The sequence below is a fragment of the Pollachius pollachius genome (genome assembly GCF_949987615.1).
Source record: "Pollachius pollachius genome assembly, chromosome: 2".
Lineage (NCBI taxonomy): Eukaryota > Metazoa > Chordata > Actinopteri > Gadiformes > Gadidae > Pollachius > Pollachius pollachius.
In genome coordinates, this window is record NC_136935.1 from 32,332,676 (window position 1) to 32,400,175 (window position 67,500).

The following is a 67,500-nucleotide window of genomic DNA, read 5'->3' on the forward strand; positions in this document are numbered from 1 at the left end:
GTATAGACTCATCTGGTGTCTACGGGTATAGACTCACCTGGTGTATACGGGTATGGTCTCACCTGGTGTCTACGGGTATGGTCTCACCTGGTGTCTACGGGTATAGACTCACCTAGTGTGTCTACGGGTATGATTTCACCTGGTGTTTACGGGTATGGTCTCACCTGGTGTTTATGGGTATGGTCTCACCTGGTGCCTACAGGTATGGTCTCACCTGGTATCTACAGGTATGGTCTCACCTGGTGTGTCTGAAGGGCTTGTGGTTACAGGGCTGCCAGAGCTTGGAGCCGGCGGGCCGGGCATCGATGTAGTATCCCAGCAGGTTGTTGGGGACTTTGGACGCCTCCCACTGGACGAACACAGAAGACTTGGTGTTCCTGGTGGCCACCACCTGGCCAGGGGTGGAGGGAACGCCTGGGACACAAAACAAGCAAACCCCAGTTATTAGAAGCATTGACTTTTAATGCCATAAGCACTCACGCCCACGCACACACACGCACACACACACACACACACACACACACACACACACACACACACACACACACACACACACACACACACACACACACACACACACACACACACACATACACACACTGACACCATGTATTGACTTTAATATTACTATAAAGACTATCTATTGTCAATAATAATACAGGGATCATCTGCTGCAGGAGCTGGACAAGCAACATTTTGGTCAGGTTAATTGTCTTTTTAATCACCTCTTTCTCCAGTTGGGTGTGGCACAGTGACCCTCAGGTGTGTCTGAGTGGGGCTGACACCAGTATTATAGTATCATGGTATTACTAGTAGTACTACCTGTGATCCCATCAGGACTGAGCTCATTCAGGCTTCTTCCACACATACGTTACCTCATATCATTCAGCATTGGAGTCTCAGTTCATAACCAGGGTCACACAGGGTAAGTGGGACATCAAAAGTGGCTCTGGGTGTGTGGTGTGAGTCAATGCAAGTCTTCTCATCACCGTGTCCTCACATCGCCAGTGAATCATAAAGACGTGTTTCGGTGTGCCGATAGAATGTGGAAGTTCATTCCTGCCTGAATAATTTTTAGTTGTGTCTTTGAGTTCACCACCTCCCCTTAAAGCCTGCAGAATTGGTTTTAAAACATGCAGTAACACTGTGACCGTTGTGGTGGAATCCAAGTCAAAGGATTAGTTTTAAGCCAGGTGCGCCCACGCGGCCCATCAGCAGGTGGGGAGTCACATACACATCGGAGGAGGTGAGCACACAGGGAGAAAATCAGAAATCGGCGCTTTGCTTGATCCTATGGGACTTTGAAGTACTTTGATACATACCAACTGGTCGCTTTGAACCTGAAACACATGTCATGACATTCAGGGACACTTGTCGAGAGATTGTTTACTTTATAATTATATTAATTAATGAGCAACTGTGCGTTTGGTTCAACTACTGTTGGTTCAGTCAGGTCAAGATATGCAGCGCATGTCTTTGCATGTATGCGCCAGACGGCCCCTGCCTTACCGTGCTCGTCCGCCTTCTGGACGGGCCCCGTGGGGGCCGAGGCCTCGCTGGAGCCAAACTGGTTGGCGGAGAACACCCGGAACTGGTAGGACTTCCCATCCAGCAAATCGAAAATGGGATAACGGGGCGACTGAACTTTGACCCCAGTGTTGATGCGTGTCCATTCCTCCGTGCCCGCTAAGCACTATGGGAAAGCCGGGGGGGGGGGGGGGAACAAATGGATTGAAAGCGGAGGGGGCAGCCATGTGGGTGTTAGGCCCCCTCAACATCACGGGGCTGACGCTGGGAGATCTAGGTTTACAGTTCTATGTCTGCTTCTAAGTTTGGTGATGCAAACAGCTCTACTGTTAACAAACAAACAACATTTTATTTCAGCAATATAATATTTGACTGATCCTGTCTAAGTGCGTTGTTAAAGGCAGGTGTGTGGACGTCACTATTTAGCACGGCAGCTCCACACCGTGAAGGCGTGCCCTGGGCCGGTGCCCTGGGCCGGTGCAGCGCTACGGGACGCTGTCGTAAAAGGGGAGGTCACAGGATGGGGGACACACCTTCTCGATGATGTACCAGAGCCTGGCACGGCCGCGGGGGGTCGGGGGGGTCCAGCTGAGCACCACGTAGGCCTGGTACACCTCAGAGGCGTGCACGCTGGTCGGCTCCCCCGGAATAGTGACGTAACCTATTCCAGGACGGTTGACACACCCGTACATCTGGCTGTTGTACAAGGCCCCGGGTGCTGACTCACCCTGCTATTCCCACCTGAACCCTACCCACTCTTACCCTGCTAACCCTACTAACCCTAACCACTCTTACCCTGCGAACCCTACTAACCCATCCCACTCTTACCCTGCTAACCCCACTAACCCTACTAACCCTAATAACCCTACCCACTCTTACCCTGCTAACCCCACTAACCCTACCCACTCTTACCCTGCTAACCCCACTAACCCTAACCACTCTTACCCTGTTAACCCTACTAACCCATCCCACTCTTACCCTGCTAACCCTACTAACTCTACCCACATTTACCCTGATAACCCTATTAACCCTACCTACTCTTACCCTACTAACCCTAATAACCCTACCCACTCTTACCCTACTAACCCTACCTACTCTTACCTTACTAACCCTACTAACCCTACCCACTCTTACCCTACTAACACTACTTACCCTACCCACTCTTACCCTACTAACCCTACTAACCCTACTAACCCTACCCACTCTTACCCTGATAACCCTACAAACCTTACCCACTCTTACCCTGCTGACCCTACTAACCCTACGCACTCTTACCCTGATAACACTACTAACCCTACCGACTCTTACCCCGCTCACCCAACTAATACTACTAACTCTAACCCACTTTACTCTGCTGATCCTAACCCTACTAACTCTAGTGGTCCTAACCCTGCTTACCATATTAACTATACTAACTCTAACCCATCAAAAATATGAAAACGTAGCACTTGTACAACAGCTGCATCAGTTATAATGAGATCAACCTTTACAAGAATAACTAACTTTATTATTATTGATTAATTATTAGATCTATTAATTGATCTTTATTAGAAGAATGATCGTTTTTGTTAAGAACTAGATTAGAGTGGGGGTCACTGGGGTCATTGTATGTTTTGTTTTAGTTTGATGGTAAAGTTCAACAAAGTTTTATTGAATAAAAAAAAAAACATGGCTGTTAAAGCACAACACCAACAAGGTAAGGTTAGATCAGGATTAAAAAACATGTATTAATGATGTAACAGTGTACAATAAATATGTTTCAGAATATTTAGCTGTTTTGTTTTTAGTCTATAGTCAATTGTTTTTTGTCTTTATACATAGCTTGTTTATTTGTGATTCATTTTATTTTGATGTGTGTTTGTTTGTTGATAGTAGAAGTATTTAACTGCAGAACCTACAATGTACAGCAAAGATGCTCATGTTTCTCAAAAGTTAAACGAAAAGTAGTATTTGAGAGAATTCACTTTGAACAGCTTTGTTGTCTTTCTGAGGTTGGTTTTGGGGTTGGATAATGTTTGACGTAATACTTTCTGTGTTTACTACACCAAAGTCATGGCGTCACCTGACGGGGCTTGGTGTCGAGGTGGGCTGAGGTGGTGCAGAGGGATGGAGGGGGGGGGGGGGGGGACGAGCCCAACGTCACCAAGAGTTTAGTTTAGTCAGATCGAAGGAGGTCAAACCAAAGCGTTAGGAGTCGGTCGTCAGTGTAGTAGCACGCTCTAGTATGTAGTAGTACATCTAGCGTGTACCCCAATGGTAGTCACGGTGATACTACCTTCCAGGTCGTCGTCCCTGATCAGTATGTCGTAGTGTCCCCGTATGTTCACCACTGTGGTGGAGAGGACAAGAGGCAGAGCGCTGCGTTAGCGCCCGGCGGTGGTAGCGCCTCGCGGCGTTGGAGCGTTGCTGTAGTTACCTTCCCCTGTACCTTGCAGGCGCTCACTCTCGGCCGGGTCGGCTGCCGTCACCTTCTGCGAGCGGCGGGAGGGCCTGCTGATGCCGGCGCTGTTCACGGCGCGGACCCGGAAGTGGACGGCCTGGCCCAGGGTCAGACCCGTCACCGGGTATTTACACACCTTCACCGGGGTGTCGTTACACTGGACCCAGTGGTCGCTGCCCGCCTCACACCTGGGGGGGAGGGGGGGAGAGAGGCACGATGGTCACTCAGTGTTGGCAGATGTCATTGATGAAGGGAGGAGGGAGGAATTTGGGAGGGAAGGAAGGAAGGATGAGGGAGGTAAGAGAGTTTGAAAGTGCTAATAAAATGAAAGATGCTATGAAGTACGATAATTAAAAGCAGGAGGGATGGAAGATATAGAGAGAGAGGGAGAGAAGGGAGGGAGATAGGGGAAGGAAGGAGAGAGAGGATGTCATAAATGACCACAAACTGCTTTAATTCCAGGCATCCTCAACCAGGGATAAGTAAAAAATAACCAAAACAAATTTTGTTTGAATAACAATAATAATAAACTAAAAATAATTAACCCATTCAGACCGGATCACGCATCTGTGCGTGTTTACCTTTAAGACCGGATTGGGCATCAATGCGTGTTTACCAACCCATTTGTACCGGCTGCACGGAGCAACATTGTATCTACTAGATACAACGCCGCACAGCGCCTGCTGCGCGGTGCAACATTGTATCTAGTAGATACAATGTTGCACATTGTAACCCTAACCCTAACCCAACATTGTATCTAGTATATACAATGTTGCACCGCACAGCAGCCGGTACAAATGGGTTAAGGTAATAATAATAAAGGGAAGCCAGCAAGAGGGGGGAAAGAAGAGAGTGAGAGAGGGTAAGGAAGAGAGAAAGTGTAATGTAGAGAGAGTGCAACAGAAACGTATGGACCATGAGTCTCAGGTGAACCATGAGGTACAGTTCCTAGACGTGGTCGTGAGAAGGAGCCAACCTGTCCACAAAGTATCCTGAGACGGCCGCTTCGTTGGTGGTGTTCGGGGGCTTCCAGGAGACCAGGGCAAAGTCCATGTTGATGTCAAACACCTTCACACTCATGGGGGCTCCGGGGGCCCCGGCAACAGAGGGAACAGCATCTAGGAGGGAGGACAGGAGGGGAGAACAGATGGATAGAAGGAGAGAAGAAGGGAGAGAAGAAAGGAGCGAAGAAAGAATGAAGGATGAGAAGGACAAGGAGCTAATGAGCAGACAGACGGACAGACGGACAGGCGAACAGACAAATAAATGGATTGATGGATGGAAAGACGGACGAAACGACCAGAGAGCGAGAACCAGAGATGGAAAAATGGACAGACAACAAACAGATAAACCAGTTAAACAGACAGACAAACAGACACAAATACAGAACAATCAACAGACAGATTGACTTTGAAACAGACAGGTAAACAGAAAGACGGGTATACACAAAGACAGACTTACAAACAGGTAAACAGGTAGATGGACAGGTAGACAGACAGACAGGTAAACAGACAGACTTACAAACAGGTTAACAGGTAAATGGACAGGTAGACGGGGGGTACCTTGGACGAACAGGTAGATGGACAGACAGAATGACAGACAGACAGACAGACAGACAGGCAGACGGGGGTACCTTGGACGAACAGGTAGACAGACAGACAGACAGACAGACAGACAGACAGACCTTGGACGAACAGGTAGGTGCTGTGCTCCGTGGTGCCCTCCTTGGTGTAGACGGACAGACAGACAGACAGACAGACAGACAGACAGAGGGGGGGTACCTTGGACGAACAGGTAGGCGCTGTGCTCCGTGGTGCCCTCCTTGGTGTAGATGCGGAGGGTGTAGAGACCCTCGTCGTCTTTGGCCAGGCGGGGCAGGTTGAGGCGCGCCAGGCCCCCTCCCACCGTCATCTCAGCCAGGGGCCCGGCCTTCATCAGGTGATCTGCTCACAGGGGGGGACGAGGGAACGGTCAGGACCCCCTGCTGACCCTGGTAGCACTTTGGAAAACATACATGTGAAACTGGACACGGCGTCCACTCTACACCAGCTCAAATATATCCCGGTAAAGCTGTAAGTTATTGACGGTTTCCGCATTAACAGTTATCAGCCCATACTAGTGTTTGAATCAGTATTTGGAAGGTGCTGTCCGTCCATGGGAGAACATGTTTTTCCACCGATATCTGGACCACATCACAATCTTCAATCAGTTAGGGTTAGGGTTAGGACTCACGGGGAAATGGCCTGGGTGTGTATCAGGACTCACAGGGACATGGCCTGGGTGTCAGGACTCACAGGGACAAGGCCTAGGAAGCGATTGGTACTTTTGGGCACATTGCCAATTATTATGCTCCAGGATATCTCAAGTGCTTGGGTCAGGGCTTACCATCTCGGTACCAGTGGGCCAGTGGTGGGAGGTTGGGCAGGTCGGGGACCACCACCATGGAGCACGCCAGGCTGATGGAGCCTCCCTCCACTCCGAAGCTGACGGAGAAGCGCTCCAGCAGGGTGACCTCCAGCTTGCTGGGGTGCATTTGTGTCAGGTGTGGCACTGGTTGGAGGAGGAGAGCTACTGGTTATACTCGGAATAGGACTGGGAGGAGGATCAGGTACTGTTGCTTGTGTGAGTATATAAATATATACCAGTGGAGGCTTCTCCATTGAGGAGAGGGAGGAAGATCCTCCTTAACATTGTTGAGAATAAAAAATGAAGATTGCCCAGACTACTGTAATGAATTAATGCCCTTAAATATGACTACTTTAATGCCTTTGAATATATAATGTTCGTTTCCCTGGGTAAAGGGACATTAGCATCGCCTATCGACCATTACTTCAGGGAGGAAGGTCCTCCCTCAGCCTCCGTTGACTCCGATTCGTTTCCCCGAAAGTACTGGCGGCCGGTGAATAACATCGGTTTCAATGGGAGAGAGGAGGAAAGTCCTCCTCTGAGTGGGTGTGACCTTATGGCATCTGATTCGCACAAAAATCTAGTCGCGCTGCTCTATGAACCAATAAGCAGTCCCTCCAGAAAAACGCGATTATGCGATCACATAATTCAACGCATAATCAGCCAAAGTCTGCATATTCACGCGGGGGCCTTGCATGATTTCATGATCCCCGCATTTTCGTTGCAAAAAAGTCACATATATCTTAGCAGAAAGTTGAAATATGGAAACATTGGAAATAGAGGACATGTTTAATTACACAAAGCATACCATTCATTGAGCGACAGTGCTAAGTTAGCGACCAAAGAAAAAGCTAGACCACTTCGCAAAATCGAGATCACCAAAAGTAATGGCAACGTCAGTGTTGTGGGTGCTACATGGTTTGCTAGGTACTCAATACCCATGGCTTACTGGTAGCATTACTAGCAATCAACTGTATTGCTGGCCCTGTTTGCTAATGAATAATGGCAAATCTCCAACGTGGGCTGTTCATGGTTTCACTGATGTGAAAAATCTTGATAGGGCAACCAAACGCCACGACAAGTGTCAAGTTCATGTTGGTGCTGCTATGCGACTTTCCTTGCTAGGCACCATACCTATAGATCAGGTTATTTGAATTAATGTTCTTGTTCTTTTACTAGTTTGTTACTCTGACCGTTCTGTTTGATTTTGTGGAAAGGGTGAATGATTCAGAGCATGATGCATTTTAAATGGCATCACTTTTGGTCTGAGTCTTTTCTTAAAACAACTGAAAATAAACATAAATTACTAAGTAATTAAGCTAAATTACAACCAATAACTTCAGTCATTAAGGGCAAAAATAGGCCCAGATTTTTTTATTTACTTTTACAAATCAAGAGTAGGCCTGATTTGACTAATGGGCTTTGCATCCTTTCCTTCTGCCCTTGTAGTCCATTGCAAAGACATGCTGCCCACCAGCTTTCAAATTACAGTGATGCCACTGGTGGCTTTGTATCAATTTTATTCACATAACTATCCCTCCCTACTATTTTTTTGAGTTCACCAAAACACCCTGAAACAACTTGAGTCTCACATTCTTATGCCACCACACACCAACAGTGCAAGCAGGCCAATGGCAACCAAGCGCGCAGTCCTTCCTCCCTCACTTTAAAAACCACCAGCCGCCACTGATATAAACATATATACAAACACGCTTACACACCTAATAAAACCATCACTCACCTAGTCCAAGCTGGCATGACTCTCCAGCCCCCCCTGCTGGCCCTGGAAACACATGGAGAGAGAGAGAGAGAGAGAGAGAGAGAGAGAGAGAGAGAGAGAGAGAGAGAGAGAGAGAGAGAGAGAGAGAGGTTTAATAAATATCACCAGGATAGAGAGAGAGATAGAGAGAAAGAGAGAGAGAGAGATACTCACTCTTAACAGTAACAGTAGCTTTGCTGGTGGCCGTGCCGAATGGGTTGCTGGCTACAGCGCTATACTCTGCAGTATCACTCACAGCACACCTGCAAACAAACCAACATCAGGTCAACGCAAAGTAACATTCAGTTGGGCCATGAAAGGAGGTGAACAAATTAAGTGGGACCACCGGTTTAAGTAGTGATCAACCACTGGGTTCTAATCGTTAAGGGGTGTGGTCATCCACCGGGTTCTAATCGTTAAGGGGTGTGGTCATCCAAGGGTTCTAATTGTTAAGGGGTGTGGTCATCCACCGGGTTCTAATCGTTAAGGGGTGTGGTCATCCACCGGGTTCTAATCATTAAGGGGTGTGGTCATCCAAGGGTTCTAATTGTTAAGGGGTGTGGTCATCCACTGGGTTGTAATCGTTAAGGGGTGTGGTCATCCACCTGAGGGTTCTAATCGTTAAGGGGTGTGGTCATCCACCTGAGGGTTCATTAGGGGGTGTGGTCATGTGACAGGCAGGCTCTAATCGTCAGGGGGTGAGGTCATCGACCAGAGTGTTCTAATCATTGGGGGTTTTGACATGTGACCTTGGCTAGTTGATGTTCAGGGAGTTTAGTCATTGTTTATTGTTGGACTCAACACTCATAAACTTCTGCATCTGTCACTGTTCAAAGAGGACCCTGTGCTCCTAAAGTCAAACGTTTCCATGAAGTGTGTGTGTGTGTGTGTGTGTGTGTGTGTGTGTGTGTGTGTGTGTGTGTGGGGGGGGGGGGGGTAAGGGCGGTTCTGAAACGTGATGTCAGGCCTCAGGAGCGCCAGCCCTGGGAGGAACGGCTGGCTGGCCGGGATGCCAAGGAGAAGGGGGGGTGAGAAGGGGAGTAACGCGACCTTCACTCTGGAGGGACTATTTAAATCCTGCGGCCGTCTCAGCTGTGACGGGTGGGGCCAGGAACCCAGCGAGCTGCTGCCGCCAGGTTACTAATAATAATAACATCACTACCTTTGTTGTGAGTTGAACTACCGTGTTGTAACCGAAAGACATTTGAATGTTAATTCAACAGGAGGGAAGGGAGAAGATAGCAAGAGATCTTTCTATTGAATTGCTTAGGCAACATTGTTCATGAAACTTTCTTGTCAATAAAGAATTGACATCTTGAATTCTGAAGAAAGAGGGAGGAGGACATATAGCCAAATAGCTTACTTTTTCTCTGCTTACGTTTCTGTTACTTCATGTATAACATTTATTCATCATTTCTAGTCCGACATTATTTTTACTCTTTGGAAATGTTAATTTTAATTATCTGTGTCAATAACTCTTAAACTTTAATTAAATTGAATAGAGAGAAAGAGAGATACAGAGATACGAAGAGATAGAGACAGAGATAGACAGAAATACAGAGAGATAGAAAGAGAGAGACAAACCAGTCCAACTAATCCAACAGCACTTTCTTACCATACATTTCTACACATTTTAAAACATTAAAAATTTAAAACATGAATTGCTTTTCTGTGGTATTATAGCATTATAATATTATACATATGTACAATAGTAATTTATTAATAGTTATAATACAAAGATATAAGTACTGACTTCAGTGTATTTTTTTAAAAAAATATTTGTGCAATTATCTTTATTTTGTAATCATTAACTTTTTTCTTTTGCAATGTAAATTTTGGTTTTCCATTCAAAAAAAGCCTGTAGAGACGCACAGAGATAGAGCTAGATAGAGGGAGGAGTGGATAGTGATAGAGAGAGGTAGTGGTACAGAGAGATAGGAGGTGTATTTCAGGCTCTACTAACGCTGGGGTCAGCACGTGGGAGGAACAGCTGAGGAGTCTTGAGGAGCAGGCCAGGGAACACCTCCTCCTCCAAATAGGAGACACAGCTCTCTATCTCTCCCTATGCCTCTCTCTCCCTCTCTTTCTCTCTGTCTTTCTCCCTCTAGCTCTCTCTATCACCAGCTCTCTGAATTTAATGGAAATATATGAAATATATTAAAAAAGTCTTTATTGGCATCGACTCTCTCCCTCCCTCCCTCCCTCCCTATCTCCCTCCCTATCTCTCCCCCCCTCCCCCACCGCTAACTCGTCCATGTGTGGTGACCCGGCATGTGACGATGTGTGAACTACACAACAAGTGCTCCCACTCTCAGTTCACACCTTCAGTCTGACCTGCTTGGCGGGAATTAATCAACTGGTGGAGGAGAACGTTGTACTACACAAGGGTTCAAGAGGTGATACTGAGAGATGATGGATGAATGGAGGCAGAGCGAGATGGAGGGATAGAGGGGGATAAATAGAGAGGGAGGGACGGATAGAAGTGAGAGAGAGATAGAGGTGGAGCGATAAAGATAGAGAAAACAGAGATAGAGAGACAGAGATAGAGGTGGAGAGATAGAGATAGAGGGATGAGATTGAGAAAGATAGATGGTGAGATAGAGAATGAGGGATGAGTAGGAGAGATGGAGCTGGAGATGGAGGGATGAGATGGAAATAGATATATAGAAATGAGATGAGGATAAAGTGGAGAGATGGAGATATTGAGATGGAGATGGCGGGATGGAAGGGAAGGGCACTAACCTGCTAATAATCAAACCATGGACTCCATATTTGCTCTCAATCTTGTACTTTCCGGGTGCGTTCAGAGGATTCACGGGAACACCATCTTTAAACCTGGAGAGAGTACACAACATTAATAAAACCTACACACTGATGCACAACTTTACACTACACTACACAATAACAACAACACGACACTACACTACACAACAACATTACCAATAACAGCACTACACTACATAAAACGACACAGCACATAACTACACAAAATAAATAACGCAACACGCTACTACACAACATTGGACAACATAAACACTTGAGCTGTTAGAACTCAGACCGTCGTACTTAGAGATAAATAGATAATCACTGGTAAAGAGACATCTCAGATAACATGTCTGCAACATCCACTATTTTTCCGCAAGAGAGTAGGACCACAGTCTTCATTCATTCCCTGATTTGATATGGTTATGGTATAAACTACATAAAGGGTCTTACTTCTCTGCAAATCTTCTGTGGAAACAGAGATTATGGTGCAGACTGGAATGGTTTCCACAATGCGGGTATGAAGCCATGCATTCTCATGTTAGGACATAGCTGAGCCAGACAGATCCCCTTTACCAGGGCAGGGAACACAGTTATGAACCTAGCTTACCAACTGACGACGGGCCTGGGGTGACCGTGAACGGTGCAGTACAGCTTGACCGGGGTCTTCTCCCACACGGTGTGGGGCCTCAGGGCCACCAGGAAGTCAGGGAGCTTGTTCCCCTCCTCATACAGGTCTACCTTCCTACTCATCCTCTCCTGCACCTGAGGGCACGAGGAACGTGAAGCAGGGGATAGCGTTGGTCGCTAAAGCGACTTGGAGTGAATTCAGATACTGAACCTTTAACTGGTCGGTCCAGCTTCACAGCAAACTGTAACATCCGATTCTAAATCGGGTCATTGCTTCTAAATGTCCGGGATAACTTGTAGATGTTAAGGATGACTTGTAAATGTACTGGATAATTTGTAGGTATTAGCATAACTTGTAAATGTGAAGGATTACTTATAGATCTGACATTTTTGGATTATGATTAGGGTAACTTCTAAACGATTACCCGTTTATGTTCTAGGTGGTTAATGTTTAGGAACTAACTTCTAAACGATAACTCCTAGTGGCTCTAGGTTCTTAATGTTAAGGATAACTACTAAACAAAAACTCTTAGATGCTTTAGGGAACACAGACTACAGGGTGGTCATTGGTTGCTCAACTATAATTTCTAGATGTTCAAATTGACTTCCAAATGTCGTCTTAAATGTTCTGTGATGTATACATTTAGGAAAACTTTGAGATGTACAGGTGCACTTATAAATGCTCAGGATGTCCTCTGCTAACCCGTAGCCTCTAATAACTAATATCTATTACAAATAACTCTCTGTTGACTACAGCACAGTGTGGGTGTGGCCGGTACCTCTCTCTTGATGGCCAGGTTGTCCACCTGGGCCTTGGTGGCCATCCTCATCCTGTGCAGCTCCTCCTGGATCGCAGCCAGGCCCTTCCCCACATGGGTGGAGACTCTCTGGTATTCCTCCACCTCCTCCGTGCTCCTGAAGGACAGGAACTCTCACCTTACTGGGACATGACACATTACCCTGGAAAATGAACCTGGTGCACCCTGGAACACATTCTGACGTGAAATGCAATCACAATGTATTCACTATAACATTATCAATAGAAGCTGTTGGACCCTATGTAAGATGGCTAAATAGAAACTGCGGGACACTGATGCCTTGTAGAGATATGGTTAAGAGATTGCAACCTGGGAGCCCTTGTTGTATTATTTTGAGGAAACTGAATGGATGGGGGATGAGATTATTGTTTTCTAGAATAAGATGTTGAGATCACTGCTGATTGAAGCACCATCAATTCATCTTTCAGGAATCCTCCCAGGGGACATCAGAATGCCTAATCGTTTGAGGTTACGGCTGCAACTGGCTACGACAACTGGTTGTACAATAACTCTGAGACACTGGAAGTTCTCGTCTCCTTCTGCTTAAGAAAAATGGATGGAAATGATGTGACAAGTGGCCACATATGAACTGGTCACATATAGAGTGGCAGGAAGAGAGGACACATCATTTAATGAGGTCTGGGGCTTATTCCTCACTGTAATCAAATAATCAAACGCTTTACTGGGAAGAAGTATCAACTGTCTACCTGTCTACCTATCTATGTCTACCTATGTCTACAGGTGTACCTCTCTAACTGTCTACTGTATTTTTCTATTATATAGATTTATTTATTTAATTATATTTGTATTATAGTCGTATTATTTCTCACTGTATTATTTGGGTTAAATGTATAGCTAAATGTATTTGACCAAGTTTACCAAATGTGGTCTGTTCTACTGGAATGGGACTGGATTGGGACAGACTTATCTACCAGTGTACATCTGTATGATGCTTATTTTTTGGTGCATTTGGGTTCAAACCGCCCCATCCCCATAGTTTGGAACTTATGTCATGTCGCAAGTAGTGTACATCATGGACAATACCCTGGACAGCTGTACACTACCATGGACATTACCTTGAACATTACCCTGGACATTACCCTGGAAACTACGATGGACATTACCCTGTTAACCAGGTGTCACCAACCTTTTTGAACCCGAGAGCTACTTCAAGGGTACTAATTGAATCGTACGAAGGGCTACTTGACTCACAGGCCTTTTCTGCCAAGCGGCCAAATGTCACTCCACATTGGGCCACTTGGCCGTCGCAACAGTCGCCCCACAAATAAGACATACAACTTGTCTTTCACATTAGAACCCTTATCCCCAATCATTGTGGAAAATTACAAGTTTTCGTTCTCTTTTCTGCCATGTTTTTCTTAAATGTTATATAAAATGTTGTCATTTCCATAAAATCGACATCAATGCAAGTGTTATTGTTTTAAAAAGAACAACATAATTATTTCATTTTGAGCTATTTTTAGAACATGCCCTGTGGGTGGCTCACATGGTCCCTGCAGGCGACCAGGTGCCCGCGGGCACCGTGTTGGCTGCCCCTGCTGTAAACTACCATTGACACCAGTCTGGGTATTACAATGGAAATGAGCCAGGGCACGACCATGGACATTACCCTAGACAAATGTTTTATAAAGCACTGTGAATAATGTTTACATCCTGAAATTAAAATGTATTTCTATATAAATGTATACCCATATTGTGAATATGGGTATATTTATCTGTAGTTATTTGACCATTCCTATGAAATGTTTGACTCTTATTGTACTGTAACTGTCCCATACTTCTGCTGTGACACATTCCCGTCAGGATTATTAAAGATCATCTTATCATAACTTACTGTGGAGGACCTCATAGTGTAAGAGTTTTATATGACATTGCTATTTCTACAGGGAGCGTCCAGTGCTGAGTGTTTCGGGAGGTGTTGGTTTACGTCTAAAATAGCCAGGGGAGGACTCACCTCTGCCGGAACTCCGGCACTGTATACGCTGGTTCTGCCATAGCCTCCGTGGCCTGAGCCTTTACCTGGCTCACCGAGTTAGAGGTAGATTTCCTGTTGGGGCGGAGCCAATGGTTAGCACCTAGCTAGTCATGTTCTGTTCACATTCTAGCAGGTGTACTGAGACCACACAGCGTTGTCGTGCCCTGCATTGCATTGCCAATCACAGATATGATTTCAGACCAATGTCATTCTTCAATACCAGATCTGAGATCGAAGTTGCTCAGAGCACCTTCGCTTCCTGTTCTCTGTGCTACTCGCAAACAGGAAGATTATTATTATTAATATATGAATGGTCTCAAATGTAATTAAAAGACTAACAGAAAGTTAGTTTAGATGCATAATTTGAACATGGATTTAATGAAAGGGTAGGTAATTTATTTAAGAAACATTCTTGTCATATTTGTTCTGGTGATGTCAATTCTGTTCACATCCCGAAAGCAACCAATAAATCCATTGCCCTGACATAAAAAAAGTAAAAAATCTGTGGCTGTTGCAGGACTGTATAAGCCATCCAATCATTTCCTTTGGCCCGAATGGATAGATTAGATGATTTACCTGTCCATCTATGGAACCTATTTCAGTAGATACATATGGATGAATTAAGTGTGGAGAATAGTGTGTCTATGGACATGAGCAGGTTCCCAAGCCCTTCCATCAGATCGAGGTCAGGTCCAAGGAGGTGGCCTGGACCCAATGACATCAGCCTCTCCATGACAACATGGCCACCTCCTCCTCTTACCCCGTCAGCAGGTCTCAGATCACATCACAGCACACAAACTGCAAAATGGAGCCCTCTCCCCTCTGCTAGGGAGCTATCCAAGCTAGCTAGCCAGCTAGCATTTAGGTTCCTTTGGCATGTTTCAATTAGCCTGCACAACAGAACCTCGTGCTTTAAGTGAGTTAAAAGCTATTGCAGCACCGTATACCTAACTCTGTCCTTTAAGACAAAACATAAGCATTAGCACTGCACATTAGCATCACTGCTTATGAAGGACTGTGGCTTGGCAACCACTGTAGCTGCACATAACTAACTAGAGACAAAAAGATAGAAACACCGACAAATACAAGCCTTAGACAGACAAAGCAGAGGGACAAGCACAAAAAATAAATTAGAACTAAAAATACAGAATGACAAACACACATTGAATTGCCAAACTATCATGCTGATTTCTCAAATGCTTGTACTACTTATACTTAAACATAAGTCGCAAGCTCTACGTGTTAGGGCCTAGTACACATCTATGGCTCTCGTGGCTTGTGCTCTTGGTCCAAAGATAGTACTTCTGCAGCTGTAGTACTACCCAAGCCGTAAAAACCTGAGCAGTTATACTACCTGAACAGGTGAGGTACCCTACCTGAGGTACCCGACCGCCTGCTGTCTCTTGACAACATGTTTAGAGTGAAGTGAGCGGTAATCAGTGCTGATGTGGCTCGCGGCCTTCTTCTTATATACGACTTTGGAAGCCATGTCTGAGTAAACTGTTGAAGAACACCTTGGCTAAGATCACCAGAGAGGAGGAGATGGAGGAGGAGATGGAGAGGATGATAGGGAGGAGAGACAGCAATGAGCGGGGGACAAGGAGAGGGAGCGGCATGGAGGAGAGGAGCCAGAGAGGGGATGAGATGAAGAGAAGAGAGGAGGTGTGAGAGACAGGAGGAGGAAAGGAGGAGGGAGGAGCAACTGGTCACCATTGTTTCTGTGAGACAGATTAACCAATAATACGGCCGCTCTGACATATGCCCAATAACTTCAGGACACAATATACCCTTTGACTGTGTCATTTCTGTGTATCTATAAATAAGCCATAAGACACATATTGTATGTTAATATCAAGTCAAAGATATCCAGCCCATTGAGGAGACAGTTGCTGCTGCTCTTCTACATATAAGTTGCACTCAGCAGATGGCCGTGTTTCACCTTACAGCTACAGCTATGAATAGCGAGGAGCATGAGATCAGGGGGAAAAGAAGCAGACTTTTAAAGTGTGTTCATGACGAGAGATTCCCTAACCAGCAACTTCTCAAACTAATAGCCTTGACCTCCAACTTGCATTACGAATGCACAATGCCCAGAAAAAATGCCATACAGACATAATTACCTATTAAGGATAGAAAGTGATATATATATTTAAGTAAAAATATATGCATTTATATATGAATACACACACATAAACACACACACAAACTAAAATGCATTAGACCGAGCCGACATGTGAATTCAACAGCAGTCTATTCCTCTTTTCCTCTCAACAGCAGGGAGATCCACAGGGGCGGATAACGATTAGACTCAAACACTTTGTCCCCTGACAGTTGACAGTAGCCTAATGGAAATAACCTCCCAGGGATAATGTGTCCGTCTTCATCGTACATCGGGGGGCACACATAGGCAGTTCCACACAAACACTCGACTTGTCAGGAAGAAAATGAATAAAAGCTACTTACCCCGAGAGATTAAAAGAGCAGAGCGGTGGCAGACCAGCCTAACGCCGTTTAGGAAACACTTGTGATGCAAACCAAAATATGAGCCGCGCTCAACAAATGCCAATCCCCTTCCATCCCTTGTATGGACGCACCTTCGACTATATATAGCATTTAGTCCGCTTTTCACACGCATTCTGCACTTGACGCGTTGCACAGAGCGCACCTCCAGTCAGACATCACTTCAGAAAGGGTGTAAATGCGCTCTTTTTGGATATATTGGGGGATTTTGTGATATTGCGGGACTTTGTTGACTAATTTACGGATACAGAAATAGTTAATAGGTAGAACACCTCTAAAGAACATAAACAACATATTGATGACGGAGGTTATTCGATCAACTCTAAATAGTGAGTGCGTAAAATGGAGATGCGCAGCTCCTAGACGCACTAGAAGTCCTAGACGGACATACGTGATTAGGCTACGACTAAACTAGTGGTTTGATCAAACTTTTTCGGATATTTTCTGGGGGAAAGTGGGGTTAGGAGCCGCACGGCACCATTTTAGGTGTCTGGGGCCTCAAGCCTCAACTATTTCCAGCCACACCATTGGCTATTTAAAGCAACGGAGATAGTCTTGAGAGAAAGCGATATGCAGAGTAGTCACTGCGAACTAATTTAGCTCCCCTATCCCCTCATTCTGTTACACACCAGCAACACTAAAGGAAGTAGAAACACATGGAGGGGATGAATCACGCTTTCTTTATTTTTTACCATACATTATAGCAGTGCATCATTCATTGGACGGTTCATAGTTGATGTCTCGAGTGACTGGTATTAAAATGCACTATTTTCATTTTGTTAAGTAATAGCACTTAAAGTAAGAAATAGTTTGAGCTTTCAGTGAAATAAACTGGTGTCCCCGCAAACCAGCTCAGTGTACTCTCCGCCAGTCCGAGCGTGTCGGATGTTTACTTGGTATATACCGCCCTCTAGTGTTCATCACTGTGGAACTTCATCAACCTCTTCCCTGCTAAGGACTGACACGGACTTGATACATCCATCGATTACCATTGGCTAGATAGATGCTTATTGTGCAATTTGTTTAGTGAAGTATAAATAACCAAATTATATGTGTACCATGGGCAATACCTGAGTTCAGTCTTAATTGACTTCTGCCGCTGTTACAACCAATTTTCCCTTCTTTGATGAATGAAGATTGAAATGTTTCCCTCGCACCTCCATGTCCGCATCCTGACGGACTTCCCGCCACCACTGCTCTGCACGCTAAAGGGGCGGGAGAAGCTCCTTCGGATGCCCTAAGGAAGTTTGGATTTCGATTACAAAGAAATGATTGCAGCAGCAATCCATATTTTGGAAAGACGAACGAAGACAACACTGGCAGGCTCATTGAATAGGTAAAATATATGATGAATTATACATGTTGCTATTGTCAGAGCGAAACATAAACGACACCACCACATATTGCATGATAACACATCTTAATTCTGTCAAACCCACTTTTATTATCATTTAATTCCCACCAACGACAGGCTAACTGGTGATAACTGGCTACCTGGGGGTAACTGTGGTTGACTTGGGTTAACTGTGGATAACCTGGGTCTAACAGGTGGTAACTGTGGCTAACTGGAAGTAACTTGGGGTAAGTGTGAGTAATTGTGGTTAATCTGGGTCTAACAAGTGATAACTGATGCTAACTAGGGTAACTGGCTAACTGGTGACCAGTAACTAGGGGTAACGGACTCTGGGCTCTCAAGTCTCACGCATTGGACGTGAGACGCACGCATTTCAACCCATGCACACGCTCACACGCCACACTTCGTATTTCTCACGCAGAGAAATTACCAGGATAGCGCCCACCAATTTGCGCCGCTATTTAACAGTGGAACAGGTAGGAATCAAATGGGTTTCCCGTACGTAGGGTGACCAGACGTCCTCCTTTGCCCGGAATTGCCCTCTTTTTGAGACATTTTTTAAAAAAATGTGTCCGGGCGGAATTTTCAAATCGTCCGGGATTTTATTAAAGCCTCATACATGTTCACATTCAATTTGCGTTGCGTTTCTCTGGGTCGTTCACAAACTAGTTAGGCTACGCCCTCCCCTACTCTGTTCTGTTCTCTTTGCATTGGTGGAAGTGACTTTAGAATTACCGTCATGTTTTGTATTATTTATTTGTTTTTACCATTATTGTTTTATAGGGACAAACATTAACAAATTTCTCCTACAGGGGATTGATAAAGTTGTTTATATTGAGAATGAAACACTTGATCATACTTTACACACACTTTACCACAGCATTGGCCTACTGAATGCCACAGATATATATTAAGCATTGGACTGAATGCCACATAAGTATAATTTTTCTTTTGCACGTTTGCAACGTTTACAAGTTCAGGGAAAAGTATATGCCTCTACTGGTGTTGCTTAGGCCAATAGCCTTTTGAGGCAGTGTTGTTTCTGAATATTAGTGTTAAGGGCCAATGATGCTTATTATCATACATTAGTCAGCATGTCCTTATGGCACCACATTTGTATGGAGTCACATGTTAATATACAACCCCCCCCCCCCCCCCCCCACACAAAATCTCACTCTGAACTCAGTTCAAAACTTGAGAGCGTCTAACGGGGAGGTGCTAACTGTTTAGTATAAAGAGAGTTATTGGAGCATAATAACATGATGAGGGGGTTGTGCGGTGAAGGGGCCTCCTCTTTGGAATGTTGCACCACACACACGCACACACACAGACACACATGAAGGCACGCACGCACGCTTGAATACACTCTGAAACACAAACGCACGCAAACACACTTTAGTTCAGAAACTGTTCACAGGTTCTGACTAGATCTCTTGCTGTTGTTTTATTTGATGTTTCTATGGGTGAACATTTGAGACAAATGTCAAGTAAATACTTATAATATAATGGACCAAAGATGAGTACTTGCAGTATGCATGTGGTTGATTAAGTATACTAAAAGACTATAAAGTCTGCTTTAAAATATAAAATACGACTATGACTTCTACAACCATTAATAGTAGTATTGCTCTCTCAGTATCGCGGACCTGCCGGTAGCTGCAGCAGGCGTTAGACCATGGACCTAGCGTCAGACATGCAACGTGCAACCAAGCAGCCATGATGCATTGCCAATCAATCAGCAGAGAGCCAGATCGTTACCATGGGGACGGGCTCATGGGAACCTAGCCTAAAGGCAGATTAGATTGATACCGCATCCCTTGTAGCACAACTCATTTCCTACAACATATTCATACATCAATACTGAACATGCTTCACGTTAGGGGTAGATGGTGCACTTGGTTGACCCCTGTAAGCTGGTCAAAGGTCAGAGGTGAAGGTTTTGTTTACACAGCAGAGGAGACGAGAGCAAGGTCACCTTGAGGCAGCCATTACACCTGCCCATAGAAAAAGAGCTATGGGAGGGAGAGAGGCATAGAGTGGAAGAGAGAGAGGTAGGGGAGGGGGAAAGACATAGAGATAAAGAGACAGAGAGAGCCAGGGGAGGGAGAGAGGCATAGAGTGGAAGAGAGAGAGGTAGGGGAGGGGGAAAGACATAGAGATAAAGAAACAGAGAGAGCTAGGGGAGGGAGAGAGACCGGGGCGGGGGTGCCAGGGAAGGGAGACAGAGATAGATGGGTGGAGAGTCATAGAGAGTGAGGGAGAGAGAGGGGAGGGGAGGGGGCAGAGATGATGTGCAGGACTGAGTCACCAAACTGACATGAAACCTTGATGCTGCTTTTTATGTCCTGACGTCATTCATGCACTTTAAACAGATTGTATTATTATTATTATTATTATTATTATTATTATTATTATTATATGATGTAGTGAAATCTGATTCAGATTTGGTGTAGTGCACGTTGATGTAGCGCAAACTAATGTAGTGCATGTTGATGTAGTGCATGCTGATTTAGGGCACGCTGATGTAGTGCATGCTAATGTATTGCACGTTGATATAGTAAATGTGGATGTAGGTCATGACGTTAGAGGGCGTGCAAGTTGGAAAGGCTGAAAACTGTTGGGCGCTATTTCAGTGCATGTGATGCGTTGCCACGTCCTGTTGCCCGCCCCCCCCCCCCCCCCCCCCCCCCCCCCCCCCCCCCCCCCCCCCCACACACACACACACACACACACACGCACACACACACACACACACACACGCACACACACACACACGCACACACACACACACACGCACACACACACACACACACACACACACACACACATACTATTTCCCTGACCGGAAGGGTTGCAGTGCTTACATGCTAACAGGAAGTGCTCCAGTGTGACCTTGGTGCATTCCACTGCATGCTGGGAAGTGACGCTCTGGTGATCACGTGATCAGCACGTGACACCCCTCCTCCTCCCCCTCCCCCCTCCCCTACCACCCTGCTGTGTGAACGTGTGAGACGTGCGGGTCCCAACTCTCCCTCCCGCCCTCGCTCTCCCTCGCTCTCCTTCCCTCTTCTTACCTCTCATCCTCCCTCTCCTTCCCTGTCTATCCTTCCCTTCCACCCCCGCCCTCTATCTCCCTCCCCCTCTCTCCCTCCCTCGCATTCCCTATATGTCCTTTCCCCCTCCCTCCCTCCCTCTCCTTCCCTCCCACCCCCTCCACTATGAGGGGAGAGGTTGTTAATCAAGACAGTGCAACTCTCTCTCTCTCTCTCTCTCTCTGTCGCACAATCCCCTCACTCCTCCCCTCAACTGTGCCTCTAGCCCCCTCCCTTCCCTCTGTGGGCTCAGCCAATGGGATGGCAAGGTGGGGGCAGGGCAGGGGAGCCCCACCACTCCAGACCGAAGCAGAGCATCTCGCCACAGCCAGCGGGACAGCTCGTAGCAACGTCCCCCTCTCTGTCGCGCTGCGTGTTTGTGTGAGTGTGGGCGTGTGGCGTATGCGTGCGCAGCACTACGGCCGGCTCCCTCTCTTCCTCTCTCTCTCTCTCTCTCTCTCTCTCTACTCTGCTTCCTGCACTTGTTCTGGGCCCGGCGTTCTGCGAGGCGGTTGACTGCCTGCGCGTTTCCTCTTTGGATCGCCACGCATTCGGAGAGAGGACGTGAGAAGCAGCCCTCCCCCCGCTACGCTCCAGCCAGCAGTCCGCACCAAACCCTCGGCCCGCTCCCCCAGCGCTACGCCCTCACAGCCCCCAGCACTAGCCCGCGCTCCGCGGACGTGCCGACAGGATGATTGCCGCCCAGCTCCTGGCGTACTACTTCACCGAGCTGAAGGATGACCAGCTCAAGAAGGTGAGGAGGAGGAAGAGGAGGAGGAGGAGGAGGAGGAGGGCGGCTAGGGGATGGATGTACTGTTAGGCTCCTCTTTTTGGTCACATTGGGTGGCCGTAGTGGTGGAATGGTTGTGTTGTGTTTTGGTGTGATGGTTGTGTTTTGGTTGTATTGGAGGAGTTGCTATGCTGGGGGGCTGCTTAATGTTGCGGGGGGGGGGGGGTTATAGTAAAACCACTATAGTGGTTCTATTGTGCGGCATGTCAGACAAGGCCTCCCCGATAGTGATGGGCGTTACGTAACGTGTGTGTGGGGCTCTACTGGTGGCGGGGTGAAGAGAGGAGCTGCAGTGGGAGGGGAGAGAGGGAGAGAAACTGAGAGACAGACAGAAAGAAAGACAGACTGGATGAGACGGAAAGACAGAGGGAGAGAGAAAGAGGCAGACAGGAAGGAGAGGAGAGAGAGACAGAATGAGGGGAGGGGAGACAGAGGGAGACCTACAGGGAGAGGAGAGAGAGAGAGATACAGGGAGAGGAGAGAGAGACAGAAAGACAGACAGAGAGAGACAGAAAGGGAGAAGAGAGGACCGAGACAGACAGACAGACAGGTAGAAGAGAGGAGAGAGACACCGACAGACATGAAGAGAGACCGATAGGGGTGAGACATACAGAGAGACCGATGGAGAGAGACATACAGTGAGAGGAGAGGAGACACAGAAAAAGGCCAGACAACTCTAGTTGTTCTGGTACACCTACAAGCTCTTTCAGGGTGGGCTATGCGCTGTGTTTCTGTTTCGGTCGTCATGGCAATAAAGCGCAGACAGACAGTGTGGATGGACAGTGTGGATGGACACTGGTTTCCGTGGTGAAGCAGACAGGTGTCTTCCAGCCGGCGGTTGTGAATCCTCGATACAGCCGCTGTCTGTAAACCTTCTAGACCAACCACGTCTCTTTATGTCTCTAAACCCCATTAAATCACCAGATCTGTTAGTGCTTTGCAGACCAAGACTGATTTGAACCAAATCCGATTGGAGTTAGTCCTATTTGAATTGCACACAGCACAGGACCCACTTTACCTTGAATTCAGAGCATACAAAGTGCAGCAGGGTTTTGTGTTAATCTACAGGACATCCTATAGGTCACCCAGGTCTTCAACAGATCCATCACATTTAGAAAACAATCCTAAATGTGTTCAGTGTGCAAAAGGCCTTAGATATGACTGTGTCCAACTTTTAAAATGAGGTAGTTTTTTAACGTTCGGGCTTAGTCTGCAAAGGCCTTCCCTCTGCCCATTCAGCAGAGCACTGGACGCTGACCCCAACACAAATCCATAAATCCATCTCCCTCGCTGCCAGGGGCGGAGAGGCCATCATCTGGTTAGCGAGATGAGCCTCCTAAATCTAATCTGGCTGATGCTGTGTCTCTGGGCCCCGGCGCCCAGGGCCCCGTCTTAATGACGTCCAACAGCGAGCTGGGGTCCAGTACTGCATACTGTGTGCACCACGGGAGACACACGCCTGTAGCAGCACGTGCACCACTCTGGAGTGACGTGGTGCTGGAGTGACGTGGTCAGCCAGTCCTGAGGTGGAGGGAGAAGGTTGAACGACGGAACCGTTCTCTGTGTTCAAAGCGTACCTCTCCACTGTATCAAGGGTCTGATTGTTAGGTTGGGAAGCTCATCGTTGTGACGAGTCCTCATTAAAAAGATAGAGAGCGACAGAATAGGATAACACGTCCATCCTGCACGGAGGAGGATACCAAAGAGGTCATCGTCCACAAGATACCTGCTGGTAAACTATCTGCCCGTGGATGATGTCGTGTTTAAGAACGATTATAAGATGAATTCATACCAGAACGCTCCATATCTCGAACAGCCCTAGTGTTAGGGTGAGATTATGAGGCGTATGCTATGATATACTTCTCAGCATTACATTTCACTTCTATTACGTGTTCAGGGTTAGGGGGTTTGCTGAGTCATGGGACTGCACGTGTCTCCTGTTCCCTGCTCCCTGGGGATGCTGACTGGGATTAGTGTGGAACATCACTCGTCACTAACCTACAGCATGGCAACTTGCTCTGTGGCTCACATCCACCCATTCACACACATCCACCCATTCACACACATCCACCCATTCACACACATCCACCAATACACACACATCCCCCATACACACATCCACCCATACACACACATCCAGCCATTCACACACATCCACCCGCACACACACATCCCCCATTCACACATCCACCAATACACACACATCCCCCATACACACATCCACCAATACACACACATCCCCCATACACACATCCACCCATACACACATCCACCCATGCACACACATCCCCAATATACACACACACACCCCATATACACACACCCCATACACACACATCCCCATACACACACATCCACCCATACACACACCCCATACACACACATCCCCCATACATACACACACACCCATACATACACTTACATCCACCCATACACACACATCCACCCATACACACAAATCCCTCATGCACACATCCCCCACACACACATTCACCAACGCATACACACAAACACCCATATGCAAATCAACCCATACACACAAGCAGCAACCCATACACACACGTCAACCATGCAAGGCACAAAAGCTAATATGTGGGGTGTAGCTCAGGGCCGCCTGTCCGCACAGAGGATGGACTGGAGAGCTTGTACTCCATCACAGGACGTTTGTGTCCGCAGATCGACAAGTACCTGTACTCCATGCGCTTCTCGGATGAGACGGTGCGGGACATCATGACCCGCTTCCGGCGGGAGATGCAGAACGGGTTGGGCCGCGACACCAACGCCACCGCCACTGTCAAGATGCTGCCCACCTTTGTCAGGTCCATCCCCGACGGCTCAGGTACTGCCTGTGTGTGTGTGTGTGTGTGTGTTTGTGTGCGTCAAGTGTTAGTTCAAGTGTTAATGTGTGTGTGGATGTTTGTGTGTGTGTGTGTGTGCGTTTCAAAATGTGTGCATAAGTACAAGTGTTAAGTGAATTTGTTTGTTAATGATTGTGTGTTATTGTTTGTGTGTGTGTGCGTGCCTGTTTTAATGTGCTAATGTCTTTGACGTGTATGTGTGTTTGTTAATGTTTGTGGAGCATTGACAAAACTAAAAGAAACCAGGAGAGGTTGCATAGAAAGTTTATACAATTGTTGAACAGATTCTTCCAGGCAGAGAGTTGGGCCAGAAAAATGTCCTCTTATTGTATCATCATCTTATTGTCAGCTTCAGGGAAAACCTAACAAAGGATAAAGAAGTCAAGAAGTTTTAAAATGTTGTTGCATAAAGGTAGCAGAGTAACAACAGTATAGAACTACAAGTAGCTTAAAACCGCGCACCAGTACAGTACCATACTGAATAAGACTGAAAGATGGATGCTGTCATACATGACACAAGAACAGCATAGCAGTGTAAATAATAACAGTGTTCTGTGTTGTGTTTATACTGGGAGCACCTCAGGGCACCCTGCTCCACCCCCCTCAAAACAAACACACGCACACACATACACACACACACACACACACCAAACATACACACCCACACACACACACACACACACACACACACACCCACAACCCAGCTCTTTCTATATATCTGTCCAGCAGAATGTGCTGAGATACTGGAATCCAGCGAGGTGAAGCTTTTGGTGCCTGGGCCGTGGGTCTGGACTGGGTTGATAAAGGCTTTTGTCTGGTCCAGGGTGGGGGTTGCAGATATATCTCTGGGGACACACAGGAGAGCCACACACACTCCACGTCACCACGCCCGGTGTTATTGTTTTAGTTAGTAAACACTACATAGTTAACCTGGGAATACACTGCATAAAGTTACGAAAACGTACCCTCGTTAGTTTAAACTAGATTGTTACTTAACATATCAAAGTTAGTCAACATAACTTGTTCATAACCGTACCCTAGTTAGTTAGCACTACGTAGTTGCTAAGTGTACCATAGTTAGTTAGTTACTTGTTCATCACCATACCATACTTAGTTAGCTCTACATAGTTACTAAACATTGGATAGTTAGTTAACACCATGTAGTTGCTAAACATGCCATAGTTAGTAGACACTAGGTAGATACTAAATGTACCGTAGTAAGTATACACCAGGTCTATACTAAACGTACCGTAGTTAGTAGACACTAGGTAGTTACTAAACGTACCGTAGTTAGTAGACACTAGGTAGTTACTAAACGTAGCGTAGTGAGTTGACACTAGGTAGATACTAACCATACCGTAGTAAGTTAACCCTGTAGTTGGTGAAACTTGCCCTGAGATCAGAACAGAGAGCCAGTGACTCGTCAGACCCAGACTCCCATGGCTCCTCGTGGTGAAGACAGACATTGTCCTTCTCCTGGGGTTATAAATAGCCAAACAGTTTGTCAGGCATTAAGTGAAGATTGCAGAGGGTAGGGGTTAAAGAGGACGGAGAAGAGGTTCCACAGGGGGGGATCGGTTACCAAGGTCAGAGAGGAGGCCAAGGTGAAGCTAAACTATACAGACATTATGTAAACACAACAGTCCTGACCTTCTGTCTTTAGGAACGAATAGGACACAGACCAGATTATTTGTATGGATAGGTTGAGGATTTGAAAAAATAATACTTACAGAGGTCTAGCTTGTGTGCCCATGTATCTATACAGCGCCTTTCCAAACTCTGTTACCAAAACAGATTCATGTCATAGATTTGACTATTTATTGAATTAAATTGTAATTTCAGGGTGCTTGCTGCTATAGGATTTAAAGCATGACCTACAGATGTAAGACAACCAACATTTGACAACAGGGAGCACTGTACAATCGCCCATTATCTGAACCCATTATGTAGGTACATGCAATACTGAGCAGAACCAAAGCAGGCGGAGGCTGGGGTGGTGATGGAAGAAATGTCCAGCTCAGTATGCTTAACTTGGCAGAGAGCGTGTGTGTCAGATGGAAGGTCTTTAATTGAACACCTATCAGTGTACGTGCGTTTGTGGGGTCACACATGGCAGCTGATAGGAGGCAAATGAATAGGGTGTTCCACCAGAACCTACTACTACTTCCATTGTGTCATTGATTGCATGCTTTGATGCTTCTAAGTTCTCTTTGGAAAAAGTGTCTCCTTAATGACCTTCTTAACATTAACACACCTCCTTAAATGTTAATGTTAAAAAAGTAGACATGTACACAAAGTTACTTTGGAAAGTAAGCATTAGGTTTCCTTGATAATTGCGGTTAAGACCAACCCCTTGGGGATGGCGCAACATTACAAGCTATTTACAGTCAACATCCAACAGAGCGGAAACAGACCCCGGATAACATTCGGCCAGTGTGCAAGTTCCACATGTTATTCAACCTCAGGTTACTTTCGGCCAGTGTACATGTACCACATGTTATTGAACTCAGACGTCCTCTAACATTGGGTTTTGGGTCTGCAGTGTGCTGAATGAAACTAGCCACATGGTTTAGTTCAAACAGTCAAGCAACAGTGTCCCTGCTTCATTATCACGGATATCATGCAAGAGTCGATACAGACAAGAGTGGCAATACTGTACATACTGACCAGCATCTATTAATAACAGCGGTGTGTTGGTGAGGGTTGCGAAAGGCCAATCAGGGACACCTCTATAGGTCAGCGTCCAGTCCCCACTCATTCCAGACAAGTCATGGGAATAAATAATGTGGTGTAGCTGCAGCGTTCAAGGACCGACACACTCACTAAATGGAGAACATTGTTTCATGAGAGGGGATGAGATAAGCATATCAGCAGACAGATGGGAAACAGTCTGTTCCCAGCCAGCTAGCTCATCATTTAGGGTTGTTAGCTTGTTGATAACTAGTCATCATCGTTATCAACAATCACTTGTTGATAACTAGTCATTGCTGGCTATGTCATAATTAGCGTCACTAGCTATGTCATCATAAGAAAAAGTTACTCAGTAATATAAGATATACATGGTAGTTTTACCATTTATTCTTTTCCAATATTAGATACAATATCAAAAGGTATTGTATCAATATCAGTGTACAAATTGAGAAAAAACTAAAATATCTCACTGGGGTCATTCATTTAAGCATAGCCATTAGTAGTCAGCTTACTTACAGTCAAATGGTAAATTCATGGCCAACTTTGTCAGTTTGTCAGTGCGTTCAAACCGGCTGTAAAGATAGCAAGCATGCAGCCTCAATACTTGAAATGGCTGCAGGCTATGGTTTACAACCATGGGCCTGTCCTTCCTGTGCTCTCTGAGCGTTGCACGTTAGCATCAACTGTTACAGTCTGATTTGTATTCTCTGGAGCTTAAGGGTCTCTAATGGATTGCTAACACTGAGTACATCAGGCCGCTAGTGATGTCACGCAATCATTTGCGTGACATTTCTTTTTTTTTTCTTTATTTTACCAGGAATAATCCCTTTGAGATTCAGAATCTCTTTTACAAGGGAGTCATGGCCAAGACAGCATTATATAGTTCCATATAAAACATGAAAAGAAAAGACAACATGAAACAGAAAAAGACAATTGGCAATTTAACATCATCTCAACATGATCATCTCAACATGATCACCAGCAACGTTCAATATTAGCATTTGTGCATATATATTTGTGCATATGTGCATTTAGTACTCAAATACTCCTTTATCCTAATTTTAAACTGTTTCATTTTTGGAATGAAGTCTAATTTAAGATGACTCTGCAGTTTATACTATGATGTTGGTGCAAAAACATTAAAGGCACTCACAGTTTGGACAGTTCGGGATCAGGGTTTGTCATACATGATTTTCCCATAAGATCGAAGATTGCAATTCCTGGGGGTGACGTTAGGAGTCAGGAGAGAACATATGTAAGGTGGCAGTTCACGTGATGTTGCCTTATAAAGAAAAAATCGACCAATGCTCCAACCTACGATTGTGCAAAGAAGGCCAACCAACATGTTCATACAAGCTACAATGATGAGTACAAAAACGAGAATTAGTTACAAAACTTGCTGCATGGCATACTGAATCCAGCATTTTCAGAGAATTGGCATGCATGTATGAAATATCACCATAATCCAGTTTTGACAGAAAAGTCTTTTTCGCACACTAAAAGGGAAACAGCATTTGTTTCTATAATAAAAACCCAACTTTACTTTAGGTTTTTTTGTTAGACAATCAATGTGGTGTTGGAAGGACAAATATTCTTTGAAGAAAAAAACAAGATATTTGTAGACTGGAACTCGTTCAATTACTCTATTATCTAGTGTAACAATCTGACAAAAATCGTCAGTGTTCCTTGATTTTGAGAAGCACATCATTTTAGTTTTATCAGAGTTTAGTATAAGTCTCAATTTGTGGAGATTCTCCTGAATAGTTTTAAAAGCAGATTGCAGTTCTTCTGTGGCACTTGCTAAGGATGAGGCAGAGCAATACAATGATACTTTGGATTAAATGTGTGTAAATTGATTATTTTGTTTGGTAAAATACATAAAATAGAAACCCATAGTTGTAAAACCCATAGTTGTAAGTACGGTGCACATCAGTGTAGCTGTGGCGCTGACCACGTTAAAGACTGATGGATCTCTTGAGTTGGTTCAGCAGGTGTTTGGTGTAAACAATGTCCCTGTTGTTTACCATCATGGCAAGGAGAAAGTGTGTGTGTGTGTGTCTGTTGTGTATGGCACGTTGGCCTACGTTGTCTTCTGGCCTGTCTGTGTCATGTCTTGTGTTTTCATGTTGTTTCTGTGTTATACCTCTACTGTTGAACGTTGTGTTGTGTATTATCTTGCATCATGTTGTCCCTAACATCTCCCCCACCCACAGAGAAGGGGGACTTCCTGGCCCTGGACCTAGGGGGGTCCAACTTCCGGATACTGCGGGTCAAGGTGACCCGGGACAAGAAGCAGCCGGTTCAGATGGAAAGCCAGGTGTACGAGACGCCCGACGACATCATCCACGGCAGCAGCACGCGGGTAAACAGTGTCCTATAGAGCAGGAGGATGATGAGGTGTATTATGGGATGTTCCACAGTCATTGAAAATATGGAGGTTAAAATACCAATTTGGTCATAGCCAAAGAGACCTTCTATATAACTTCTAACATTGATACTCCTGTATAAAAATTACATTTATAAAATGAACTAAGGTTAATACAAAACAACTAAATAAACTGAAACTCAGGTTCGTTGAACTCATAATTGAGGGGCAGAGCTCAGCTGATGTCATGTGACCTGTAGTCCCTGCCCACAAACAGTCATACACACGGTCTCCTGCCAGACCCAGGTCTGGTCTGTTATTTTCTAATGAAAGAGTACATAGTGTTGTTGCCAGTTTTGAGCAGGAGTGTTTTGGTTCAAACCGACGGGTTGGTCGGTGCTGTTTAGAATAACAAGAGAGACTAAGTCACTTTAATGAACCCCTCTCAACCCAGCGAACAGCTGCCTGGCGGGCCGTAACTTGATACCACAACACACACAGAGCCCGAGACGCCACAGTGGCGTTCACAAGGCGGCCCTAAGACATACTCTGGTTAACCCACCGCCAGACAGCTGGCCTCCGCTGTAACGCGAGCCTCCGACACAATAGCCAACCAGCCATTTGAATGAAAGTCGTATAATTCGAGTCCAAGCATGGAAAAGAGCATTACATTAAGCGGTTGTTGTAACTGTAACTCTCTGATTGTCTGTCTGGAAAAGCACGTTGTAAATCAACTGGAGCATTATCATTAATATAATGTCTATGTGGGGTAGCTGTTTGACCATGTTGCCGACTGCCTGGGGGACTTCATGGAGAAGCAAAACATCAAGGACAAGAACCTTCCAGTTGGGTTCACCTTCTCCTTCCCCTGTGCCCAGACCAAACTGAACGAGGTACGGCCCCCCAGCTGCCACACACCTGCTCTGTGTCAGTGACTTAGGAAACACACCATGACCCATGTGGTTCCGCAACTACAGCTTTAGCTTTTAGAAATGATCGCGCTTGCTAGGTATTTGTGCATCTGCTTCCAAACACATAGGTTTTTTTCATAACATGCTCCGGTATTATCAATGACCCAGTGAGCTACACCTAATCTATGCACACTGATCCATATATCCGTTCACAGTCACAGATCACTGGATGCTGATAATCATTAGGAGCTCTGTTTGATTATATGCAGGACCTGTATATTGTTCAGACATTTTTTGGAGTTGTCCCGACTCCAAATGTGAGCATCCCTGAAATACAGATAATGTTGTGAAGTCTGTGAAGACGAGCGTCTCTTCTAACAGATAATATGATTATGCCTTGCGGCGAGTCGTTCCACCAATGAGAATTAAGTCCTCACGAATCCATAAAAATCGTATCCCAGTCACGTGACATGTCTAATGAAACCAGGGCTGTTTTTTTCATTAGACATCACATCACAAGAGAAAGCACAAAAATAACCTTCAAATGAAGACAATGTTTGCAATGTGTACCTTGATATACTGATGTTTAGATTCCTTAATCTAAGATTAAGGAACATCATCAATGTCAATCTCCTTTTATTACTGGGTTCAAGGGGGGAACATACTCAGGAATCACGTTTATAATTCCCTGACGGGCCGCCAGCGAGAGACGCACACCCATCTCACAGTGCTCACACCTTGTGTACAATTTGAAATTTAAAGCAGGTAGAGGACTCGCTGACGTCAGTCACTACCGACCGCCGGATACATTGTGGACCCAGTCTCCGTGTGGGGGAGTGCACAGCAGTATTAATTACAGTATTCATTCACAGGGTATTTATAGGGAATTCCTCATTATGCTAACAACCTAATGCTGCGACGCCCCCTTGATTACGATGCCCCGCCCCCTTGCCTGCCTCCAACGCCTGGCCACGCCTCCCCCTGGCACCACACCAACGTTCCCCGGTCTGGAAACCATGTTTGAAGATCACCTTCAGCTGCTGTCTGTGTTTTCTGTGGGGTGTTAGACCAGACTGCAGGCAGAATAAGCTTGGTTCAACTGCAGCAGTCCTAACTCCTCCTGCTCTCCCCAGGCCGTCCTCGTCACCTGGACCAAGAAGTTCAAGGTGAGCGGGGTGGAGGGCATGGACGTGGTGAAGCTCCTCAACAAAGCCATCAAGAAACGAGGGGTGAGTTGAGGGGCGTGGATCAAGTCTCCCTGACCTCTCTCATGTATCACAATTACAAACAGCATTACAGTTATTGTATCGACGAAAACTTTAATACACTAGTTGGTTCTCTTTGGATGTTACCTGAAGCCTCTTTCTAACTCCTCAGGACTACGAGGCGGACATCATGGCGGTGGTCAACGACACCACGGGCACCATGATGACCTGTGGGTTCGACGACCAGCGATGTGAAGTGGGCATCATCATAGGTACTAACTAACCTTTACTACCTAGTAAGCATCATCATAGGTACTAACTAAACTTCACCACCTAGTGGGCGTGTTCTATACAGAGGAACAATGTGCTCTGAGGGCTGTTCCTCATGGCGACCCTACCTGGTTCTATAAGGTGTTTCTCTGTGTGTTTCAGGCACAGGAACCAACGCCTGCTACATGGAGGAGCTGCGCCACATGGACCTGGTGGAGGGAGACGAGGGCCGCATGTGCATCAACACCGAGTGGGGCGCGTTCGGGGACGACGGCTCCCTGGAGGACATCCGCACAGAGTTCGACCGCGAGATTGACCGCGGCTCCATAAACCCCGGGAAGCAGCTGTAAGACCCTGAGCTTAAGATTCTCCTCCCTTTAGCTCTGTCCCCTGTGGAACTTTTTTGCTCTATCTGCCAGAGGAACATAGGGCAATCTGACAATGGTTTTTGACAAAATCCCTAAACATCAATGTTTTATATAAAAACATTTAGTTTGCACAGAAGCGCTATAAACATGAAGTTTGAGTGATTGATTTACCCAACAATTCTGCATGCTGTGGCTCAAGCCTCCAAACTTCACATTGTCACATCTCTGTCCAGGTTCGAGAAGATGGCCAGCGGGATGTACATGGGGGAGCTGGTGCGTCTCATCCTGGTGAAGATGGCCAAGGAGAGCCTGCTGTTCGAGGGCCGCATCACCCCGGAGCTCCTGACCAAAGGCACCATCGAGACCAAGCACGTCTCAGCCATCGAGAAGTGAGTGACAGATGGGCCGCTCAGCACCCTGAGAAACTTCACAAACCGAAAACAATCTTATGGTAGTGGGCGTTTAGCAGGGGAAAATGTTCAACGTTTATGGGGTAAAATTTGTTTGATGTTAGTATCGAAGGTTCAACCACTACAAATGTCATTGAACCTACATCCCAAGACTACACACAACATTTACTTCATGTGTGATTTAATTAAACAAAACCATGAACCTGTACTGTTTCACCAATCTGAAAGTGAAAGTAAAACTCACATCATTCCAATCCTCTGAGAATAGCAGAGTTCACCACCTAGACTTTCTAACTCTTCCAACCCTCTCTGACGACCACCTGGTTTCAGGAGCAAGGAGGGTCTGAAGAAGTGCATGGAGATCCTGACCCGGCTGGGCGTGGAGCCCTCAGACGAGGACTGCCTGGCCGTGCAGCATGTGTGCACTATCGTGTCCTTCCGCTCGGCCAACCTGGTGGCCGCGACCCTGGGGGGCATCCTGCTCAGGCTCAAAGAGAACAGGGGGGGGATGCGCCTCCGGACCACTGTGGGCATAGACGGATCCCTCTACAAGATGCACCCCCAGTGAGTACCCCAGGACTGCAGATAGTTATGTGGACAAATGTACTAATTGGAAGTTTGTACACTTTGGGTAAAAGCGTCTGCTAAATGCCCTAAATGTAAATGTAATTGTAGGTACTGATGAGATACAGCTCACGCTGCAGTACTTTCTTAATCCAGAGAACAGTTGTTTTATAAAGGGCTGTAAATACCGAATACTGAGTGTCGAACACTGAGTAATGCTGAAAGATAAGCTGAATGTCAATGAAGCTGATACGATATTACTACAATTATTAGTCGTATCACTACAATTTAGTAATTTGAAACAAATTTAAACCTAAATCCCTTCTGGATCGACTTTCCGATCCATGAGACATGTCAACACAGGCCCCTCTCCTGTTTCAAAGGTTCATGCGCCGCATCTTCTTGAGGATACCCCTTGAAACCCAAAGACTCTCTCTCTCCCTCTGCTCATCCTCTGGATAGATACGCCCGGCGTCTCCACAAGACGGTGCGGCGCTTGGTGCCCGAGACCGACGTGCGCTTCCTGCTCTCAGAGAGCGGGAGTGCGAAGGGCGCGGCCATGGTGACGGCGGTGGCCTACCGCCTGAGCGACCAGGCCCGGCAGATCCAGCAGACGCTAGCCGAGTTCAGGCTGACCAAGGCCCAGCTGCTGGAGGTAAAGAAGCGCATGCGGACGGAGATCGAGAGAGGCCTGAAGAAGGAGAGCCACGAGGAGGCCACGGTGAAGATGCTGCCCACCTTCGTCAGGAGCACGCCGGACGGGACAGGTGAGGGCCCCTGACACTACCTCCTTTTATGTTTTCTTATCTTAGTTACTGTGATGGAATGAGAAATGGAATGAGAGCAACGCGAGATTTTTTTAAAACCTTAGAGTGGCGCGACATTATGTGCCACTATGTTTAGAGGCAGAATCACAAAATTCGGTTAACCCTTTGCTCTAAACGTACAACACTCACTTTACCTATTGTTTATATTAAAAAAAACTGAAAGAACAGTACGAAATATAAATATACTGTTAGGTATACAGCATAACAATACAGTAGAATTTACAAATGTACAAAAAATAAAAAAGAATATACAATAACAATTTAAGAGAGGGAAGAAATGGTGCAATATCAGTACAGTCAGTGAATAAGATTTAAATATAAATATATACGTCAGAGATTTAAGATTTAAATATAAATAAGTGCAAGGCAAAAATAACATCTAGAACAACCTTGACAAGCAGGATTAAGAAGAAGAGCCCTATAATTTTTTTTTTTTTTACATAAAGTACGATCATTAGCTGGTGATTTCATTCTGGAGACTGAGCTAGATAGCCAGTTGATTGCTCTGTAGCGCTATAAGAAGGGTTTCTTACTAGTATTAAGTCATTTAGCAGATGATTTTATTCACAAACATGTCATCAAGGAGCAGGTAGGGTTTGGACATCTTGCTCAAGGATGCCTACAGGTAGACCATGGAAGGCGGATCAAAACCCTGTACAGTTTGGCTGTGAGTCAAACACGCTAACCACCTAGACTATTTTGTGGTTAGCGTGTCTCTCTTAAAAGAGCTTCTCTCCATGTTCCAGAAAATGGAGATTTCCTGGCTCTGGACCTTGGAGGGACCAACTTCCGCGTTCTGCTGGTGAAGATCCGCAGTGGGAAGAGGAGAACGGTGGAGATGCACAACAAGATCTACGCAATTCCTATAGAAGTCATGCAGGGCACTGGAGAAGAGGTAGCATCACTTGGCATCGGGACCATCTAGATACACTTAGGTCAGAGTAGTCAGGCGGATTGATGAGACACACTTATGGCATCTTTCCATTGGCACTTTCTGCTGTATGTATATTCTTTTATTTTCTAGGTCTATAATATAGTATAGTGCTCTCAACAGCTTGACTCTTTATTATTCGATCGTTCCTATAACTATATAAGCCTAATTAAAAATGGTAATGAATTGCGCCGCAGTGATGTTAGTTTGACGATATTCTAATCCGAAACATAATAGCCTGTTGAAATTGGATACATTCAGATCAGATTAGACTTGTTGTAAAGACTATTTGACAATATTTCACACTATTAGATCACTGATATGGATTTTCAAAGTGGTTTTGTCCTTATATCAAGGACAACGTGAGGCACTCTGGGTAACATCTGCAATGTGTAAATGGGACTAATATGAAATAAATCGGTTCTCATTGAGCTATTGAGATGAGGAAGCAATATTGAATGTCAAACTAAATTCATCATTGCAGATATCATTGTGTGTCGGCGTCCGTCTGAAACAGCCCAAATATATTAAATGTTTCCTGAACTAATCAATCCGATTTTATGGTAGGCTATTATACTAATTCAATAGTCAATATAAGTGTCAGTGTTGGTGTGGATTGGTTTGTGTATACGTGAGAAGATGGAAGATAGTATGGACGATTTGAATGGAAAGCTGATAAGCATGGACAGATGGCTTCTTAGGAATGATACCTCTATGGTTGGTCGTTCAGCCCCAGGGTTGGTACCAGTCCACACAGTACCTCCAGCTTTTTCGGTTAGTGTCACTCATTTGTAGTCCTCAACTGTACTAAATTTAAGATTCTTGGTTTGCAGCTTTTCGACCACATTGTGTTCTGCATTTCTGACTTCCTGGACTACATGGGCATGAAGAGCGCCCGTCTGCCTCTTGGGTTCACCTTCTCCTTCCCCTGCCACCAGACCAGTCTGGATGAAGTGAGTTCCCCTTCAGATCTGACCGTTACATCTGTAAGACGTAACCCGCCTGAAGGCTAGCTTGGTTGTAACCGGGGGTAACTGAAAGCGGAATTCCACATTCAGTTCCCCCACCCAGCCAGCGTTTAGAACCCAGATGATCGCTAGGTGAACAAGGCCCAAAGCACAGTGTTCCTAGCCCCGTTGTCTTTCCCCAGGGAAGGCTGGTGAACTGGACTAAAGGTTTCAAAGCCACCGACTGTGAGGGTGAAGACGTGGTGGAGCTTCTACGCGAGGGAATCAAAAGGAAAGAGGTAAGCTGGTCACTATACTATGTCTGACAGCACAAAGTACTGACCAACTGCCAAGTGACCAGAGGAACTACAACACCCTACAAGACCAACAACCTATAGTATATACCACCAAACCAAACTACATGGATTTACCAACCCTAACTACATACGACTACAAACATCAACCGGCTTGACTACCAACATCAACCACCTTGACTTCCAACATCCACCCCCTAGACTACCAACGTCCACCCCCTAGACTACCAACATCAACCCCCTTGACTACCATCGTCCACCCACTAGACTACCAACGTCCAGCCCCTAGACTACCAACATCAGCCCCCTAGACTACCAACATCAGCCCACTAGACTACCAACATCCACCCCTAGACTACCAACATCAACCCCCTAGACTACCAACATCAACCCCCTTGACTACCAACATCCACCATCTAGACTACCATCATCAATAGGTAATATTGAATAATTATGGATCTATTTTTATAGGTCATCACAGGTCAATCATCAGGTTTGAATAGGTTATCATGCTTTAGTCTAGATAGGTGATCGTGGTTGATGTCTAAAGAGGATACCAGGTCCATTCTTTAGATATAATTTTTCAGTATCCCTCTTTCAACTTTTTTAGATGGAGGATCCTGTAAGTATTATCTGAATGTGAATTAATGGCCTTCAGGTATGGAAAGAAGTGTGTTGATTGCTGTAATAGCATGTAAAGAAAAATACAGAAGATATGTTTGAGAGGCTCTTCAGAGGCATGGGGTTGTTGTGTATGCCTTTTATAGACTATAATCCGGTTAGTCTACAGGACAAACTACTGCTCATGAGTATGTTATTGTGGAATGTTAACCAGCAGGTGAAGCCTGAGACATATATGCGAACTGCATTGTATTCCGAATGTCAAATGTGAAATATTGTCTTAACTTTCTACTTCACCACTTTAAGTGCTGCAGTCACCAGCTACAAACATGACTATTTATTAAATAATTATCAGGCAGTTTCCCAATCGGTTGCCTTGTCGCTAGGGACTTTGACATCAGCATAATCCAACAGCTGTTCTAAACAAGGAACCAACGTCTTTTGCAACATAACAGCCATGTAAATATGAAAACTTACAAGCATAACACCTAGAGTTAACTAAATATTATATTTAATATATATATTTCTTTTTTTATATATATATATATATTTTAACCTATGATGCCTCCTACATATTGTTTGCCTGCAACGTCGAAAATAATTACAGAATGACCTTTTATGAACAAATTCCAACACTTGGAATGGTACTGGCTTGACTATTAAAACAATGTACTCCATTAACCCCTCCGCTGCCTTCAAACTGGACCAATTTAAGACTAACAACTACCACAATACATTCACTCCAACAAATCCACTTGGTTGATTATTGAGCCTTACTGCACATATCGCACCATTCACAAGGTCGCTCAGGGTGATTGCTATAGTCAATGGTAAAGTGATTGATAAAACAATTGGTTATGCGATTGATAAGTCCTTGGTAAAGTGATTGGTAACGAGCGAGATAAGAGACGAGTGACGAGAGAAAGGGATTGATAAAGAGATTGGTGAAGTGATGGTAAAGTAATTGGTAAAGTGACTGGTTTCAGCATCTCTACAGTGAACTACGGTTTTAACAAGCTCCGTCCAGCCTGGACTAGGACTAAGTCATCCCTGTGGTGTTTCTCCATGTAGGAGTTTGAGCTGGACGTTGTTGCCATAGTGAACGACACCGTGGGAACCATGATGACCTGTGCCTACGAAGAACCCACCTGTGAGGTGGGGCTCATCGCAGGTACTACAGCACTACACCGACCACCAAACGACCTCAAGCGTAGCTTATCACATCACACAGAAAGCCCCCTAGTGGTAGGTTAATTCTGACATTAAAGGAAAACTTTGGGATTTTTTAAGTTAAGATCCCACTTAATAACAGCAAGACTTTGACCCTAGACCCCTAATAGCCTCCACCGAGTTACCTTACGACAACCAGCCTACCTCCTCCCCAACTCAAAATCAACTTGAGTTAACTAGTTAGTCTTTTGTAGGAATAAGAAAAACAGCTGGCTTGATCCCCGACGTCAATACAAGACTTATTTCGAGGTGATGTCTACGAGTCATCTGTTGTTCTGATCATCATGAGGATTGGTTCTGACCGACGCACGTGTGCGATGTCCTCAGGGACCGGCAGCAACGCGTGCTACATGGAGGAGATGAAGAACATTGAGTCTGTGGAGGGCAACGAGGGCCGCATGTGCGTCAACATGGAGTGGGGCGCGTTCGGGGACAATGGCTGTCTGGACGACATCCGGACGCAGTACGACCGTGCCGTCGACGAGAACTCACTCAACGAGGGCAAGCAGAGGTGAGACACCATGTTGAATGAGTAACCAATATCTCAGACTAATTTAGAGACTGAACATGAAGATTTTGAGTGATATCAGTTGGTACTCATAAAGGGAATACTGTTCCCACTTAGGTTCTTTACAGGTTTTAAATAACTAGGCAGACAATGTCAATGTCTGACGCTGTCAAAGAGCGATCCCTTGTTCTGTGTTCCTTCTCAGGGTGTTTTCATTCCGAGGGCTAGGGGTTAGGGGATGTCATATAATGCAGGGCCTACGAAGCTCTTTGAGACTGTTACTGTGATTCAGGGCTATACACATACAATGGTCTTGAGCTGAGGATAAACAGATGGAGGTTCTGTCCCCTGCCGTCAGTTATGAGAAGATGTGCAGTGGCATGTACCTTGGGGAGATCGTCAGGAACATCCTCATCGACCTCACCAGGCGAGGTTTCCTCTTCCGGGGCCAGATCTCTGAGACGTTGAAGACCCGTGGGATCTTCGAGACCAAGTTCCTGTCCCAGATCGAGAGGTGAGGCCATGCCCACGCTGCTCTGGGGACAGACAGCACTTATCTCAGAAGGAGCTCTGCAACTGTAACACTCACATCTATTAATGCTTTGATTACTACATATTTATGTCAGCATTGCAATGTTAATGACCTACACAGTTGCATGCCTGTAATGCTAAACATCTGAATAGAAGGAACAAGGGGAAGAAAGTCCACCAGGGTAGTGGTCAGGGGTCAAATGGTACTGGGTTCAATCCCTATTTTCACAGTCTACCTGTAGGCGTTCCTTGAGAAAGATGCCCAAGCACTTCCTGCTCCTTAATGACATGTAACTAAATACGAATTTAGTATTATGCTGTGGTGTTGATAGTAATACACTACCGGTACTACCGGTAGTGTATTACTACGTGTATTACTACGGAGCAGTTGTTACCTCCCTGTGGTGGAAACACGGGAGACAATACAACCAAAGAAATTGAATGAGTCATTCTTGGTAAAGAGATTTTAATCTAAATTACTTTTCACCCGGTTAATTAAAGGATATTGATTGATTGATTAACAGACAAGTAAAAGGTTTATTCCAAATCTTTCAAATCATAACACACATAACAAGGGTTTATCAAAGTAGTCGGGAGAGGACGGAACAATTGTGGTAGTGCCAAAACAAAGAAATCTTTGTAACAAAACAAGCCCTGGCTCTCTACTATATCTTAAAATAAATACAACAGAAAGGCCTACCTGGCTTATCTTTAAAAAACACCTTACCTAAACGATTACATGGGTGGCACCGACCAAAATAACTAGTGTCTCTAGAAACAATGGTTTAACCCTGTGTGTATGTAGAGGGTACCCCCAACTTACGAATGGTTCCCCTCCTCCCCTCACATAACTTGTACCAAAGTACTGTGGGATCGCCCAGAGTGCAACAGCTGAGGGTAAGTACAAAACAAGGAAGACCAAGCAACGGCTGACTGGCAAGGTTAAATGCCAGTTCCCAGTCTGAGGCAACCAATAGCAGCAGGATCAGACTGCACAGGGGAACCCCAATCAATCAATAGGTCAATAGAAAGAGGAGTAAACAGGAGAGGGAGAGAAAGAAAACAAGGAGGGAAGAACAAACAACCACACTGCCCCAGACGGCACGTAGCAGGTGTTGATGGTAGTCTTGAGGTGTAGTGTTAATGGTAGTATTTTGTAGTGTTATTGGAAGTATTGTGGAGTTGTGTTAATGGTAGTACCGGTAGTGTTAATGGGAGTATTGAGGTGTAGTGTTTATGGTAGCATTGTGGTGTACTGTTAATGGTAGTATTATGTGGTGTAATGTTCCTATTGTGGTGTAGTGTTTATGGTGGTATTGTGGTGTAGTGTCAATGTTAGTATTGTGTAGTGTTAATGTTAGTATTGTGGTGTAGTGTTAATGGTAGTAATGTAGTGCAGTGTAAATGGTAGTATTGTGGTTTAGAGTTAACCATAGTATCGTGGTATGATGTTAATCTTAGTAGTGGTGCTGACGTGTTAATAGTATTATTGTGATGAGGTAGTAGTATTTTGGTGTAGCATTAATTCTAGTATTGTGGTGTAGAAAATTATGGACGAGGAGGGTTTTAGGAGGTCTGGGGGTCTATAGGTTTAAGTACTTTAAAGAGCCAAGAAGCCACTGTTTCAGATGAAATTCAAACATAAAGGGGATTCAAATAATCGGTTTTGGGCTGAGGGGTTGAGGGAAAGAGGGGGCGTCTTATCCCCATGGTTACGACCCAGGCCAACTTTATGATACTTTTTAAGTACCGTCATTGTGTAACTGTTACGAGCGTTATAATCAGAGATGTTGTGTATGAAATGTGCAATAAACTGTGGCGTTATACTATAGGTGTCTGGGAAACCTCGTACGCAGATATTAAATACATTGCTGCTCAGACAGAGCTTCACCATCGACACACAACATAGCGTTATACAATTATACAATACGTTATACAAGTGTCAAAAGCTCAACTATCTGCTGCACAGACAGAGCTCCACATGTCCACACAAATTGCACAGAAAACACAAAAAAGAATGCCTCCTGCGTTCGCAGCAGAGTGGGACGCTCATGTAGTGTTTTTTGGGGAGAATGGCAAAAACATAGGATTTTATCCCTTTCTTCTGTAAACTGGGTACTCATTTCCGTAACAATGATAAAATGGCATTGATTACCATGTTGAAGATGTTGAAGAGAAATGACCACATTCAAAACAATAAAAGTGGTTTCGGATTCACTGGCTCTTTAAAGACGACCTTAGCCTCCAGGAACAGCTGCCCAGTATCCAGTGACTGTTCTGGCTGACCCTCTCTCTCTCTATCTCCCCCCTCCCTACTCTCTCTCTTTCCACTCTTTTCTCTCACCCCCTCCCTCCCTCTTAAACCTCCCCCTCCCCCTACTCCCTCTCTCCTCACCTCTATCTCCCCCTCCCTCCTTTCCTTCTCTGTCATTCTCTCTTACCAATATCCCCCCACTCTCTTCACCTCTCTCCCCCCACGTCCTCTCTCTCCTCCCGACTCTCCCCCTCCCTCACTCCAGTGACCGTCTGGCCCTGCTCCAGGTGAGGGCCATCCTGCAGGGTCTGGGTCTGGACAGCACCTGTGACGATAGTATCATCGTGAAGGAGGTGTGTGGGTCCGTGTCTCGCCGCGCCGCGCAGATCTGCGGAGCCGGCATGGCCGCCGTTGTGGACAAGATCCGGGAGAACCGCGGGCTGGACCACCTGGACATCACCGTGGGGGTGGACGGAACGCTCTACAAGCTCCACCCACAGTAAGAAAGAACCAATGGCTTGGTAGCTTCCTCCAATAGTGCCCACAAACAAACAGTCCACACGTTTAGATTCTGTGTTAACAGGCCACTGTGCATGCTTGCGGGCTGAAAATCTGAGAGGCTTCTATGTACATTGATACAACTGGGACCTGAGCACTTAATTTGGACTCAGACGTGAATGCTTAGTCTGTGTTCCAATCATTAAGGACAAACTCCTCCTACACCTATCCTCGCGACTTATTGAAATGTTCCTCACAATTATCTTAATTATCTCACTGTCTTTAACGCAGCAACCATCTTTGCTCAGATTTCTAACCCACAGCCTTAATTTTGCCATTCTTAAACCATCTATTTAAAAGATGTTTCGTTAATATTGTATTTATATAACTTTTTGTGTGCTAAGTCAAGATATATATATTTTGAGTTTTGCATAGCTTTAATGTTACGCAACTTGACTATGGTTCAGGAAGACGCTTTGCATCTTAAAGGTGAAAGGAGGTGGTTAACATGGGTACGATATGTTGTTGGTTGGCCGTTTCTGATAGGTCGAATCTTGGTGCCAATTAGAAACCGCCCCGCCTGGCAATCACAGTTGCTTGTTTGTGTTCAGGTTTGTGTCTGGTGCGATGCTATCGGGACTCACGCCTTACTTCCTGTTTCGCAGCTTCTCAAGGATCTTCCACCAGACAGTGAAGGACCTGGCCCCGAAGTGCGACGTCAACTTCCTGTTGTCGGAGGACGGGAGCGGGAAGGGGGCGGCACTCATCACCGCCGTGGGCTGCCGTCAGCGGGAACAGGAAGCCCAGCAGCACTAAGTCTAGAAACGCTCACCATCACCCTGCCTCCCCCCTCAACATCCACCCAGCTCCCTGCCTCCCTCTTCTCACCATCACCCACCCTACCTCCCTCCTCTCACCATCACCCTCCCTCCCTCCCTCCTCTCACCCTCCTTGTGTGCATGTGTCTCTCTTCCTCTATCTCTCTGTCTCTTTCTCTGTGTGTCTCTTCCTCACTGTCTCTCTTGCCCCTTTTCTCTCTCGCTTCCCGTCTGTATCCCTCTCCCCCTCTCTGTCTCCATCAACTCACCCATGACAGCCGTGACTCTGACTCGGCCCCTTCAACTATGCCTCAGCCCTTTCCACAGGAAGAGCTATCCATGCATATAGGGCAGAAGGATTGCTACTACAGATATACAAATTAAAGCTTCATATTTATTTATACTGCACCAGCCATTATTAGTTCAACCCTTGTACATTTTACTTTATCGCTTGTTGTTCATAGTATAAATCTAAACGTAGGTGTGCAAAGTTTGTGTATTGACAATTTTATTTTTATATCGAGGACAAAATATATATATATAATTGTATTTATATAGCAAATGTCACTTTGAATCCCAGGGGACGTGAGGGTTTGCACCACGGATATGAAAGAGGAACAACAATTTGGTTCTCTTTACTTTTGACGCGATCAGTAGAGGGTGGTCTAGATTGAACACGGGGGGGGCGTCTTGTCTTGTGATCTGAGAACCTTAAAGTGGTTCCAGAAAGGGCTCACTGCATGGGGCAGTATACAGGGTCACGGCTGCAGGTCCATCCTCGTCTAATGTCCAACGCGCAGCTCCACTGCGTGCTAGCCTGCTAACACATCCTCTGCTTCCATGTCCAAGCTTCTCAAATTAAATCTATGTTCTAGTTGCTGAATCCACGCTCATCCATTTTAGATGTTGTGTTAACCCCCAGGTCCTTGCATAATGGAACAAATAAATGTTTTGGGGGCACCCCCTCCTGAGAAGACAGGGGATTCCCAGCGTGTTTTGTATGTGTGTTTGTTGCAGAGCGTTGGAGTGTCCTTTACTGTGAAATAACGCGTATAGCTTTGACTGTCCACGCTGCCCACCAGACTGCATGCCTTACATCACCTCTTCGATCAACACCCGTTCCTTTTAGTCGTTGTCATTTATAACACCAGTATTGATTTGTGATCAAAACGTTGACTGAAGTGAATTCATTAAAACAATATTTTGTTGTGATGTCAATCTTGTGGATTTTTTTTGAACAAAAAACTCAAAGCTCAAATTGTAGGATTACTTGAAAACCATCCCATAAATCCAAAATAAGTTATTCTAGCCTTATAAAGATTGTTCAGTCTAGACAACACAGCCAAACTCAGTGGTTCGTAAAGAAGCAGGTCGTGCATTTAAACATTAAAATCCAAGTGGAAATCCTTTTTATCCAGTGTCCCAGACAGTGCAATACAAACACACGCGACAGAAGAAGCATTCTGCAAGCCGCCACTGCTCTGCACATTGCAGCACCTTGGAAGAGGGAGGGAGACGCCTGCACAGAGAGAGAGACAGAGAGAGAGAGAGCGAGAGAGAGAAAGAGATAGGGAGAGAGAGAGATAGAGCGAGAAAGAGAGTTGCTCGCTGGCTGTCATTCTTTGTTTACAATGCATGCACTTCCACCTGCGAAAACACTAACCATCGACCAGCCACTGCACAACACAGGTTAGTTATGGGGGTTGATGCACAATGCATTTGGCGATATAACAAGATAGCCAAAAGTGGAACGTGGAAACGGGGTGTTAGCTGCTAGTTAGCTGACAGGCTAACGGCTGCTAATGCCTAGTGGCTAGGCATGCTAGCTAGCTGCTAACGTAGTGAATGTGTTTTCTTTTAACTGTAAATAAAAGGGGGTTGTTTCACCGTCTTAACGTTCAGCTACGCATGTGGACGGGTAGCCTGGGTTATCTGATAATGTCATTATAGTTCGTTGCGTCGCGTTTTAAGGATATTATATGGGGAAAACGGAGCAGCTAGGTTTTTTCCTCAGCTATTTGGCTGCTTGCTTTTCCGTTTGTTAATATGTTTTGTCGTCTAAAAAAGACGTTGGCGATTCCATTTCTTCCAATCCACCACGGTTTGCTTTTGTTATACCTGACACCGTTTCATCGCTGCACATTCAATTGCAATGTGTCCCCCGTATACAATGCACAGCTCTTATCAACTTGCATGCAGACATAGGCGTCGCAGGACGGGCCGCTACCGGAGCGGTATGACCAAACAACCCCAAATACCTCACCTTATAACTAATCGGCCTCGCGCGAGGCACGTGGCAACTGGCCAGGACAGGTGTTCAACTGGCCAGGCGACACGCGGGGGATGACTTGCTTTTTAATTTGATAACGACAAATAGTTCGCTGGTGGCTGATTAAAGGGTATTATTAATAATGAAACAGTTATCTATGTAATGGATTGTTGTAATGAAATCCATTCAGATTCATGAATATATATCTGAGAGAAATACACGACCACCGGATATCACTGATTATCCTATCTAACCGAATAATTGTCAAACCGTTAAAAGATCTCTGTTGTTATTTTGTCATATCATTCTGATCAAATGCTGTTGATTTTTTGGTGAGATTTCAGAAGAGACTGACTGAGCGAACCCGCCAGAGAGAGAGAGAGACTGAGAGGAAGACGCTTCTTCTCCCCCAGACGTCCCCCGCCTCATGCCTGTCTGAAGAGGAGACCGCGGCCCCACCGTGGCCCATGAACTGTTCCAGTTTCCCTCCCTGCCGCCCACCTCCTCCCTCAAGCTGACGCAGAACCCCAGACACCTGCCCCCCCTCCCCAACCCTCACCCCCACTCCCACCCCCACCCCAACATGGTGTCGGGCACGGAGACGGTGCACTACATCCACCTGCACAACTCCAGCCAGTCGGTGCTGGAGGCCCTGCGCACGCAGCGCCGCGAGGGCCTGTTCTGCGACGTCACGGTGCGCATCCACGACGCGTCGCTGCGCGCGCACGCCTGCGTGCTGGCCGCCGGCAGCCCCTTCTTCCAGGACAAGCTGCTGCTGGGCCACTCGGAGATCTCGGTGCCCCCGCTGGTGCCGGCGGAGACGGTGAAGCAGCTGGTGGACTTCATGTACAGCGGCTCCCTGGTGGTGCTGCAGTCGCAGGCGCTCTGCATCCTCACGGCCGCCAGCATCCTGCAGATCAAGACGGTGATCGACGAGTGCACGCAGATCATCTCCCAGAGGAAGGCGGCGGCGGCGGCAGCCGGGGCGGCGGCGGCGGCGGCGGCGGCTGCGGCGGCGGCTGCCGCTGCAGCTGGGGACGCCATGCTTGGGGGGATCCACCCCAAGCAGGAAGAGCGCGGCGGGGGGGCCGGTGGCGGGGGGAAGGGGCGGGACGGCGGGGGGAGCTGCGCCGGCGGCGGGAGCGGGTACCCGACGTTCTCTAACTTCATGGCGGAGTGCGCCGCGAGCAACATGGGGGGCGGCGGCGGGGGCATCGCGGTCAGCGAGAGCGGCGGCGGCGGCATGGAGGCCAACGCGGTGGGGCTGCTGGGGCTGGGGGACATGGGCCCCGGGGGGATGCTGGGAGGCGGGGGGGGAGGAGGAGACCCCCTGGGGGGAGGCGGCGGCGGAGGAGGAGGAGGAGGGGGTGGGGGCGCGGTCCTCATGAAGCAGAGCCCCGGCTGCGCACAGGACGTCCGCTACAAGCTGCGCGACCTGCTGGCGCAGACGGCCAATGGCGCCAGCAGCACGGGCAGCCTGTCGGCTAGCTGCAGCTCCGGGGTGGGCAGCGTGGACAGCGTGGGGCGGGCGGGGGCGGAGCTGGGGGACGACCTGGTGAACATGGAGCGCTACAGCGAGGAGGAGGAGCTGCTGGAGGACCGCGGCGAGCGTGGGCGCGACGGCGAGCGAGACGTGCGGGGCGCCGGGCACAGCCGCAAGCAGAGGCAGCCGCTCCGACTCCAGGTACAGCAGGGGAGGGCGGGGGGGGGTGGGGGCTGGGGGTGGGGTTGCCATGGTTACCGCTGTCAGGCATGCGGCGCTGCAACCGCTTCTCCTTGCCGTTCTTTTTTTTTTTTTTTTTTTTTTTTTTTCTCTCTTTCTCTCTCCCGCTCCTGCTCCTCTGCTGCTTTCCATTTCTCTCTCACTGCATTAGCGCACATCCCTGCCTCCACTCCTCCTGACAGGCACACGCGCCAGCCGCTGCCTCCTGATCCTCCTGTAGCAGAGCCGGGCGCTCCCATGGACTGCTGCCTGCATGCTGTGGGTCCCGGAGCCGGCACTTAGCAACTCAAGGACCTGCTGGGCTCTGCCGGGCCACAGTTTGTAACCCTCTGTTGTTTGTGTGTGTGTGTGTGTGTGTGTGTGTTGTCTTGTGGCGGCGGTGGTGGTGGTTGCTAGGTGATGGGAGGAGAGGGTGTGGTGGTGAAGGATGAGAGCGTCCAGGATGCGGACGGCAGCGTCTACGCTCTGCAGGGCCGTAGGCAGGACGGAGAGGACGAGGGGAACCAGGACTCCATGACCAGCTTCGGACAGGTTGGCCCATCTCCTCCATATCCCCACCCTCATCTCCCCCGTACCTAACCTTAACCCTAACCCTTACCCTCATGAAGTAATACGCTTCACATCTCCAGAGCAATTACTTATCAGGTCATTTCACGCTTTTCTTACTAAATCAATAACTTTGATCTCCTAAATTATAAATGAACACCTTCGTCGTTAAGTGATTAAGTAGTGAATTACTAATAGTTATATTGGAGAGTCGATTTGAGTATTGATTTCCTCCGAAAGAGTCAATGTCAAGATGTGTTTAAACTCTTAACTTGTATTTATATCAGACAGTAACTGTGATTTGCAGAGCAGCTCAACACAGTTATGGGTAAATATTCAAGTGTCCCATTCCACCGAAATATTTATGTTGTACATTACAGAGTGTCTTTGATTCCATCGGCAGTCAGGCAGATGTGTACAGGGGATTTGAAATCGAACAGACTTCCCGTTTTCGTCGAACATAGTTTATAATAGTTCAAGTGGAAATTTTCAGCATGGAGCATACTGATCTATGGTAGTGGCATTATTAAGCTAAACCTAAACAAGGGAATCTAAAATATTTTAATCAAAATCAAATAAAAAATGCATGTTAATTTTTCAAGGGTTGGTTTTGTATCTAAATTGAGTTAGAACCTCATGGTTCTAAGGCTGGTAGAAACTAGGAGGTTAGGAGAGATCGGAAGGGAGGAGGTGAGGAAAGAGTGGAAGGGAGGATGTGAGGAAAGAGAGGAAGGGAGGAGATGAGGAGAGTGAAGGGTAGGAGGTGAAAAAGTGGAAGCTAGGAGATGAGGAAAGAGTGGAAGGGAGGAGAGAGTGGAAGCTAGGAGGTGAGGAAATAGTGGAAGAGAGTAGGTGAGGAGAGTTAAGGGTAGGAGGTGGGAAACTGGAAGCTAGGAGGTGAAAGAGTAGAAGCTAGGGGGTGAGGAGGGATTTGAAGGTAGGGGGTGAGGAGAGAGTGGAAGGAGCTCTGTAGATCTGAGCTCTGCTGCAGTGCTCTGCAGCCGATGCTATAAAGGGAGTTTGGAGACGGTAGAGAGATGGAAACAGAAACTCCCGCGCTGCCTCCCAGGGTTCTGCATCACACCACTCGGCAGCAGTACGCAGCTGGATCAGACGTCATTGACTCTGAATCCCAGGATGCGCTGGCATGCAGAGCCAAAGTGATTTTACTGCCTGTAAGGCCTGCAATGCCTGTAGGTAAATTAACCGCTTTGATTGTTGTGGCCCTGCAGTGTTAGTTTGACTTCACTTCAACTTTGTGTGTGTGTGTGGCTGTGCATGCGTGAGTGTCTACAATACAATGCTATCCAAGTCCCTGCTTGAATCTATTTATTTGATAATTAAATTAATTGGTATTTGGCGTGTGTGTGGCGTTAGTGTTTGTGGTTTAGTCAGAGTTGTTAGGAGCCTGACTTGGGAGGCGTGATGACTGGTTAGAGAAGCTGTTGGACTAGATGTGCCATGCCCACCACATAACAACCAGCCCAGGCAGGCTGTAGGATACGTGCTACCCTAGTGAAGAGAGAATGTGAATCAGTTAATAAGTCAAGTCCGTACAACAGTACCATAGTGTGAACATTGTTAGCATGGGTGACAGCAGTGGGAACCCAACACCCAGCCCTGGCAGGGTAAATGACTTGCTCTACCAGTTGAGTTACACAGGGAATCGAACATCCAACACTGTCATTGTTAATGCCTTGCTCTGCTCTCTGCTTCCCTCTCGTGGTGACGTGTGTGTGTCTGTGTGAGAACCTATTTCATTGTGTTGTTTTTATTTGGCAGGACTTCTACGATGAGCAGGCTGTCTTTCCAGAGAGCTTCTGGCCCCAGAGCGAACCAGCCCAGCCTATGACCTTTAACCCCAGAGGGAGGGTCAACAAGCCTCTGACCCCACCCCCAACCTCTCAGTCCATCAACAACCAGGTTAGTTCTCTGTCTGGCTGTCTGTCAGTCTGGCTTGCTCTTACTTTGTCTCTCTCTGTCTGCCTTGCTCTCTCTCTTTCTGTATGTCTTGCTATCATTCTCTATTTGTCTGTCTTGCTATCTATGTCTCTCTCTCTGTCTCTGTGTCTGTCTATCTACCTGTCTTTCTTGCTGTCTCTCTCAGTCCCTCTCTCTCATGTGGGTTGTTTATAATGTCATTAGTGTCTTTCTGACGTATGTACGAGTGTCATTACTGTCTGGTGATGGTGGCACTATAGGGTGTTGTCATGGAAACGGATATGCTCGGCGTAAAGAACTCTATTAAGCTCCACATGAGGTTTCATGTCTGTCTCCCACTCTCTCTCTCTCTCTCTCTCTCTCTCTCTCTCTCTCTCTCTCTCTCTCTCTCTCTCTCTCTCTCTCTCTCTCTCTCTCTCTCTCTCTCTCTCTCTCTCTCTCTCTCTCTCTCTCGCTCTCTCTCTCAGCTTCTGTTCCAGTACCCCCTGAGCCAATCCCAGCCGGCACCCTACTTCGTGGGCGGGCCCATGGGAGGGATGGACAGCATGGCGGGCTCAGAGCCCAGTCAGCAGGCTCCGGCCCCGGCACCGCACACCCCTGCCTCAGCCCCGCCCACCTCCTCCTGCTCGGCTGCCCCTCCCCCTCCTCCCAGGGGTCCGAGACGTCCTTCGACTGCACGCATTGTGGGAAGTCCCTGCGCTCGCGCAAGAACTACAGCAAACACATGTTCATCCACTCTGGTGAGAGCCTGCGGCCGCACTCTGTGGTGCACTGCAGACACACAACGCAAACACAAACAAATGGGCCACACGCCACGGTACACTGCAGACAAAACAACGCAAACAAATGGGGCCGCACGCCACGGTACACTGCAGACAAACAACTCAAACAATGGGCTCGCACACCAGCCGCCCAGTGGATTTGTGCATGTGTGTAGGCAACATGCCTTGTTGCAGGTTTTAGTCCCCACCTTGGAGGCTGTGCTGTATCATTCCCTCTCTTTTTAACAAACTCATGTCCATCTTCCTGTCCGTAAAGGGCAAAAAAAGCACGACACATATTTTCTACCGTGTGTGTGTCTGCACATTGTGTGTGTTTGTGTGTGTAATGTTTGCATGTGTGTACCGGTACATGAGTGTAATGTATATTTGTGTAAAGTGTGTGCATATGAATGTGTGTTGATGTGTCTGTGTGTTTAACATTGGTGTATGTGTGTGTCGTGCCCGCAGGCCAGAAACCTCACCAGTGCTCCATCTGCTGGCGCTCCTTCTCGCTGCGGGACTACCTCCTGAAGCACATGGTGGTGCACACCGGGCGTGCGCGCCTTCCAGTGCTCCGTGTGCGGCAAGCGCTTCACCCAGAAGAGCTCGCTCAACGTGCACATGCGCACGCACCGCGCCGAGCGCACCTTCCAGTGCGGCGTGTGCCACCGCGCCTTCACCCACCGCACCCTGCTGGAGCGCCACGCCCTGCAGCACGCGCACCACAACCCCCAGGGGCCCGGCCACGGCTCGGGGGCGCAGGGGCCCTCCGGCCACGGCCCGGGGGCACAGGGCCCCGTCCACGGCCCAGGGGCCCAGGGGCCCTCGCCCACCAAGCACAGTCCGCCTGGTCTGGGGGGGCCCTCAGGTATGGCAGGGGCCATCGGCGGCGGCGGCGGAGGAGGCATGGTGGGGGGCATGGCGCCCATGGCCGGACACGCCCTCGAGCACTTGGAGCGAGGTAGAGAGAGGGAGTAGAGAGAGTGTAAAGAGTTAAAGAGTGTAGAGAGAGAGAGAGAGAGAGAGAGAGAGAGAGAGAGAGAGAGAGAGAGAGAGAGAGAGAGAGAGAGAGAGAGAGAGAGAGAGAGAGAGAGAGAGAGAGAGAGAGAGAGAGAGAGAGGACATATAGAATCCCCCACCCCCCCCCCCCCCTTCACTCTGTCCTTGACTAGCCTGTTAGCCCTTTCTATCATTAGTCCAAACTTCCACGTTTCAAAACAACGCCAAAATAAGCGGTCTTAATGTTGGGTTGTTTTTCTTATCCTCCTCATCAAACATATTACCATTATTTGGACACAACCTGGAGGAGGACGTGAGACTTTATTGTCCTGATGTCTGCAGCCATGCCTGTGTTTAGATACTGGCTTGAATCCTGTTCTACTACACGTCCGACAGATGGGCACAGACGTTATCTACCGACGCGTGTGGACACTAGTTGCTAGTTATGGGGCGGCGCTCTGAAGACGGTGCGAGTTGTGCGTTATGATGAATCAAATGAGTGCAGGGAACCTCGTGTTTTTACAAAGGGTCACCAAAGACTTCATGAGAACCGGGTGGAGTGGGCAGAGAGGAGTGTTTTTTTAATATGAGAGGAGATGGGGGGGGGGGGGGGGGGGGGGTGGGGGGGGTGAGTGGCCAAGGTGATGGATATAAATATTAACTTGCACCATACATTCATGAAAGGTTTCAGAATATCAATTGGATTAAAGGAACGGAAAATGCACAAAGAGAACGGCGGAATGTAGGAGACACCCAGGTGCCTGATCGGGTGTGAAGCCGGTTTGAAAAAGAAGGATGTGAGGAAGGAACTAGGGAGTAGAAGTAGTTTTTCACACGTGTGACCTAGGAATGTTGTTGGATACGAATTAAAAAACGGGTCCATCCTATTTAGGAGAAACTTCACGATGAACCTTAGCTCTGTCCTTCCACTGTCAAACTCAACGTCGTCGAAAAGCAAACTTGATTTATTTTTTTTCGTTCATTTTTTTTGTAACAACTTTGTGTCAAAGTGGGACTTCCGATGCTAGGCTATCTCAAGGCTAAGCTAGCATGTTCTAGTTCAGGGCGTTCGGGTTCTCCAGCGATCTGGTCGTCTTTTACAGCAGAAATCCTCAGGTTCTTAACTGTCGTTCCTTTGTTTGGGACGTTTGGAACAAATCCTCAACCATTACGTGCAGGCCGGGCTTCACCAGAGCTGTAGAGATGTCCTTCAGGGCCCTGTCGGTCCAACCAGTTGGTCTTCTTGTCTGTTCGAAGGCCTTTTACAGAACGGTAACTTCTTAAGTTTGCCGAAAAATTGCCCGAATTTGTACCACGTGGTTGATGTGACAGCTGTTTTGGCTGTTTTGGCTGTTGGTTAGATGATGAATTTAAAGGTGAAAATCTCTTAACAAGTTAAAGACTCAAATTTGATGTAGTTTGTGTGAGCTCTAGCGAAGCGCCTGTCCTAAACCTGGGCAGGCGCATTATTTGAACAAGTGACCCTATTTAGGTTTTCCAGGTCACTAGCTGGCTCTGACGTGGTGCTGGAGTAAAATAAAGAGGAGGAGGAGGGAGGAGGCACGACGCAACAGCGGCGTGAAATATACTCGCCATCATCAGACTTTTTTGCTACAGGCGCCACCGCCGGGATCATATACCTCGAATATACAGAGGACTCTCCTTCTGTGGTTTTTAAATGTTTGGGAAACATTTGAGCATGTTTTACACACACTCACGCACACACACTCATACCTACAAATACCTCGGTGGTCCAAAGAGATAATCTTCTCGTGTTTTAAGCTAAGTCGAAAAGAAAAGCGGCCGTCTTAAAGCCAGTGGTGGACCCGTACACTTTTTGAAACCTTACTAAAGAAAAATCAATGTAAAATAAATAATAATCTTGTTTGTCGCTGTGATGCTAGGTTTGCTATGCGTGGGTCATGTGAATTTCTGAGGCAGTGCGTGTCATAGAACTGTATCCAGCTAAAGAGCCATTCTAATCTATTTGGCCGGGTGAAACTCGTCTGAATCATGACAAATCAATGATGTTTTTATCAAGATCGCTGTTGACTTTATGTTCGTATGGTCTCCGGTCGATAAGTGAGACTGTGGTCGAAAAAAAAAAGAAAAGAAAAAAAAGATTAAATGCTTTTTCTCTCTTTAATACACTTTTGTTATTATTTTTAGACAAACTAAATCGAAAACGAAAATGTACAATCACCCCAAGAATTTTGACCAAGTCAAAAAAGTGATAGTGTTGGTTATCACAATAATATTTATTACAATTTGATCTCTCTATGCACAATTATGTTTGCACATCATGTTGTTTAGCCCTAGATGTTGTGGTCCCGGAGTATTTGGCCTGGTTGTTTTTTTTTACCTAAAAAAGTTTGCCATGGTAGTACTTCCTTGTGTTTGATCATTTTAGATGTTCATCCATCCAAGAATCGTTATGGGATTAAGCATTTTTTAGAAAAAATGTTGTCTTCTGAACGGCACTATTGCATTGTGGAATTTCCCCCATAATTTGGAGACTTTTTTGACCAAATAGTTTGAGTGTATATAGAAGTAAAAACTGGGAAAAATCATGAAGTTATAAGAAGACTTATTTTGGTTGTCTTGATTTTGAATCAGTGAGACCCAGGAAGAAAGCCCCAATTAAATCATTTCTTTCCGGATCTCACTTTAAAACATTGGCATGAAATGTCCCCCGTTTTAAATGGGGACCCATTGGCTTGTTTACGTAGAGTTGGCCCGCAGACGCACCGCTACGCACCTCAAAGATGGACACCTCACACCTGCCGTAAGGTCCCGGTGAACGCCGACCTTTACTGTAGCCGCACCTACACTTTACTAACTGTTAACCGATATTTTGTGAAGCACAAAATGTTTGACGCTTTTATTTTGGAAAGTATTTACCTCATCAGTCCATGTTGCGGCCTCTCTGGTAGAAAGCAGTGTGTTGGGTTGCCATGGAGACGCCTGTGCTCTGTACAGTACTGTGTTACCGCCATGCATCGTAAGCGTTCTGCGTCACCACGCATCGTCCTTCTGTCTCTACTTTTAAGTTTAGGTTGTCGCTTTTTTTTTTTTTACCATTATGTTTTAACTTCAGTGAAATGACACAAGAAAAAAAATAGTTTTTTTCTAAAGAAAGCATTTGTCATTTGTCATGAACTACATCCTTTATGTATAAAAAGACTAAAGGCATGATTAAAAATGTTATCAAAACCTTAGATGTTGTATTCGATGAATTGATTGAATTTCTCTAAATGATTTCAAAGATTTCTTTCTCCAAATAAATCCTTCTATGGCTTTAAGCCAAACACTTGTCCTCTGTCATTCATTTGAAATCGTTCCTCTGTCATCAATGAATGCTTCTGTCTGTTTAAAGATAATCTTCATTCCTCCTGTGTTAGTCCTGCCAGATCATACTCCTATAATTTGTAAAAGGTGTTAAGTACCGCTAGAACCTTCTTATGTTGCCCTGGTTGGGACTCAATTCATTTCATTTATATAGTCATTTCAACTTAGTTAGGGTATTTGATGCATGCATAAAAAACCTATGTTTGTTGAATATGTTCAGAATCAAAACAGACGTGGTAACACTGCTGTCCTCCTGTAGCCGTAATAAGCCCTCCCAGATTTGTCAAGATGTTTGTCCTACTACCAGCTCTGTCAAGCGGTTAGTCCTACCAGATCGGTTGAGATGTTAATCAAACCCGATCTGTCAAGATGTTTGTCCTACTACCAGATCTGTTGGGATATTAGTCCTACACTACCAGCTCTGTCAAGAGGTTAGTCTTACCAGATCCGTTGAGATGTTAATCAAACCCGATCTGTCAAGATGTTTGTCCTTCTACCAGAGCTGTTGGGATATTAGTCCTACACTACCAGCTCTGTCAAGAGGTTAGTCTTACCAGATCCGTTGAGATGTTAATCAAACCCGATCTGTCAAGATGTTTGTCCTACTACCAGATCTGATGGGATATTAGTCCTACACTACCAGCTCTGTCAAGAGCTTAGTCCCACCAGATCGGTTGAGATGTTGTCCTATCGGTTGAGGTATTGTCCTACTACCAGATACTATGTTGAGATGTTAATCCTACTACCAGATCTTTTAGGATGTTATTCCTACTTGAAAATATGTGAAGATGTAAGCCCTACCGGATCTATTGAGACGTCGGTCCCACCAGATCATAGATAAGGTATAAAGTTCTCAGATATCCTGAAGCTCTGGGCTTCGAAGGCCTGTCCGCCAGCGCCCCGGCCCTGGCCAGGAGGCATCTGTTACCCAGCAAACATCTGTTCCTCTTGGTCTTTATTTCCCAGCATGCCGAGGGACAAACGGGCTCTCCCTAGGGGTGGCCCTTTTGTGTGGCCCATTGTTGTTAGTTCCATCATTGTCTGCCCAGGCCTGCTCCTAGAATGCCGAGGGGCTGTAAAGAAGCAGATGATTTACTGATCTGTATTCAGCATTCAGCAACAGTGGGCCACTTTGTTTACACATTAACCCTAGCATAATATGTTACAACCTATCATGATGCATGACAACAGTGCGTTCACAGGAACGGACGATGAGATCGAACGCCACATAGAGTACTGAGCTAATGAGATTAAATTAGATTAATTTAATGCTTGTTGAGAAATGCATACAACACGTTGAATACTGAATAGAAACATGGGGAGTGCTACATTATATATAATTATTATCAACAGAGTTAGGCTGAGTTTGATAGAAGGGGAGGTGTTAATGAGGAAGAGGTATATGTTAGAGGTGTATATTTACTTGTATCCATGTAAAAAATCTACTTTGTCTGAATCAGAAAAACCCAGTTACTAAATGGAAGAATCTCATCTGACATAGATGATTCCAAATCTAAACCTAACTTGCCTCTTGTTTCAGTAGGGATATGGCGATTAGGGAGGAGGAGGAGGGAGGGGAAGAGAGGAGGGCACCATTGGGGCAGAGTGGAACTTTGTTTTTTTTAATTACGGCGTCCACTCCCCCGTTTCCACGGAGACAACCTGCTGGCGGGGTTCACTGGCTGAGGACAACAGATGTTCCTGATTACCTTCAGCCAGTGCAGGAGAGACCTGCTGCTGTCTGCTGCTGGCCACTCGCTCCGTCCCACCGCCATTGTTTCGTCACAGAGGTCTGACCTCAGGCAGATGCGGATACAGTTGGGCCCCCCAAAAATCATAAGGAAATAAAATAAAGAAACATTTAAGAAATCTTGGAGTTTAAACGTGTTGAACGTGTGAAAGGGTTTGGATGCAATACTTAACACTTCCATCATTTGGTATAAGGATGTGTGCTGAAGTAATTAGTTGTTTATAGTGTTCTCAAACTATCTCAGAATGCTAACTATTTGGTTAGTATTTTAGTGCTAGTTGGCTAGCCCCTTTCCAGTTGGTTTGACATTAAATAAAAAAAATATAAAGTGGTGGCACACATCAAGATTTCAGGTTTAATAAGATTTATTTGGAAAAATAGTCTTAGCTAATTCCTTCATTCAAACACATCCAAGGAGACAGTAGCATCATAACAATTTGTACAATCCCTCTTAAATAAGATTTTTTTTAAAACAGCGTCCCATTGACCTGAAGTGCCTTTGCAAATATAAAAGAACAATTTAAATAAATCAGACATCACAAATATACATAACACAAAATAAAAATAACGAACTCATTAAATTAACTTAAATTAAATCATAATCATTTTAAATCATAACATTTTTCTCTTTTTTTCCTCTTTACAATAAAATAAAATAACGACTGAATCTGTGTATCAAAACGTACTCCGGAAAGGAGTTTCTTGTGTTCTTCAAAACGATTAACAATACTATGTCATATAAATGGTTTGGAGGGCGCGGGGGCATCGAAAACGCACTTGGGTTAACACAGTGATCAAGTACACATGCGGTCTCCGCGGGCGCGCGGCCCGGGAGACCAGTGGCCAGTATGGCCAAACATCCACCGTTCTGATGCTGCGCTCAGCAAACAGCACGTGGTTCAAGAAGAGGCCTGGGTGCAAATGTTGCAAGAAAAAAAGAAAATACGATGAACCACAACGAAAAAGCCAAGAAAAGGAATGAACCCTAACGTTTCCGTTTGACAGGAAATGGAGAACCTCGCGAGTCGTTGTCGTCATCCCATTGGCGACCTTCATGTCCGACGTTTGGAAAAAGTTAAATAAATGAAGAGCGGTCGACTCCCCACCAGCCCTAAAAGCCCCTACACCCCCAGAAAACCAACCCCCCCAACAAACACAAAGCTAAGTGACACTCGAGTTCACTGTTGAAAGGTTCAACATTTGAGTCCCTTTGCCAGGTCTGGTCCCACCGGCGTGTCTGGCCTGCCCGTAGTGAGCAGTGGACAACCAGCTCAGTCTGAATATCAGTTAAACCTCTTAGTATGAGCAGCAGGCTGGAGGTGGACACCCCCTCGCCCAGGGGTAGAGCAGCATTTAAGGAGCATAAAAACTCTCCCATATAGAACACCAGCAACGGGCCTTTAAACCTGCGGAGAGGAGAAGAAATGATTCAGTTAGTATAGTGACAAGTAACAGGGCACAATGGTATGCTGAGAGGTCGCTGTGTTATGCTCCTGATCATATTGTTTGATGATGTAGCATACTGGATGTCCGGGTCTACATTGCTTCTACTCTTATTGTCTGCACAATACTGTGAGTGTAGAAATACTTAGTGTATTTATTTTTCTCAACACACCTGGCCAGAGAGAGAGAGTGACAGATAGAGAGACAGACAGACAGACAGACAGACAGACAGACAGAGAGAGAGAAGGTCTGAAACTCACCTCAGTTGCGATTATACATTCGTCCTTCTCTTCTGACATCACAAACACAGATTTGTACTTGGTGTCCGCACATGCAGACATTTCTGGAGTGTTCTTCTCTGACGCATCGCTGAGGGAGGAGCAAGAAGGAGATGTTAGGATGTTAACAACTGATGGTGGTTTACATGCACTGTTTTTTATACACGTGTTGGATCCTGCCCATCTTTGTATTCAGCTACATATGCTGTCCTCTACTGTTTTTTTATGTTTATGATGTTTTTGATCCTGAACCCTCTGACTCAACCTAAGGTTGTTTCAATGCTTCGGATCAACGCTGGGCGAGGGAGCAGAGAACAAGCATACCTTTTTAAACGTTTGCTGCGTTTCTCCTCAAACTCGAACGAGTCGAGGGCCTGGCCCTTCTCCTGGCAGGCGGCCTCCAGCAGGGCCTCCTTGGCTGCGGGGTCGTACGCCGCCTCCCGCCCCAGGTTGTAGTCCGGCGTGGGGGGCGGCCCGCTCGCCTTGTAGCCGGCGCCGGCGCCGCTGCGGCCCGGCGACGTGCCCTCCTCGGGGTCGCAGCTGAAGTCCATCTTCTTGTTGATGTTCTTGGGGCCCGGCGTGGGCAGCACGCTGACCGTCACCTCCTTGTCACCACGGGGACAGTTGTTGGTCAGGTTGTTGATGGTCTCCACGCCCTCGCCGCCGGGCCCCTCCCCCTGGCTCTTGGAGCGGAAGCAGCCCACCAGCACGGCGCAGCCCGCCAGCAGCAGCAGCACCAGGGCCACGCCTGAGCCCACTGCCATCCAGGGCACCTCGCTGCCGCGCACCGCCGCGTGCTCCGGCAGCAGGAACTGGCAGTTGCGGCCGCCGTAGCCTGGGACGCAGGCACACACGTAGCGGCTGTTCCTCTCGTGGCAGGTGGCGCCGTTGTGGCAGGGGTTGTGCTCGCAGCGGCCGACGGGCCCGCTGCAGTTGCGGCCGGTGTAGCCGGGCGGGCAGCTGCAGGTGTAGCCGCTGACGGCGTCGTCCTCGCAGGTGCCCCCGTTGTGGCAGGGGTAGGCGGAGCACTCGTCCCCCGCGTGGTCACAGTTCATCCCGCTGAAGCCCTCGGGACACTGGCACAGGTAGGAGTTGACCAGGTCCACGCAGCGTGCGCCTGGAGGCAGAGGGGGTCAGAGGTCAGTCTGGGATCAGGATGGGGTTTGTTATTTTGTCATGTTGAAGGTTCCTGCCCGGGAGATGTACTGCAGTATGATGCATCTCTTCTCGCTGAGACTCATGCCTTCGCTGCATCGCCCCCCGATGAAGAAACTAAAAGGAACTCAGCAGGTGACTGCAGGTATACGGGGCCCGCGGTGTGGGGCGTAGGGCGGGGTTCTTACCGTTGGAACAGGGGGCCGAGGTGCAGTGGTCGATCTTCTTCTCACAGTTGAAGCCCGCGTAGCCAGTGGGGCACTGGCAGTAGTAGCCACCGTCAGGGTTATCGGAGCAGCGGCCGTTGTTGAAGCAGGGCGCGTCGGCACAGGTCATGGCGCTCTGCTCGCAGTTCTTCCCGTAGAACCCGGGGGGGCAGGTGCACTGGAACGTGGTCTCCTGGTCCTGGGGAGGGCAGGGTGGGACTGGGTTTAAGAAACCAGCTTTACGTCAAACGGACGCTTTGGACGCTTGTTTAGAATGGTTAATGATGTGCAGGTCCTCAACTGATTACATTTAGCATCCCTACATCTCTTTTTGTTCCTCCCCATTACTGTTATCACCCTGCTATACTTTTTGCCGTGACACCCACATTTCCTGTTTGGGGTTCTGAAACTTTTTCATTTTGGGCCCAAAAGACCAATTAGCTCTGAGCTCACTGGACCAGCACACTGTTCTGAGTTTCAGTGCCTTGTTAGAGCCGCAAAGCACCTCCAACCCAGTCAAGGTGCCGCTGGAGTACACCAGCCGAGGGACCCGTGAGTGTGTGTCTGCCCAGGCGGGGACCTACCGTGCAGCTGCCCCCGTTGCGACAAGGGCTTCCCGCGCAGTCGTTGACCTCTATCTCGCAGCTGGCCCCACTGAAGCCCAGCCGACAGGAGCAGGTGTAGCTGCCCTGGCCCGTGTTGCTGCACGTCGCCCCGTTCAGACACGGCTTGTGGTGGGTGCAGTAGTTCAGATCTGGGGAGGAGGAAGGCGGTGGCAGGACACATGTGGATTAGACACAGCAGCTGGGCGGAGGGATGTATAGCGACAACAGCAGCTGTATTGATGGTATCGCTCTGTCTCCCACACTCTGCTCTTTGTCCCCTCTGTGTCTCCCTGCTGGGCGCTAATCCATCGGTTCTGTCTACGTCGGTCTATTCATCCATCTATCATTCGTCTATCTATATCCATCTGTGCATCCATCTTTTCTTCCCTATGCTGAGCAAATCAACCGTTCCTCTATTCATCCGCTTTACTTCTTAATGTATCTGTACCTTAGCCCCCCCCCCACTTTTGATATAGAACCCCCCCCCCAATCTCCTTGGTTACAGAACAGCCACTCCCCTTACATTGGTTACAGAACAGCCCCCCTCCCCTCACCTTGGATACAGAGCAACCCCCCACCCCCCATCACCTTGGTTACTGAACAACCACCCCCCCTCACCTTGGTTACAGAACAGCCCCCCCCAGCCTTCCTGACAGTTGCACTGCCAGGGCTGCTGGCAGGTCCCATGCAGGCAGCCTGGGTAGCGGATGCAGTCGTCACAGTAACGCCCTTTGAACCCCACTCTGCACCTGTTGACCAATCAGAACAAGGTTGGTTAGTTTGGTCATAACACGCAGGCTACCTTTTCACGGGTGCCGTGTATTTATTCATTGATTCATTCACTTAACATGCTACGTCTTCATTCATTAATTCATACATGAATTCATACATTTGTTAATTCAGGGATTTAATTACTTTACATGCTATGCCTTTATTCAGGAATTCTGTTAGGGATTTATTCAGTTAATGTGCTATGCATACATGGATTCATTCATTGATTCATTCGTGGATAAAAGTGAATGACTCACTTGCACTCTCCGGGCTTCTCACAGAAGCCATGCTCCTCATCGCACCCTGGGAGGCAGATGGCTGAAGACGGGGAAAAAATATAAAAAACAGTTACAGTTTTCACCAGAAACATTTTCCAATGTTTAAGATGTTTTTCACGTCCATCAAAAAGTTGATTTAGAACCTCAACAAACGTTTAGTAATAAAAAACGTCAAGAGCTTTTCAGTAGCTAGCCAAAACGCAATCTCGTTATAACCGTAAAAGTATTTTCTGCTCTACACGGTAGTTAGACAAAAGAGGGGTCACGGCGTGTGTGCGCTCTCTCTTTCACACACACACGCGCGCACACACACACGCGCACACACACGCACACACGCGCGCAAACGCACACACACACACACACACGCGCATACACACACGCCGTGGGTCAAAACTCTTTTCTTTCTCCCTTCATGTGATTGGCCAGATAAGAGTGGACAGCTGGCGGGTGTGCTGCCAGAGCGCGACAGCTGCTCCATTGTTTGGTCCCTCGCGGCAGCTGCCCACTTCAAACAATACCTCCGCAGCCTTAGCCAATCAGCGGCCAGCCCACTTCCAGAGCAACCAATCGGAGGGAGCATGTAAATTTATGGCACGCGTGAGATTATTCCGAAAACTTTCCTCGTTTGCCTCATTTGAATAAATCAAGTGGGTCTCGTGTTCGTGGGAGCGCGCTGTTTTTACGCACTTTTAAGGCATGCTTTTCACGACTTCGCCATCAACGTCTACATCACAAAATTCAAGGGTTTTCGTCCCGGGTGGTTGCGAATTGTCTTGAAATGTTTTTAAATTGTGCTCACGTTCGGTGCAGTACTGGCCCTTCCATCCGGCGTCGCAAACGATCTCGCCCCTCTCGCCGCACGTGAAGTGTCCGAAAGCGTCGTCCCGCGCCCTGCAGAACGCCGAGCAGCCGTCTCCGTAGTAGTGCTCCTCGCACACGAACCGGTACGAGTACTTGAGCTCCGTCCTCCCGCCGGTGTGCAGGTCCTGCGACCACTCCTCGCCCACTGTCAGGTGACGCTGCGTCGTCATGGTGCTGATGACGCTATCTGGATTGTCTGAATGCAGAAAAAATAAAGCGAAGAATAAATACAGAGGCTGTTTAGCTTGGTGTGGATTAAAATGAAAGTGGGAGTCTTTTGTGGTGACGGGGGGGGGGGGGGGGTTGGGGGGTGCCCCTACCTGTAGAGAGCTCCTCTGTAGAGTCGGTGTGTAGGGCCTCGATGATGAGCGAGAAGGTCCCCTGGGAACACAAAGGCTTGGTGAGACAGGTGGCGGGCGGAGCGGACCCGATAACATCAAGCATAGCACCCCCCCCCCCGGCCCCGATTGTTCCCCCCTTGGGGAGGGGGGGGGGGGTACAGATGCTCAACCCGATCCCACTAACACACACACACACACACACACACACACACACGCGCGCGCGCGCGCTACCCTTCTAGGCCCCATCATAACGAGCGTTTACGCGCGGTTTTAACTCGCGCTTTCTCCCGTGAATAATACATCCAAGTGACGTGTGGCTTCGACAGCGGCACGCGGAGCTTCACTTACCGGCCAGGTGAAGCCGAAGCTGATCCTGATGGGGTTTGAGAAGCCGCTCTCCGGGATGACGTCGGGGACCTGGAAAGAGTTGGAGCCGAGCACGGGGGTCACCGCGCCGCCGTACGTGCAGGGCGGCTCCGGGGACGCGTTGGGCTGGTAGTGCTTCAGGCAGATCCGGAAGAAGGTCTTACATTCACACTGCTGCTGCTGGTAGGACGAGGCCTGGCCGCCCGCACAGCAGTTCTTGTTCCCCTGGATGCCCTTCTTGTTGAGGAACTCCTGCAGTTTGAGCTCGAACACTCCCGAACAGAAGCCCTGACGATACACCGGATGAGATGCATTTAGTCTTCCTTAGTTTGCCTAAGTTAAGTCAAGCTTGGGCTACACGTAGAGACGGGATAGATGGAGTGGATGGGTGAGGGAAGTGCTGGGGTTTTGATAAATTAAAGATGAATAAAGAAGAAAAATGAATGATGATACAAGTTGAATAATATGAATCGTGGGTCTTACCTGGCACAGCAAGGTGGACAAAACGGCAGCGAACAAAAGCACCACGCGCTCCATATTAAATAAATAAATAAATAAATACAAAATAAATAAATAAATAAATAACGGGGCTTGGGGTTTGGGTCCCAGCAGGTCTCGTCTTAGTTCTCTCCACAGCGGTGAGAAGGACGCATCGAGTTAGGCTCCTTGCCTCGCATTAGTCAGCCACTCGGGTCCCCCCCCCCTTCAACTCCTCAAAAACATAAATCCCAAACTTGAGGAAAAAGTATCTGAGCAGCAGCGGAGCGGTGTGTGTGATGGGGGGGAAAAAACTCTTCAGATTCCGTAATACCGCTATAATCCAGTGTTCAGACTCGAGCTGCAGCGGGAAACGGCTCAGTTCGGGACCTTTCTCCGTTTGAAAGGAGCGAGCGAGTGGAGGAGGTATCTGTGTGTTTCGGTCTATCCCCGGGACGGATTTGTCACTGATCCAACATTCTTGGTCGCCTCCTTGTTCCTCCTAGTCTCTATCCCTTCGACATGGACGTCGCGTCTTTCTTTAGCGGAGCAGGACGCCCGCCACCAGTTTTATATGTCCTGGCGCATGCTATGGTAATACCATGCAAATGAGCTGCAGCACCCCTCCCCATCCCTCCCCCCCACCAAATCTGGCCCAGTCCCCCACAATGGGACCTCACCCCTCTAGCTGGGACCCGACCACAATAGACTCGCACAGAGCCCTCCTCCGCGCCGCCCACGCTGGACCTGTGAGGTGTACAAGTATTCCGGCCCAGGCCTGGATGTGGCTGTTGTACACTTTGGTCCTGTTCTCGAGGTTTATGAAGTCCTCTCTCCATGCTGGCGGTGGTGGTGTCTTCTCTGCCAAAGTTTTGGTTTTTAGTTTGGGTTTCCTTTAGGGTTTTCTTCAATGAAATTAAAATGGATTCGTTAAAACCTTGTGAACTAATTCACATTTTACCTTCATCCTAGGATGAAGTTTGAGATTTTTGAGCGGTGGGAAAACAAAACACGTGTGTGTGTGTGTGTGTGTGTGTGTGTGTGTGTGTGTTGTTTGTGTGTGTGTTTTTCTGTGTGCCAAACTCTGACTCAGTAATACGACTTGGTGTTCTGGATGTGGGAAACATTCTGCTCTGAAAAGATTTAGGTACTGAAAGCATTCCTTGGCACAGTCGGTAAACGATGAGGAGAAATGGTTTGTAGGACCCGCTTCCCACTTCGCATTGTTGATGCAAAAAAACACGCGTGTCACTGTGTGTGTGTGTGTGTGTGTGTGTGTGTGTGTGTGTGTGTGTGTGTGCGTGCGTGCGTGCGTGCGTGTGCGCGCCCTGCTGCCTTTCTCTCAGAAGCTTGTGTTTGTGGGGAGTGTGTGTGTGTTGGGGGGAGGGGATGGGGGGGGGGGGCGTGCGTGCTGGTGGGTGCGCGTCCTCCAGCGGAGGCGCGTGTCCGCCTTGAGGACACTTTGTTATTGTGTGTGTCTGAAGAAATAAGTTTGCTCTCTCCGCGTGCGCTCAGCTGTATGCTAATTCGAAGTGTGTGTGTGGAGGATGGGGGAGTGCGGGGGGCTGGGGGTGGGCAGCACCTGCTCTCCCCCACAATAACAGTGCGCGAGCTTTCATGTGGGCGCGATTACGACGTACACCCCCCACCCCACGGAAAACTTGCCTCGAGGAACAAAACACAATCCGGCGTGCTGAAGGAAAATGTTTCACCTCGTCTCATAATGGATATTATACTCGACAGATGTCCAATATCCAGCGCCTCTAACTATCTACCGCTTTACCTCGGTCCGTATTGCAGGAACAACCCGAGAGCCGTGAGATATACGATGAACGTTAACAGCCAATATTCAACGGTCTGTACATCGGTATCATTTGGACATGATCGGGTTGTTGATCCACGCCACGAGTATTTTACTCTCTTCCCCAGTCGGAAGAGATGGGGGGGGGATCTTAATTAGGCCCTTCATTAAAAGCGGGGTTTTCTTGGGATATTGCCGCCTTGGCCCCCAAGTTCTCCACACACACACACACACACACACACACACACACACGCACACGCACGCACACGCACGCACACATAAACACAAACGACGCGCATTGCGTCACTGTGTGTTAAGATATGCGTGACTTGGTGGTTCCCTTTGATATCGGGCGGTGTTTTCAGCGTGCGTGTTGACCATACAGATATGGCCTGTGGGCAAATATATTACCCCGCGCGCTTCTTTTAGGGCAACCTGTGTATGGGTTTCATTTCCTTGCAGAGATGGGCATGTTTTTTTGAAAATATTTCCCTTTTTTCGTAGGGTAAAAGTGTTCCCTTTAAAATGGATTTCCAAACAGACTGTCAGCTATATTCGCCTCCTGCGTCGGATCGTATTCAGACCACAATCAGACCATATTAAGATCGTTTTCAGACTGTATTTAGATCGTTTTCAGACCATTTTCAGACCATATTTTGACCATATTTTGACCATTCAGATCTGAAACCAGGGTCGGCCAATAAAATATAATATAACGCCGAACGCCGACATCGCTCAATCAATGCAACATGACACACATACACCCACCCCTCCCGCCCTCACACACCGCCCAGAATATACAGACATCGGTCCATTCCCCTCAATTCACCATCTTAATCTTCTCCTCCCGTCTCCCTGGTGGTGGAGGGCTGACTGTTTAACCAAAGCACTGTAGTAGGGAGTGGAGGTGGGAGCAGGGAGTGGAGAGGGAGAGGGGGGGGGATGCTGCTGTAGTTTAACTCCGGCCCACACCCACCAGTAGTAGCACTTCCCCAGTGCGCCGAACATAAAGGATGAGTGGGGGTCTGTTCTGCGCAACCCCCGAGGGGGAAGCGCGAGGTACCGCGACACGCCTTCAGACGCTGCATGGCCTTACAAGCCATCTGCCGCTGGCCCCCAAAACGTCGTTTTTTCCCCCACCACTCGCTCCCTCATCCCCCCGGCCCCCCTCCTCCTCCCAGTGTCTCAGTGTGCCCGGGTCCGACGTCTCCTGTCTAGCTGGACTAGAAGCATGCTCGCGGACCTGTAACGGTATGGCTGTCCGCTGCACCGCCATATGGCAGGGGAAGCCTGCGCACGAGCAGACACCACATGGTCCCTCGTGGGAACGTAAACACGGAGCGCATCACACGATATCGATCACATAGAGTGGAGGGTGCTGAGGACGATTAGCCTGAATTAGGGCTTATCGACTGTCAGCGGACGATCGATGGCCTTTTCATTGATCGTTTTTAAAGTTTAGACACGGTGCAGAACTTTGTTCAAAAGGTTGTGCTCGCTGTGAGGAATAGGCATATTTATTAAATTAATACATATACGTTTTATTTAACGGATAAAACCACGTTATTTGATGCAAACAACTAATTTACTCTGGTCCCCAAAACTAAAGTCCACCTCTTGGCGCGCGCTTTACGCGCGGGGATTGTTGAGTTCTCGCGGCTCTACCTGCTGGTGCACGGAGCAACAGCACAACAGCACAATGTCCCGGACGGTCCGGATCGGGTTACTATGGAGACGACAGTGTCCCGGTCCAGATCGAGTTACCATGGCAGCTGCTACTGCTGCGGTCTCATTTGCATATCGTGTGGCGGGAGACGTGCTGGGCTTACGTCTGAGGGAAGAGTGCCGCGGTAATTACTGAGGGGCCGAAGACGCTTCCGCGTGCAAGGGTGTGTGCTATACAGGGAGGGGCGAGGCAGAGGAAGGAGGAGGGGGGGAGAGAGAGAGGGAGAGAGAGAGAGAGAGAGAGAGAGAGAGAGAGAGAGAGAGAGAGAGAGAGAGAAAATGAATCCGTCGAGGTTTCTCCTGGTCATTGAGCGGCCGTGGGTCGCGTTCCAATGTTTATCACAACACATCTGCCACGCTCCCCGGGTGACGCGCATGCGGCGGCGCATTACAACATATGTGGGTCCCTATATGAATAAATCGATAATTTACCAAGTGACACCATGCGTGACACACATTCACGCACAACAGAGGTGGAGTTACGTAACAGAGTACTGATTTAAAACACCAACAACACCAGGAAATTCCGAATGCATACATGAAAACAAGCTATTGAATGTGAAGAACTCCAATAAAGTTGCATGGAAGAATGTTGACTGTAAATAGGTTTCAGCATTAAAATAGGAGGTATGTCTTTATC

General features: G+C 47.2%; 4 protein-coding genes across 4 annotated transcripts in view; 2 read left to right on the top strand and 2 right to left on the bottom strand.

Moving 5' to 3' along the window:
- Positions 1 to 15,843, bottom strand: part of myom2a (myomesin 2a) — a gene marked incomplete at its 3' end in the record, with an annotated part of 27,763 nt that extends 11,920 nt beyond the window's left edge. The window contains exons 1-16 of the mRNA XM_079729316.1: positions 15,716 to 15,843; positions 14,319 to 14,411; positions 12,305 to 12,440; positions 11,506 to 11,660; positions 10,875 to 10,967; positions 8,307 to 8,395; positions 8,115 to 8,156; positions 6,353 to 6,517; positions 5,749 to 5,910; positions 4,944 to 5,085; positions 3,956 to 4,155; positions 3,803 to 3,856; positions 2,061 to 2,188; positions 1,510 to 1,693; positions 1,323 to 1,340; positions 240 to 414 (exon numbers count right to left, since the gene is read on the bottom strand). Coding sequence (XP_079585442.1) covers positions 240 to 414; positions 1,323 to 1,340; positions 1,510 to 1,693; positions 2,061 to 2,188; positions 3,803 to 3,856; positions 3,956 to 4,155; positions 4,944 to 5,085; positions 5,749 to 5,910; positions 6,353 to 6,517; positions 8,115 to 8,156; positions 8,307 to 8,395; positions 10,875 to 10,967; positions 11,506 to 11,660; positions 12,305 to 12,440; positions 14,319 to 14,411; positions 15,716 to 15,828 — 1,949 coding nt within the window. The 5' untranslated portion in view covers positions 15,829 to 15,843. The remainder of the gene's footprint in view (positions 1 to 239; positions 415 to 1,322; positions 1,341 to 1,509; positions 1,694 to 2,060; positions 2,189 to 3,802; positions 3,857 to 3,955; positions 4,156 to 4,943; positions 5,086 to 5,748; positions 5,911 to 6,352; positions 6,518 to 8,114; positions 8,157 to 8,306; positions 8,396 to 10,874; positions 10,968 to 11,505; positions 11,661 to 12,304; positions 12,441 to 14,318; positions 14,412 to 15,715) is intronic.
- A 5,285-nt stretch (positions 15,844 to 21,128) lies between these two features.
- On the top strand, positions 21,129 to 44,408 carry LOC307071557 (hexokinase-1-like). The gene is made up of 18 exons (XM_079730573.1): positions 21,129 to 22,059; positions 24,772 to 24,934; positions 29,858 to 30,006; positions 30,783 to 30,902; positions 32,054 to 32,149; positions 32,298 to 32,397; positions 32,558 to 32,741; positions 32,997 to 33,152; positions 33,504 to 33,737; positions 34,200 to 34,504; positions 35,311 to 35,459; positions 36,329 to 36,448; positions 36,646 to 36,741; positions 38,449 to 38,548; positions 38,935 to 39,118; positions 39,474 to 39,629; positions 42,166 to 42,399; positions 43,064 to 44,408. The coding sequence occupies exons 1-18, from the start codon at positions 21,997 to 21,999 to the stop codon at positions 43,212 to 43,214; spliced, it is 2,760 nt and encodes a 919-aa protein (XP_079586699.1). The 5' UTR covers positions 21,129 to 21,996; the 3' UTR covers positions 43,215 to 44,408.
- A 386-nt stretch (positions 44,409 to 44,794) lies between these two features.
- On the top strand, positions 44,795 to 52,023 carry LOC307071890 (uncharacterized protein). Its single transcript, XM_079731016.1, is given in 8 exon segments — positions 44,795 to 44,905; positions 45,823 to 47,169; positions 47,605 to 47,739; positions 49,537 to 49,677; positions 50,163 to 50,325; positions 50,328 to 50,435; positions 50,925 to 51,007; positions 51,009 to 52,023. Coding segments are annotated over 7 exon segments (2,157 nt in total). The 5' UTR covers positions 44,795 to 44,905; positions 45,823 to 46,068; the 3' UTR covers positions 51,435 to 52,023.
- Positions 52,024 to 57,953: 5,930 nt separating this feature from the next.
- dla (deltaA) lies at positions 57,954 to 63,400 on the bottom strand (the record flags this gene model as incomplete). The annotated part of the gene is made up of 11 exons (XM_079730302.1): positions 63,341 to 63,400; positions 62,840 to 63,145; positions 62,471 to 62,531; positions 62,089 to 62,346; positions 61,269 to 61,329; positions 60,859 to 60,989; positions 60,220 to 60,389; positions 59,618 to 59,834; positions 58,599 to 59,391; positions 58,257 to 58,365; positions 57,954 to 57,959 (listed from the first exon to the last, which is right to left on the bottom strand). The coding sequence occupies exons 1-11, from the start codon at positions 63,392 to 63,394 to the stop codon at positions 57,954 to 57,956; spliced, it is 2,166 nt and encodes a 721-aa protein (XP_079586428.1). The 5' UTR covers positions 63,395 to 63,400.
- Positions 63,401 to 67,500: the final 4,100 nt, after the last annotated feature.

Coding starts and splice junctions, on each gene's coding strand:
- LOC307071557 (XM_079730573.1), top strand. CDS start 21,997: ATGATTGCCGCCCAGCTCCTGGCGTACTACTTCACCGAGCTGAAGGAT. Junction 30,007..30,782: donor TCCACGGCAGCAGCACGCGG/GTAAACAGTGTC, acceptor TATGTGGGGTAG/CTGTTTGACCATGTTGCCGA. Junction 42,400..43,063: donor CTCTACAAGCTCCACCCACA/GTAAGAAAGAAC, acceptor CCTGTTTCGCAG/CTTCTCAAGGATCTTCCACC.